The 53,043-nt window shown below is 34.5% G+C and overlaps 6 protein-coding genes and 1 pseudogene across 8 annotated transcripts; 2 read left to right on the top strand and 5 right to left on the bottom strand.

Moving 5' to 3' along the window:
• Nucleotides 1-13,062: 13,062 nt before the first annotated feature.
• Nucleotides 13,063-17,684, bottom strand: LOC114730495 (serine/arginine repetitive matrix protein 3-like). Of its 2 annotated transcripts, none has more exons than XM_028917575.1 (6): nt 17,392-17,684; nt 17,154-17,303; nt 16,212-16,346; nt 14,156-14,305; nt 13,537-13,680; nt 13,063-13,194 (listed from the first exon to the last, which is right to left on the bottom strand). In XM_028917575.1, exons 1-6 carry the CDS (start codon nt 17,434-17,436, stop codon nt 13,072-13,074), a joined length of 747 nt encoding a protein of 248 aa, XP_028773408.1. In that variant the 5' UTR covers nt 17,437-17,684; the 3' UTR covers nt 13,063-13,071. The 2 variants fall into 2 exon arrangements, with proteins under 2 accessions (XP_028773408.1, XP_028773409.1); XM_028917576.1 differs by having other exon boundaries at nt 13,537-13,626.
• A 1,781-nt stretch (nt 17,685-19,465) lies between these two features.
• On the bottom strand, nt 19,466-22,993 carry LOC114730501 (transcription initiation factor TFIID subunit 10). 2 transcript variants are annotated; one of them, XM_028917583.1, is made up of 7 exons: nt 22,894-22,993; nt 21,315-21,440; nt 21,133-21,197; nt 20,479-20,541; nt 20,163-20,220; nt 20,020-20,070; nt 19,466-19,705 (listed from the first exon to the last, which is right to left on the bottom strand). In XM_028917583.1, the coding sequence occupies exons 2-7, from the start codon at nt 21,405-21,407 to the stop codon at nt 19,625-19,627; spliced, it is 411 nt and encodes a 136-aa protein (XP_028773416.1). In that variant the 5' UTR covers nt 21,408-21,440; nt 22,894-22,993; the 3' UTR covers nt 19,466-19,624. The 2 variants fall into 2 exon arrangements, with proteins under 2 accessions (XP_028773416.1, XP_028773415.1); XM_028917582.1 differs by having other exon boundaries at nt 22,861-22,978.
• A 1,455-nt stretch (nt 22,994-24,448) lies between these two features.
• LOC114730498 (3-isopropylmalate dehydratase large subunit, chloroplastic-like) lies at nt 24,449-29,931 on the top strand. Its single transcript, XM_028917580.1, has 15 exons — nt 24,449-24,544; nt 24,699-24,836; nt 24,929-25,099; nt 25,578-25,730; nt 25,837-25,905; nt 25,987-26,103; nt 26,535-26,609; nt 26,763-26,840; nt 26,965-27,060; nt 27,582-27,631; nt 27,894-27,948; nt 28,069-28,200; nt 28,863-28,910; nt 29,160-29,318; nt 29,635-29,931. The coding sequence occupies exons 1-15, from the start codon at nt 24,494-24,496 to the stop codon at nt 29,773-29,775; spliced, it is 1,533 nt and encodes a 510-aa protein (XP_028773413.1). The 5' UTR covers nt 24,449-24,493; the 3' UTR covers nt 29,776-29,931.
• A 2,375-nt stretch (nt 29,932-32,306) lies between these two features.
• LOC114730496 (3-isopropylmalate dehydratase large subunit, chloroplastic-like) lies at nt 32,307-38,555 on the top strand. Its single transcript, XM_028917578.1, has 15 exons — nt 32,307-32,481; nt 32,577-32,711; nt 32,810-32,980; nt 33,838-33,990; nt 34,761-34,829; nt 34,922-35,038; nt 35,446-35,520; nt 35,650-35,727; nt 35,834-35,929; nt 36,477-36,526; nt 37,118-37,172; nt 37,246-37,377; nt 37,619-37,666; nt 37,776-37,934; nt 38,202-38,555. The coding sequence occupies exons 1-15, from the start codon at nt 32,428-32,430 to the stop codon at nt 38,340-38,342; spliced, it is 1,533 nt and encodes a 510-aa protein (XP_028773411.1). The 5' UTR covers nt 32,307-32,427; the 3' UTR covers nt 38,343-38,555.
• An 89-nt stretch (nt 38,556-38,644) lies between these two features.
• On the bottom strand, nt 38,645-40,502 carry LOC114730497 (uncharacterized). The gene is made up of 3 exons (XM_028917579.1): nt 40,388-40,502; nt 39,291-39,601; nt 38,645-38,967 (listed from the first exon to the last, which is right to left on the bottom strand). Exons 2-3 carry the CDS (start codon nt 39,592-39,594, stop codon nt 38,924-38,926), a joined length of 348 nt encoding a protein of 115 aa, XP_028773412.1. The 5' UTR covers nt 39,595-39,601; nt 40,388-40,502; the 3' UTR covers nt 38,645-38,923.
• Nucleotides 40,503-42,712: 2,210 nt separating this feature from the next.
• Nucleotides 42,713-45,686, bottom strand: LOC114730499 (auxin-responsive protein IAA13-like). Its single transcript, XM_028917581.1, is given in 6 exon segments — nt 42,713-43,279; nt 43,384-43,445; nt 43,765-43,882; nt 44,134-44,429; nt 45,167-45,503; nt 45,506-45,686. Coding segments are annotated over 6 exon segments (915 nt in total). The 5' UTR covers nt 45,558-45,686; the 3' UTR covers nt 42,713-43,229.
• A 3,345-nt stretch (nt 45,687-49,031) lies between these two features.
• LOC114730500 (uncharacterized) lies at nt 49,032-50,847 on the bottom strand (annotated as a pseudogene).
• Nucleotides 50,848-53,043: the final 2,196 nt, after the last annotated feature.

The following is a 53,043-nucleotide window of genomic DNA, read 5'->3' as shown; positions in this document are numbered from 1 at the left end:
TTTTACTCCAAAAAAGGTTATTCTATAACAATTTCTACCTCACCGAAGCAAACTCAATTAGCAATGCTCGTAACGGGTACGAAATAGGTTTACAAATTTTTATTTATAAATAGTTACTTTTTTACTAGATATTTACAAATAATTTGACCGATGATTTACAAATTTTTATATCCCATCAATTAGATCTTACGCTTTTATTGATTCAGTCATGAGAGAATTGTTCACAGCAAAACTGAACAAAGCAAAACATAACAATTACATAAACCAGTATTGTAACCATCCACATTCATGGCAAATTAAAACCTGCAACAAATTGAAGAATAAAAGGATAATTACAGTCAACCTCGACAAGGAGACAGGGTAGGTTCTTAAGGTTGGGCCACTAAATTATCTCCATCATCTCAGACAATAAAGTTATTGCTCAGCAAGTCAACAATATAAAAACCTTTGAATCATAATAATATTATTATTTGTCCAAAATTAAAGTAGAGTGAGACAATAATATTAGTACGAGGCGGACATGAATGAGAGAACTCAACGAGCAAACAGCAACTAACAAAGTTTAAATTTAGAAGGAATTACAATCAAATCCTATAAAAGAGTAATAATTATCAAAAAATTCCACTAACAACCTCAACAGCATATAATAGCTAAGTTATATAGTGAGAATACCCCCATTCTGAAACTTGTTTTTTAATTATTTTTTTTTTTTAGGATTTCATTATGATTCTCTTTTAAATTTACAGAGCAATAAATCACACAGGCCTTTTGTGATAAGTATAAGTCTAAAGAGAGAGTTCACTCCAAAAAAACGAGTCCATTATTAAAAAGAAAAAACCTATTAAATTCATAAACTCCGTAATTCTTATGAGATTTCCTAAACATGGACTGATAACACCTTTTCAATATTACATGTGCACGTACACATCAGTCCCAGGCTGGTGACAAGTACCTAGCTCGGTACAGACACAGACAGAATGAGATCATTGGAAAACAAAGGAAACCAGACTTTTATTACAACGTACGATTGAAATGCTGGCAAATTAAATCACACTGTACTTATGTATGGGATGTGTACTGATTAAGCACTATAATATCATGATTAGCACTCGCAGTCGCACCAGCGGCAGCATCTTCCTGCTAACTCTGGTATGGCGCAGATTGGACGCAGTAAAGCCGGTACACATGACGCCGCTCTCTGAATGCAATGACATATCCTCTTCATTTTCGCCTAAAAGTTGATAATTAAATAAGGTCCGACATGAATTAACAACTAATACTTTCAATACATAATATAAGAATTAGTTTAATATTTAATTTAGTTTTAAATATAAAATCACAATCTACTTTATCTTTTATATTTATTTTTTAATATAATCCTTATAGTAATTATATATATTAAATGTTTTATCATATTGTAGTTTTAGCTCATATATATGACTAGTAATGATATTTTAGAAAAAACAACACTTATTTACTATAAATAACTAATTTATATATTTTTTTAATTTACCTAAATTACTCAATCAGTTTTTATATTAAGAAATAAAGGTAGTATTATCTTTTAAGAGGCACTGCTGGGGATCAATATACGCACAAAAAAGAAGAAAAAGCAAAGAAAGATTTACCCACTTTGGATCCCGCTTTAGTCTCCCACCGGATTCATCACGAGCCCTTGTCTGAAAATAAACAAACGAACACAACAGTGGATGCTAATTTCAGTTACAAAAAAAAAAAAAAAATCCCAAGCCAAATATTCCCCAGGAGTACTCGGACTGCATTGAAAGGAATACCAAGTCACGGCCTAGGGTGTACGTACATACACACACAAACAATAATTGATGCGAAGTATCACAGAAATTTATGAACTTTTGCGTCACATGTAAATGAACCCTGTCTTTGAATTTTTACAATAAACCTCTCCAAATTTTTATATTTACGTTGCTAACACATATGCTATTAGTTTTGTTCAATATTTATTTGGAATAATTAGAGTTCAAGGGCATTATTGCATACAAAAAATAAGTCTAAGAGGCATAAACTTGATATTTTGGGATTAGTCGCACATAAAAGGAAAAGGTCATGAGGTTTTGTGTAAGATTTCGAAGCTTAGAGAGGTTAATTATTAATGTCCAACATAAAGTTTAGAGGGATTTTTTTGTGAAAAAAATAATACTAAGCAAAATGGAAAACAAATGTTGTATTTTGCAAATTAATGTTAAGGCCCAGCTAAGAATACACACGCAAATTAAAAGGAAATATAACATCAAAATATTGCATTTGCTTTGTAGATGTAGTACGGAGTCTTTTAAATAGAACTAAACGCGCTCCCTTACTCTTTAGTCCCCACAGCGATGAAATCAATATTCAGATTACGCACAAAAGATATGTGTGTGTAATCAAAATTCAAAAACAGCGATCAAATGGACGACTTGGACTGGCTTGATCGGATCGGGCAGGATTTGCCGGGAGGGAAAAAGGAAGAAGAAGAAAACACAAGCGATGATATAACAACAAGGGTTTGTTTCTAGTTAAAAAGAAGAAGAGGACATCAAATACTAATATCAAGTACAATATTGTATTCTTAAGCGTCGATGGATGCACGTACTTGTTGAGGTTGATCAGACTTGGACGCAGCTTTTGCAGCCCTCTTTGTGTCCTCCATTATGTTGAATTGATCCTCTCCTCTCCTTCTTCCTCGTTCAGGTTATGTTTGCTGATTAATTTCTTTTTATAGCATTATTCGTTAACTGAGTGGCCCACATGTCTCAGTGGCCGACCAAGAAGTTTACTCCTGGCGCTCCATTTTTGTCCCCCACTGACACCAATGAGTCAGGATTATAATGCTTTATGCAGCCTTGCCTTTCTTATCTCCTCATCACCTTCTTCGAACTAGGGGATTTTAGTTCACATCCAACAGTTTTCTACGTAGGTACGTAGATACCTTCGTATATATGCCATGCGACATGCAAGTTGCCTCCACTCTATATCCCAGAACTTAAAAAGCGAGATGTGGCCTGTATATATACACATATGTAATATTTATTTTACATGTTTATCAATTTTTTAAAATTAATTTTATAATATTTTCCAACAATAATCAAGTAGGAGAAGAAAAAAAAGAATTAAGAAAGATGCTCAAAGTATTTTAGAAAAAACATATCATATTAACTAATTCAACTAAATATATGAAATTATTTTAGATGTGTGTATATATATTACCTCTAGTTTTTTAATATAAATCAGTTGACTATTTGGAGGGATTAAGGAAGTTATTAAATTACTTTAAAGCATTTATATTTATCATTTTTTAAACTAATTTGTCTCACTTATAAATTATATATAATCTAATTATACATATAAGTATTCTAGAAAGATCATGTGACATATGATATAATTAAGAAATATTATAACTTTTTTAATCTCTTCAAATATTCAACTGGATTTTATGTTAAAACCAAAAAGTAGTATTTTTAGGTGTGGATTAAGGAGTATTATAATAAGTCAATTATAACCAAAAACCTTAGGTTCTGAAAAATTGGGGGTTGTGAAATCATTTAGATATTATTTATATCTAATTAGATTTTAATATTTTGATAACTTTTTAAACAAATATATTTTATTTTTATTTTTATAAAAAATATAATTAATGAAAATAATATAGTTATAAAAAAATCTAAACCTAAATCATTTTCTTTTCGTTTTCCTTTACACGTTGGATCGATTCCCCCTCCTCTATCCTTCAAATTGGCGTTGTAAGCTTCTTTCATTCTGTCTCTTGTGACGATGCAATTGGTAAATCTTAAACTTATTAGATTTATTAAATTTGGATAGTCTAAATTTAAAATTTTTAATTAATTATTTTTAAATAAAATTTTTTATGAGAAATTATAGTTAAAAATTATCTTTATTTATATTCCATACTCATCAAAATAGTTATTTTTAAAATAAAATACAAAAAATTAAACTCATACTATTTGAATCTGATTTTGATGAGCACCCAAACTTATCTGATGCCACATTCTGCAGCCCCACCCCTCTTGGCTTCTTGCTCTTGATGAAGATGAAGATGAAGACAAGACCCGATGCCCGGAGACGCGTTAGAAGACTTGAGGCATCAATTAAATCGATAGCTCCATCGATATAACCATCAACTCTACTTTACGACATAATCAACTTTTAAAATTATGTACCATAATAGGCCAAGTTTCACTTCCCTTTTTCTCTGTTTCTGTTTATCTTCCATCTCAATTATTAAGATTGAAATTTTAATAGCCTGGATTTCATATTATAGAATAATTATATAAGATATATTTTTTCTTACTGTTTTGAATTATCTTGGCTAGAATTTAGTAATTTATTTAATTTCTTTATTTTAAAATTTTTTTTAACATTTTATTCATATTTTATAAAATATAAACTCCAGACAGTTAAGATTTCAACCTTACGGTTAGATGAAAAGTGGATAAAAATAGAAGGGAAACCAAAAATAAAGAGACTCCTCCCTTATATGTAACTTAGTAGTATTTAGATACTGATCATGTTTCATAATCATTTCTGGAATTTAACTGGGCCAATATGGACCCACTAGCTTCTGGCAGATGAATAGTTTTACTTATGACGTATTTTCTTAAAAATACTAATCAAGTCTCCAAAACTGATTCTAATAGAAAGAATTAGTTTATTATAACATGATGAATTAATGTTCAAACCTCTACTAAAAGAAATATCCATATTTAGTACTCGACATGTCTCGCATATGATTGTCTCAAATAAAAAAAGATCTATAAGCAGCACAAAAAGGTCTAAGTTGGTAGAATTTCGAAAATGTAGCCGCCCAAAGTTTTGAATAAATGATTCAAAAAAATAATTCGGATTAAATCTAGCTAATTTTATAATTATACATAGATGTCAAGAAATTTGTTTCAATTCTTATTCATATAAAAACTAAAATACATTCACCTTCTTCGAATTAAGGGATTTAATTTACATCCAACAGTCTATCTAGGTACGTACCTAGATACCTATACATGCATACATATATGTATGTATGCAAGCATGCAATATGCAAGTTGGCTTCACTCTGTATTCTAGATTAAAAAGTGAGTTGTGGCTTACTATATGTACTTAAGAGATCTATGATATGATGTATGAGAAATGTTGTAATGAGATACTTAAATAAAAATACAAACGAACATTAGATGGAATATTTTATATTCCATCTGATGAGTAAGAAATTGTTTTTATTTTACCTAGATGACAAACACGAAGACAAGCGGGTCTGGATTACTCCAGGTCTCCCACGGCTCACTTTTCTGACCACACCTTGAGTTTATAATAACTTTTTTTAATTAGTAGATGTTTTAGAAAAATTTACCTTTGAATTTAAAATTATAATTATTAAAAGAGGATTGCATGCCCACAAATTATTAATACTCCTCCGGTCCTTAATAAGACCTATTTAACTAATTTGATTAGATTAACAAAGTTAGGTAAGTTATTTAATTATAAGACATATGACATACTTCTCCTAAAACACCATAACGTCTTCTTTATATCCTTTCCCTCCTTCTACTTGATTGTAGTTGAGGAGTATCCATATGGGTAATTTAAAAAAAATTGATACATATGAGAAATAGGTCTTATATTTGGACCAAAATCAACTTAATAATTAGGTCTTATATTAAGGAGTGGAGGGGTATTATATTGAAGAAATTATAATCAACTTTAAATTTATATATATGTAACTTAGTATTTATTAGGGAGTGTTTGGCAACCCTCAAATACTTCTAAGAAGTATTTTTTACAAAACGGACAAACTTCTCCACATATTTACTTCATAAACCGTAAAGTATTTTTAAAACCACAGTTTGGTTTCTATCTAAATACTCCACACCCCCTTAGTGCTGTTCCGGTTTGGTCGGGAATTTAAGTAGGGGTATAGCCTATATGTAACTTAGTTGAATTAAGAATGATCCATAGTCGGGACAGGGAGAAAATTGAAGGCCAAAGAATAGCAACCAGTTGAATCGCTCCAAACCTTAAGATAGGTATACATGGTTAATAATTAATGGTTGGACTAGTCCAACTGCTAATCGCATGATTGTTATTAACGACCTCTTCTTTTCCCCCTGCAAGAAACACAATCTCATTATATATATATTTAAAACCCTTTCGTACTGTAATAGGACCAGAGGAATACATTAGATGGGGTGGTATGCTGGGCCTAGGTTTGTGTTCAGGTTCCTGGAAATAGGGCATTCGCTGGGACTGGGGACGGAGGGCCGCTTTTAAGATTAGTTACGTGTTTATATTACTTTCTCATGAATTAGCTTTTTGGGTGTGGTTGGAGTGTTAATTGGGATTGACCGTGCCAGATTGGTAATGTGATCAGGAACTTTTGGCTAAACCAACCATAATTGTTTTTCACTTTTTTTTGTCAAGCACTTTCAAATGACTCGCTTTTTTTTCTTTTTCCTTTTTTGGCGTCAACTTACGACACCATCTTTGCATCAGCTCTACTACGCAATTGTTACGTAGGCGAAGCTTCCTCGAAAATTTGTCACAATTTGGACTGGTCGGTGTTCTGTAATAATTACTAATTGAATTGCAGCCCTCTTTGTGACCTCCATTATATTGAATTGATCCTCTCTCTCCTTCCTTCCTCGTTTCATGTTATTTTGCAGATTAATTTCTTTTATAGCATTATTCGTTAACTGAGTGGCCCACATGTTTCAGTGGCCGACCAAGAAATTGACTCCGGCCGTCTCCATTTTTGTCCACAGTGACCTCGATAAGTCACGCTTATACCGTTTGGTACGAAACATTGAAAATAAAGGATAGTAATTAGGATTACAATTGAAAAAGATCATTAAAATAGTATTTAACATGAATAATTGCTTATTATATAGGATTAGACAAACTCATAGAAGTGGAATTAGGAAATAGCACTTCCTCCTGTGATATTCCTCAATCCCACATACATGGGTTTGGTTAATTCTATATAACAAGCAATCTTTTATGCTAAATATTCTTTTAATAGATTTTTTCAATATCAATCCCTCCTATCCCTAATTTTCAATGTTTCCTACCAAACGGGATCGTAATGCCTTTTGCAGCCTTCCTTATCTCCTCATCACCTTCTTCGAACTAGGGGATTTTAATTCACATCCAACAGTTTTCTACGTGCATACGTAGATACCTTCGTACATATGCCATGCAACATGCAAGTTGCCTCCACTCTGTATCCTAGAACTTAAAAAGCGAGATGTGGCCTATATATATATAGGCACATGTAATACTTATTTTACATGTTTATCAATTTTTTTTACATTAATCTTATTGATATTCTTCCAACAATAATCAAGTAGGGGAGGGAGAGAAGAAATTAAGGAAGATGCTTAAAGTGTTTTAGAAAAAAACATATCATATTAACTAATTCAACTAAGATCTTTAATCTACTCAAATTAGTTAATTAGATCTTACATAAAAGATCTATAGTAATATATGAAAAATGTTCTAATGAAATAATTATTTTAGATGTGTGTATATATATTATCTCCAGTCCTTAATATAAGACTTAGATAACTAATTTGGAGACATTAAGAAAGTTACTAAATTACTTTAGAGTATCTATGTTTATCATTTTTTTAAAACTAATTTGTCGCACTTATAAATTGATATATAATCTAATGGTACACATAAATATTCTAGAAATATCATGTAACATATGATATAATTAAGAAATATTATAACTTTCTTAATCTCTTCAAATTATTCAATTGGGTTTTATATTAAAAACCGGAGATAGTATTATTTAGGCGCGGATTAAGGAGTTGCTGGTTAAAAAAAAAAAGGTGTGGATTAAGGAGTATTATAATAAGTATATTATTGCTATAAAACCTTAGATTCTGAAAAATTGGGGGAGGCTTGTGAAAGCATTTAGATATTATCTATATCTAATTAGATTTTAATATTTTGATAACTTTTTGAACCAATATATTTTAATTTTATTTTTATAAAACAAATATATAATTAATGAAAATAATATAGTTATAAAAAAAAATCTAAACCTAAATCATTTTCTTTTCGTTTTCCTTTACACGTTGGATCGATTCCCGCTCCTCTATCCTTCAAATTGGCATTGTAAGCTTCTGTCATTCTGTCTCTTATGGCGATGCAATTGGTTTGAGTACTCGTTAAGGTGATAAATCTTTTAAACTTATTAGATTTGGATAGTCTAAATTTAAAATTTTTAATTAATTGTTTTTAAATAAAAATTTTGATGAGAACATTATAGTTAAAAAATTATCTTTATTTATATTCCATACTCATTAAAATAATTATTTTTAAAATAAAAATAAAAATAAACTCATACTATTCAAATATAATGAGTTTGTGGTATTCATCACTCTTGATGAGCATCCAAACTTATCTGATGCCACATTCTGCAGCCCCACCCCTCTTGGCTTGTTGCTCTTGATGAAAGAAGAAGACGAAGACGAAGACGAAGACGAAGACGAAGACCCAGACCCGATGCGTGGACACGCGTTAGAAGATTTTAGGCATCAATTAAATCGATCGCTCCATCAACCTCTACTTTACAGCATAATCAACTTTTAAAATTTTGTATGACGACGGGCAAAGGGTCTTTTCACTTCCTTTTTTTTTTTTTTTCTCTGTTTCCATTCACTTTCCATCTCAATCATTAAGACTGAAATTTTAACAGTCCAGATTTTATATTATAGAAAATAATTGTATAAAATATATTTTTTATTATTGTTTTGTATTATCTGGCTAGAATTTAGTAATTTAATTTAATTTCTTTATTTTAATGAAAATTTGACATTTTATTCATAAATTTATAAAATATAAACTCCAGACAGTTAAGATTTTAACCTTACAATTTAGATGAAAAAAGGGATGAAAATGGAAGGAAAAAAAAGGAAAGAGACTCCTCTCCAATATGTAACTTAGTAGTACTTAGCTACTTAAAAATTCTAGAATAATCTAAGGTCGTACCTATAAGGAGGTTGTGTTTTTACTAATCCAAATAAGTAACAATGAGAATAGATGAATTGATTAATGAGATAATATGAAATAATAAATTAAAAGTAGGAGAAAATCAAATATAAGAGGAAAATCAATCACTCAAAGCGTTAGGGTTCAGGATTTACCCTATATGTTGCTAGTTTCTATCCTTTAAATTGACTCTTTGATTTATTATAGTGACAGCTATTCCTAAAATATCATAATATTCTCCCGAATTATTAGTCCCTATTTAATTAGAGTTGAATTTGTTCTCACGACACCCAAACAACTAATTAAACCTTGAAGCTATAGTCTTAAGTCACCATAAATATCTAGAACTATCCCTAGCCTAAGTATTTATGTCTACTTTTGTAGATCTAGGTTAACTCTTCACCTCTTAGTCCATCAAGATCACCCATAATTTAGATTCAATGGTGGCTAGTCATAAAATCCACATGAAGAATAAGAGAAATAAATATAAAAATAAAAAGATATTCAAAAAAGAATAAAAAGAGTCAAAATAGAACTTATAAAAACTAGCTTCCCAGTTGGACTACATCCCTACCCCAACTAGGAAATTTAGAAACTCATAATAAAATAAACTATAAATAGTATTGTTCTAAGATTCCCAAACGTGACAGAATAAAGGAAGAATAAAAGAGGAGTAAACTGTTGAAGGATCCAATAGAGGTCCTCTGCTCAGTTGCTGTCATAGGATGAACAAAGGTAGTAACTTCGCTGATTCGCTATTGCAAACAATGCTCTGTTACTGAGTCTGGAAATGCTGTCTGATGCTTGCTCTCTTCTCTTCGTTCGAATTCTCACTGCCGCCAAGACCCTCTACCTTTGTTTATTGTGCGTCCTCCTCTCTCTCTCTCTCTCTCTCTCTATATATATATATATATATATATATAGTGACCTTTGATTGCTTCACGCCTCCTATCCGCATCTGATCCTTTCAATATAATATAATATATTATATCTTAATTGATGATTTGCTTCTTCCATGATCTTCACGCCTCCTAATATGTGAATATATATATGTGCATATATAATATTTGCTCTCCTTTTTGTCTTATCTTTTATTTGTGATATTTCTTTCTCTCAATAATTTTATATCTCCTTGCAAAAAAATAATAAAAGATTTGAGTGGATTTTATGCAAGATTATCTTTTGTCCTATAATTAATTTAAAAGAGAGGAAAATCTACAAAAAATAATTAAATAGGTATAAGATATCTATAAATTTAACCAAATAAATCAAAATATACACCTATTTAATTATAAAATATAAACTTATCACTACTAATCATGTTTAATAATCATTTCTGAAATTTAACTGGGCCTATATATGTGAACCCAGTAGCTTCCGGTAGATGAATATTTTTACTTATGAAGTATTTTCTTAAAAAATACTGCATAAGTTAAAATCACTACTTATGAAGTACTGCATCAAGTCTCGGAAGTTGATTTTAACAGAAAGAATTAGTTTCTCATAACGTGATAATTAAGATTAAACCCTTACTAAAAAGAGATACTCATATTTAGTGCATGACAATGTCTCAAATAGTTAGGATTGTCTCAAACAAAAAAAAATCTATAAGCAGCACGAAAAAGGTCTCAGTTGGTAGAATTTCGAAAACGTAGCCGCGGAAAGTTTTGAATAAATCATTCTTAAAAAAATTACTACGGATTAAATCCATCTAATTTTACTAATTATAAATAAATGTCAAGAAACTAGTCTCAATTCTTATTCATATAAAAACTAAAAGTACATTCACCTTCTTCGAATTAAGGGATTTTAATTTACATCCAACAGTCTATCTAGGTACGTACGTAGATACATATGTATGTATGCCATGCAATATGCAAGTTGGCTTCACTCTGTATTCTAGAATTAAAAAGTGACTTGTGGCTTACAGTATGTACTTAAGAGATCTATGATGATGTATGAGAAATGTTGTAATGAAATACTTAAATAAAAAATTGCAAACGAGTATTAGATGAAATATTTTATATTCTATATGATAGGTAAGAAACTGTTTTTATTTTATATTCTATACCCATTAAAATAATTATTTAAAAAAATAAAAAATAGAAAAATTATCCACACTCATTCCCTCTCAAACCACATTCCGCTCCAAGGTCCCACTCTTCTTGGCTTCTTGCTCCTTAATGAAGCCGAAGACGAAGACGAAGACGAAGACTCAGTGCCCGGAGACCCGTGAGAAGACTCGAGGCATCAATCAAATCGGCGGCTCCATCGGCCACTACCCCAAGTCATAATCAACTTTTTAAATTATGCATGTAACTTACTAATCACAATTCACAATCACCATCCACTCTCCGGGAATTTAACTGGGCCCATAGGGACCCACTAACTACTAGTTGATGAATTTTTTTGCTTTACGAAGTATATTTTCTTAGAAAAATTATTGATCTTTCTTAGAACTACCGTTGATATTTAAGTCTAAGTTGGTACAATGTCGAAAATGTAGCGATATTGCCCCTCTGTTAGTGGAATCTCCCAGTCCTGAGATTAGTTTGAAAACCTCCCCTCAAAGTTATAAAGAAATCATTCTAAAAAAATTAATACGTATTAAATCTCTCTAATTTTGTTACTCAGAAATAAATGTCAAGAAACTAATCTCATTTCTTATTCATATAAAAGCTAAAAATACATTCAATGATAGTAAGTGCGTGTGTTGTGAAAATGAGTTGACGGAGAAATTAAAATACAGTATCCGTTTCCCTTTTTGTTTGGTAGTTTTCCATGAAAATTGAAAGCCTAAAAGAATGCGTCAATAACCCGTTGAATCCGCTTCAAACGGCTTAAAGATTAACATAGGCATAATTATTGGTTGGACCAGGCAAACTGCTCGCATAATTGTTGGTTGTCTTCATCCTCACTGCTGCCATCATCATCATTACTACTACTACTGCTATTACTTCTTCTTCTAAAAATGTTTATTCTATTACTATTTCCATCCCACCAAAACAAACCTAGAAAGTGCTTGGAGCACCACGAAATTGTCACGTTAGCACAATACTACACGATCAATATGAATGCTGCTCTGAAATATATTCATAAATCAGTGAAATCACAGATACAGAGCGTAACGGCACTACAGCTTACGAATCACAGTCACAGACACAGACAAAATAGGAATGCAGAATGAGAAATACAGTGAAGGGAGAGAGAGAGACACAGAATCTGTCAGAAAGGAATTTCCAAATCCATGCACACTCACTCTCAATGACCCTGGCCGTTATATGAAATATTCCGCGTCATCCAATTCCCCAAGCTTCCAGGTCTTTCTTCGGGCTCTGCGGCTTTTCCTCAACATAATGGGCTGTTCACGTGTTTTGGGTCATTCTCATCTGGGCCCGTATTACCAGCATCTTTTGCGGAAATACGTGATGGTAGGTTGAGGCTCTAAAGCCAACAAAATAACGTTTCAGATATCCTTCAAACTAGAAACGTATTTCAAACATATTCTAACTAAAAGCAAAATGAACAAGATTGTTCATAAATCAAGCATTCAGAACTTGAAACTATTCCGCTAAATTTATCGACTTTAGACTCAAACCCACCTTACCAAATGTCAGTATTTACTAAACTATGAGCAAGCAAGAACCCTTGAAGATTTGTTACAGACAATTAATGGCTCATTCATCTCGTGTAGCAGGATCCATTCCAGCTGAAGGGCTATCAGCAAAATATTCTCGGTGCCTTACATTTACTCCATACTGTTCACAAGAAATATCGGGGAATGGATGAGAATAATCGTGAATATGTGTGCAGGTTATCACAAAATGATACCCAACGAGCAGAAAGTCTAAATCAAGAAGCTGACAAAATTCCAGGTTGATGCACGCATTCAACTGGCCAAAAACTCAAGTTTGGTTCAGTTCATTATAATTTCATTAATTAAACAAGACAAGCTTGATTTTCTTTTTCTAATTGCAAAAAGTTTGGGTATTACTGAAGTAGTAGTTGGTTATATTTAAAAGTTGATTATATTTAGAAATTAGTAATTAGCTAGTAATCATCATCTTCATAATCATTATCAGCACCATCAACTCCTCCTCCCGCCATAGCCGCCGCTATACCTGCACCAGCTGCCGCTTCCCCAGCTCCTCTGAAAAGTCTCGTCACGAAACCCTAAAAATAGAGAAATGTACTAATCTCTTTTAAAATACGAAAAAGTCACACATGTCTATTTTTCAATGGATTATTACTTGTATTCCTCAATTGTTTCACTAGTGTGATATGAAAAATTAAAATTTCTGAACCAACCTGTGATACATGAATTTTCAAATAAAATGAATAGAAAAGCATGAAAAAAATATGGGGTATTTTTAGTTGCTATTATTTAATCTTATTTTAATTTTGATGACAAAAGTACTGTTCCAAGGGCAAAAATCTCTAGGCAGACTACCTATAGTCAAATTTGAGTAATCAAAACATAAACTAATTTTAAATTTAAGGAATTAAAAGCAATACGAGTCCAAATGAAGCTAGTCTAGGTCGGCGTCTGCGCCTGCGCCTGCGTCTGTCAGGGGATGAAGCGGCGGCTACAGCAGCATCAGAATGCTGTGGCGGAAAGGGATAACCATCCAAACCAGCGTTAGCATTAGAATGCCTTCCCTGAAAAGAATAAGCATCCAAAGAACAATCCAATTACTAAGGTTAATGATGATGACTTGGTTTCGTAAGAATACACATATGGTATAATCTCTTTTAAAATACGAAATAGTCACACCTTTATCTTTGGGGAAATTGCAATTTAGGACCTTGGAATTGTAAAAACGCAGATAGGGACCCTTGACAACTTCACTTTGGGTTTTAACAACTTCATGACATATTATTGTTGTCAAAACCCAAAGTGAAGTTGTCAAGGGTCCCTATCTGTGTTTTTGCAATTCCAAGGTCCTAAATTGCAATTTTCCCTTTATCTTTTCAATAGATTATTAGTTGTATTCCTCAATTATTTCACTAGTGTGATACAAAAAATTAAAATTTCGAAGCCAACCTGTGCTACATACATTTTTAAATAAAATAAATAGCAGGACATGAAAAAATAGTTAAATAAGTCTTATATTAAAAACTGAAAAAATATTACCGCAGAAGGCATTTCCCTCGCTTCCAGTCCCTGAAAAGACAGTCTGCCTCTGTCAGGGGATGAAGCAATAGCTGCAGCTGCAGCAGCATCAAAATGTTGTGCCGGGAAATCATAACCATCCAAACCAGTGTCAGCATGAGAACGCCTTCTCTGAAAAGGATAAGCATCCAAAGGACAATCTAGTTACTAAGGTTAATGATGATGACTTGGTTTCGTAACAATACACATGGTATAATCTCTTTTAAAATACGAAATAGTCACACGCCTATTTTTTCAATAGATTATTAGTTGTATTCTTCAATTATTTTACTAGTGGGATCCGAAAAATTAAAATTTCTAAAGCCAACCTGTGACGCATGCATTTTCAAATAAAATAAAAGGAAAACTAATCTAGCAGTCCTCATGGTTTCATTATGTTTTAAATTGGGTTTTTATGGTTTTTTTTTCTTTTTTATTGAATCCTTAATCTTTACACAGTTAATAATGCCATTTATTGCTGTTAATAAAGTCAACCTCTCTCAGCTTTTCTCCCTCCTCCTCTCAGTCTACTTCCACTCTCGCACAACTATTATGATGTTGTTATCTTTCATTTCTCTTAAAGTTAGGTGTTTTGTGTAGAACATGATGCCTTCTGGGATGTTTGAATTATAACAATCAGATAGTGATAGCCATGAAGCTAGTTGCCCAGAGTTTGGAGAATTTTTCTACATCATGTTTAGTTAGAGTCTTGCTCTTTCTATGGTTTCTTGTATGAAACACTTTTGACGATTTGTGCTTATTTAGGATGATGGCGGTCGCAATAATTTGTTTCAAATCATAGCCCGACATGTGTCTATTTTTTTGGTCTTCGTGGTAGTATGGATTTATTTCTACATCTTAGAAATGCATTACTTGCCCCTTTTATTTTGGTTGAAGAATGAACACTTGAATTCCTTAAAAATAAGCCCATAAAAGTGATGGCCAAGCAAAGAAAAAGAACGATGCCGCCATGAATTTTGGGTGTCTTCTTGTTCTGCAACATTACATAAGTACTAGCAAAAGCAATAAAGGGAGGAAGAACGAGGGAAGAGGGAATTGATTGCACCTCTCTCATTCCCATTTTTTATTTTGAGAGGAAGTGGAAGTGAGAATTGGGGGTGGTGGAGAAGTTATAAGGAGGGAGAAAGAGCAGCGAGAGTGGAAGAGATAATTGCAGGCGGACAGTGGTGTGAGAGCAGAGGTAGATTGAGAGGAGGAGGAAGAAAGAGAGAAGCTAAAGGAAGTCAACTGAGGAAGAGGATGGGCCCAGATGCCACATCATCCATTCTCAATTAAACTAACAGCTTTATTAATAGTTAGGACTGGTATTATTGATGGTGCAAACATTAAGGATTCAATAAACAGAAAAAAATTACAACGACCCAATTCAAAACATGATAAAACTATAAGGACTGTTGGATCGGTTTTCTCTAAAATAAGTAGCATAGCATGAAAAAAAAGGGGGTATTTTTAGTTCCTTATATTTGATCTTACTTTAATTTTAATAACAAAATTACAATGTCAAGGACAAAAATCTTTAAGCAGACTACCTAAAATCAAATTTAGCGGACCAAAAAACACACTGATTTTAAATTTAAGGAATTAAAAGCAATACAAGTCAAGTAAAGATATTACTCTTGCAGTCCTTAATATATGACCTAATTAGAAGGTCGATTTTGATTCTAAATATAGAACCTATTTCTCATATTTACCAATTACTTCTTAAATTACCCTTATTAAATAATTAAATACCACAATAATACTTTTTTACTTATTAATAATACATCTATATACTTTATAAAGTGAGTGACTACTTATTATTCATTAATTCCACACATACATCAATTCTACCATTTTATATTTTTAATAAAATAATTTAAAACATTTTTTGAAATGTCAATTTTTTTGAAGAAGTTTTAATTGAGGGTATTTTGAGAAACATATGCCATATTTATAATTATTACCTAATTTAACTAATTTTTTTAATTTAATCAAAATAGTTAAATAGGTCATGTATTAAAGATCGGATAAGTATTACCCCATAAGCCATTTCCCTCGCTTCCAGTCCCTGTCGGCGTCTGCCACCGGATGGAGCAGCAGTTGCAGCTGCATCTGAATGCTGTGGTGGAAAAGGATAACCATCCAAACCAGCGTTAGCATCAGAACGCCTTCTCTGAAAAGAATAAGCATCCAAAGAACAATCTAATTACTAAGGTTAATGACGACGACTTGGATTCGTAAGAATACACATATGGTATAATCTCTTTTAAAATACGAAATAGTCACACCTCTATTTTTTCAATAGATTATTAGTTGTATTCCTCAATTATTTCACTAGTATGATACAAAAAATTAAAATTTCTGAAGCCAACCTGTGATACATGCATTTTCATGAAAAAAAAGGGATATTTTTAGTTCCTTACATTTGATCTTATTTTAATTTTAATAACGAAAATACTGTCCCAAGGACAAAAATCTTTAAGCAGACTATCTAAAATCAAATTTAAAAGGACCAAAAAACACACTAATGTTAAATTTAAGGAATTAAAAGCAATACAAGTCCAAGTAAAAATATTACTCCTCTGGCCTTTAATATAGAATTTAATTAGAAGGTTGATCTTAGTCTTAAATATAATACTTATTTTTTATATTTACCAATTCTTTCCTAAATTAACTTCATTAAATAATTAAATACCATAATAATACTTTTTACTCATTAATAATACATCTATATACTTTATGAAGTGAGTGACTACTTATTACTCATTAGTTCTACACATACATCAATTTTACCATTTTATATTTTTAATAAAATAATTTAAAACATTTTTTGAAATGTCAGTTTTTTTGAAGAAGTTTTAACTGAAAGTATTTCAGAAAACATATGTCATATTTATAATTGTTATCTAACTGAACTAACCTTTTTAATTTAATCAAAATAATTAAATAGGTCCTGTATTAAAAACCGGAGTAGTGTTACCCCAGAAGGCATTTCCCTCACTCCCAGTCCCTGAAAAGACTGTCTGCCTCTGTCAGGGGATGAAGCAGCAGCAGCATCAGCATCAGCATCAGAATGCTGCGGTGGAAAAGAATAACCATCCAAACCAGCAGTAGCATTAGAACGCCTTCTCTGAAAAGAATAAGCATCCAAAGAACAATCTAATTACCAAGGTTAATGATGACGACTTGGTTTACATATATAAATCCTGGGGACTCACCTGGCCATCTCTATTCCTGTCCATTGACGCGGACCAACTCCTCATCCTTCCCTTTTCTTCCTCTGTGGAGTTTTGATGCGCAGTTATCGCCACCTCCCTTTTCTATCTCTTCACATTTCAGCACCGTGGCCCTACAACTCCCCACACACACACACACAGGTATACGGGACACACATGTACGAGCCACGGACCAAATTTAAAAGCCGTTAATTAAGGAGAGTACTGCTTCGTGGTTTTCTACTTTAATCCTTTGCAGTCAGGTAAACGCAAGCCGAGAAACGAGTCAATTATGGTGCACAGGAGCAACACATGTGAACCTCTTTCTGTGATGACCTCCGCAATGGAATCCAATGCTTATTTACTTTTACACAATCAGGTGGGGATTTCATTATGGAAAAAACTCGCAGAGTCTTTGGTGAAAACCGAGTGCCCCTCAATTCTATATCACTTCTAGGCTTTTATAACATCCTAAATTTTATTTTAGAATTTATAAAAAAATAGTAAATAAGTAAATAACAATATATATAATATATAAAAATATAAATATAATACTCTTTTGATCCTTAATATAAGACCTATTTAACTAATGTCATTAGATTAAAGAAGTTAAATAAGTTAGTTAATTATAAAAATATATTATGATTGAATGAGTATCTAAAGAGATAATTTAAGAAAAATTGATAAATATGAAAAATAAATCTTATATTTAAAACTAAAATCAATTCAACAATGTGGCCTTATATTAAGGACCGAAAAAATAATATTATTATTATAAGATAATATTACCGCTAGTCCTTAATATAAGACCTTGTTTGACTTTTATTTTGATCCTAAATATAAGATTCCAATCTATTTTATTTCTAATATTTATACATTTTTTTTAAAGCAGTCATTCTAATTTTAGCCAACACACTTAATTAGCAAGGATATTTTAAGAAAGACAATACCTATTTATTACAAATAACTAACTTAACTTATTTTCTTAATCTTCTCAAATTAAACAACTACCTATTTATTAACATGAACAAGTTCTACCCCAAAAAAAATGATTACTATGAACACAGGCATCAAGCAGTGGGAAAAGGAAATTTCTTGGTCGGCCACCGAAACATGTGGGCAAGTCGATTAATGATGAGTAACGCTATAAAAGAAATTACTAATCTGCAAACATGAATAATTAATAACGAGGGTTTGGCCAAAAAAAAAAAAAAGAATAATTAATAACGAGGGGGGATCAGGATCGATGGAGGACATAAGGAGGGTTACAAAAGCTGAGCATGCAAACTTCTCTGATGAAGATAAGACAGAGCTGGAGAGTTCCAGTCAATGGACAAAGATGGAGATGGCAAAATCAGCATTCATGAGTTGAGGGAACATTCCAACCAACACATTAACAGTTTCTTCAGCCTCCTCGATCGAAACGGCGATGGCTTACTGCAGTTTGAGGAGTTCTTAATTCTGAACTACATCAGTAAAAGCGGCAGGCCTTTTTGTGCTGCCTGCAAAGATTTCATCCCTACTTCGTTCTTCATTTGCAGGCAGTGTCGTTTGAGCCCCAATAATAATAATAATACTAATAATACATCTTACGATCTGTGAATTAAGTGCTACCACGAGGGCAAAAAAAGTGATCACAACCACGATGAGTTTGACGATAATTGTACACTTTTGCTCACTCTTCAACGCATGCTTTTATCTGCTGATCAACCTCGACAGGAACCCATGCATCCATCGGCACAATATTGTTTGGTATTATTCGTGTTTGATTTTTTTTAATTGGTTTAAATTTGCCTATTTGTTGCCCTTAGTATTTAAAATTAATTTTTAGTTAAAAAATCTGTTATTTGTGACATATATCATATTTAAACTATTTAGATTGATTGATATATTATTCAAGATGGTTTTGGTAGCAGTTACACATGTTAAGGTTTTATCAAATGATAGTTCTACCTTATACATATAATTAATAATGATATTTTAGAAAAATAACACTTACTTACTTCAATCAACTAATTTAACTAATTTTTTTATTCTACTTAAATTAATCAATCAGTTTTTATTTTAAGGATCGAAAGTAGTAATATCTTTTGTTCATAAATCAAGCATTCAGAAATTGAAACTATTCCACTAAATTCATCGACTTTAGACTCAAATCCACCTTACCAAATGTCAGTATTTACTAAACTATGAGCAAGCAAGAAGCCTTGAAGATTTGTTACAGACAATTAATGGCTCATTCATCTCGTGTAGCAGGATCCATTCCAGCTGAAGGGCTATCAGCAAAATATTCTTGGTGCCTTACATTTACTCCATACTGTTCACAAGAGATGTTGAGGAATGGATGAGAATAATCGTGAATGTGTGCAGTTGATCACAAAATGACACCCAACGAACAAAAAAGTCTAGCTCAAGAAGCTGACAAAATTCCAAGTTGATGCAGGCATTCAACCGGCCAAAAACTCAAGTTTGGTTCAGTTCATTATAATTTCATTTGATTAAACAAGACAAGCTTGAATTTTTTTTTTATTGCAAAAAGTTTGGGTATTACTGAAGTAGTAGTTGGTACAAGTCAGAATGAGAAAAGTCAAAACTAAGTTCCCCATTTTACATGTAGAGATTAGTTCTTACCTCACGCAGGGCCTTTGATAGGTCCTCCATTGTCAATGTTAGGCGCTTATCCTGTGCAAACAAGATTTACAAGACACTGACATACATATAATAAGAAATAAGAATAGCAAAGACAAAAAATACTGCAAGCATCAGTTGAGGACCTTCTGTTGCTTATCCTTTTTGTCCTTTGGAATTGTTGCCTGCCTTGCTTTGCAGTGCCTACAAGAGCAGGCAGTAGAAATTCAAATATGTTGACGTCATCAACCCAACACAAAAAGTTCGGCGATTAAATTACTCATAGCATAGCAACCAAAAAGACTACCTATAGCATGACTAGATCTCATAATGATTAAATCTCAAAAAACCAAAAATCGAGCTTGTAAACTAAGAAATAAACTGATTCTATTATGCACAAAACTTGTGGCCATAACAGAAATTAAAAGCATAAAAGAGAAAGAAATGGCTCAATAAGCATACTGTAGGGCGTCATTGGCAACTTCAGCTACAAACTTCTGGGTAGCAACAGCTACAAGTCTAGTTCTGCCAGAAAAAGAAAAAAAAAGTCAACTAGACCAGACAACATATGCACAAGAAATGATGGGGCCCAAAGATCCAAATGAGTAACATATCATTCAACAATTTTCACTCTAAATAAAAGTAATTATGAGCCCCCTCACCCATCCAACTAGACTGTGCAACTTCAATAGCCAGTAAATGTTCGATTTTGGAGTATTTGATGCATTACTTTCTTTTACCATTAATAAATTTTCTATAAAAATTATGTTGATTTTGAATGTAACTCAACTTTCTGATACTTTAATATATATATATATTTCCTTTCTTCAATCTACAGTCTACATTATTCTGGAAATAAAAGTAAAAACGTCCTATTAGAATTAAAAGTACGAAGGAAAGAGATACGACTAATAAGATTAGCAACGGGTCATTGATCCAAAATTACACTATATTTGAACTTAGATGCACACATTTCAGCGAGCCAAATCAGTTCACATCCCAGAAACAGATGGCAGAGCACTCTCTTTGTGACAAAAGAATGCTCAAATAAACAATATCTAAATGGAGTGAACAAGATGATTGACTTCCCCAAAAAAAAAGAAAAGAAGTACCTACAATCGAACATCAGGACATTGAAAGCCACTCTTAGCTAAGTAATGCTCCACCAATTCATCTGGTATCTATCAGAGATATAAAAATAAAAGAGAAAGGAGTTAGCGATGGGCTTTAGATGTTCTAATGAATATAAAGCAAGCTAAGGAAGTTTTCTCAGGTCATTGATAGTGAAAGAAACTTACTGTAGGAGTGTAATCCATTAAAGAAGCTAGAAATTCTGATAGTGCAGCATCGTCATCATGCCTGCCTTCACTTGATTGTGGGTTATGATTCATCTTTCTCAATCCTCTTTAAAGGCTTGTTCAAGGCTGTCAACCAATATTTATGTATGTTCCACAGAGTCAATAGCAGAATTGTCGGAATTTTGTTTTGATCAGCCATAAACCATGTATGATGAACACAAAAAATATATAATGCCAAAGATATCTCATCAATGAGAACCATAGAAAGCTATTTAAAATTAATATCAAAAGTAGCTTTATATCATTAATGCATAACTCCTTCAAGCAACAAACAAGTCGGTTTACTATCAGATCTCAAACATTTTGAGCTTACAACAAACTTTAGTTAAAGAATTTCACACATAGGTCCACACTAAAAATACCATAGAAAACTAGAAATCAAGACAAATAACAAGTTAAATAAAAGAAAATCAAACTTGCAAAAATTAATTAAGGGATTGAAAAATATAAGATAGCAAAAAAAGCTACCTACTTTCCAATCTAAACGGTTAAGAATGAAATGATAAATTCTAGAATTAAAGGCTTACACGAAAGCAAGATAATATACCTGATGATATCAGAAATTCTTATTTAGGTAGAGGCCTCTAGTCTTTCAAATATATCAGACCTTGAATGGCCATAACACTGATATCATTAGTTTTGCTATTTTAACATTTCATTTGTTCCTTCTATGTCACTAAAACAACAGATTCTGGCATATAGCCATAGGCGGGCCTAGATTACAATCAGGGCATCTGTCCCTACTGAAGTATTTTAAATATGGATAGCTGATATCAGAATCTTTTAATTTTTGTTCCAGATACTTTAACGAAGATGCCTTAGCAAGCCAATAGATTCAGGCAACTCCTCCAAGCCACTGAAGAATGGCTATAACAGCACTCGCAATTTATGTTCTTCCAATTTCATCTTGAAATTTATAATCTTGAAAAGTGTTGCCTAAAGTGAGTAAGGTGGGCAATTGCTAGTTTCTGTCAATAGCTTCTAAATTCACAGTCCAATAAGCAGCAGGAAATGATTTAGATTCAATCTTCTGAATTGCCAGACACAAATCGACCCCAGTCATTCACCAGATCATGCATCACAACTACCTTGAGAATTTTCTAAATTGATGATTATAAAAAGAGATTGATAAGCAGAACGCCATTACACAAAAAATCCAACATTGCACAGCAACACAGTCCAAAGTATATAAGTCGAGAATAATCAGAATAAAGAGGGCAGGAATATGATAGCCAATTACACACCATTCAACCAAAATACTAGTAATCAAAGTTAAAAATTTTAAACTCAATCTGTAAATATTCCCAGATTCAAAAGCGTCAGTATTCAAACGATTAAACAACTTGATTCAAAGCCAAATTAAAAGGAAAAATCTAAAACAAATAAAGAAACGGCGCGAAGGCATCCGACACATGTATGAAACCCACGCAGGGAACAGATGACGCGGGGAACAAATTCGAGTCTAGATTGAACAAATCAATCTTACAAGAGGGAGAAGACAAAGCCCTAATGTTCGAACCTTCTTCAGTCCTTCCCCGGGAACAAACACGCAGGGCCGACAGCGGTGGACGGCAAGCTCGACCGGGTGTGCAATGCTTGTTCGTCGACGGAGAAAAATGGATCTGCTTCTTATGCCAAATGAGCGAGACTATTCAATAGAAGTCCTGGTGGCTTGGTAAATATTTTCTCGGAAAATTTTATGTGAAGTATCATTAACTTTTTTTAATTACGTTATTCTATTTTTAAAATATTATTCTTAAATTATAAATTTATATGAAAAATGCTGGTAAAAAAAATTTATATGAAAAATACTGCCTCCAGTTCTTAATATAAAATCTCATTTAACTTTTATTTTGGTCCTAAATATAAGATCCCAATCCACTTTATCTATCATATTTATATATATATTTTTTCTAAAGTAGTCTTTTTAACAATAGTTGTTCTAGCCAATACCCTTGATTAATAAGGATATTTTAGGAAAGACAACACTTATTTAAAACAAATAATTAACTCAACTTACTTTTTTATTCTTTTTAAATTAGTCAACTAGCTTTTATAATTAGAACAAATGTAGTATAAGACAAATGATTATATATATGACCAATGAATTCAATATAAGATCCTAATGCTACTGTTCCCCAGCAATAATGATTATAATTAATATCCAGACAAAAATGATAATAATTAATAATAGATTATAATTATGGAAAATATTTGGCCAAAAAATCATATAGGTGACTAGAAAAACAACTCTCGCGAGGCAGGAGAATTATTACGATTTTGAAGAGGAAATGCAATTCTTGCTCTTGTGATTTTCATAATTTATTCCTGTCATTAATAATCAAATTTGGCTTCTAAATGTACCTTCCCATCATATGTGAAATCAAGACTAATAACCCGTTTGTTTCGCCAAATCATGGGTTTGTAATATCCTCAATCCTTAATATAAAAGTTAGTTAACTAATTTGAATATATTAAAAATTTATAATAGATATATATTATTTTTTAAAAAATATCTTTAATAATTAACTGTATTAAAAAATTATATAAATATGACAAAATAAATTGAAATTTTATATTTAAAATCAAATTAAATAAGTACATGATAATATATCAAAAGCAAGATCATTTTCATGCATCCTCGTAATCATGCTAGAAGAGTCTGGCTGCCCTCTCCGGTTTTAATTTTTAAACGAACACGAGTAGTTTTTATCATGCAAGCCTAATTGGCCCATTCCCCTTATCCAGGACAAAACAGAACTATTAAAGCATTAAGCGTTGAACAGAAAAAAGAAAAAACCTAAACTTGCCGTTTATCTATCACCATTATCATATGAACGCGCCAACGGGTCAAAGCCACCAAGCCCCACTTCATAATTCGCACCGAAAAAAATCCTGAGGGAAATACAGTTCTTAACCCCTTTTTTTTTTTACCTTGGACTTCCGAGTTTAAACAGTTTGAGCCAAAACGACAACTGACTTGACCATACAAATCGAGGAAGAAATCGCATCATAGCTTGGCATCTCTCTTTGCCGCCGCCTCTGGCGAACGTTGTTCTTCTGAACTCTGTTACTCTGACACAAGCAACGGAAGCTTCCTAATCAGCTGCGGCACAGCAATGGCTTCCTCGGTCTTTTCTCTGGCCTCCACTTCTTTTCCCCACAGCAAGGTTAGTTCGACTCCTTTACATTTTCCTGCTTCCCCCGAATGCAACATGTGGTTTTTATTTCACCTGGTTTCTTGCTGGCTGGATTCTTCCTTTCCGTGTTGAAATTGGTTAACTATGCTCAAACCCATCTCTGTCTTGATTTTCTGTCCTTCAGAAAGATTTGGGTCTCTCCGCTTTCGCTTCGACGTCGCCTCTTTCAGCTCGAAAATGTGAGAGAGCTGTCTCAAGGAGAATTTCTTGTTCGGTTGTAGCTCCTCAGCAATCGGAACGCAAATCTTCCGCCACTGGATCAGTTCTGTTGCTTCGTTATCGCTTGTGCTTTTGGATTTATGTTTTTCTGAACCCTAGTTTGTAACTTGTTGTGGCTGGAATGACCGATTGCAGGTCAAGACAGCAATGACGATGACAGAGAAGATTTTGGCTAGGGCGTCTGAGAAGCCCCAGTTGAGCCCAGGGGACAATGTTTGGGTTAATGTTGATATTTTGATGACCCATGACGTATGCGGTCCTGGTTCTATCGGAATTTTCCAGAAAGAATTCGGTGAGAATGCAAAGGTAATTATTATCTGTTACCCAATACCTCTGATTGATAATTTGTTTCTAATGATTATAAACTAAACTGAGATGTTACGTTCGATAAATATTAGAATTGCTGTGCAGTGATATGTGTTTTTCACTGCCACTGAAATTAAAGAGCTATTTGGGGTTGGATGAATTTCTTATATTTGACTTAGAAAATATGAAGAGAGCCAAATATAGTAATTGAAGCGTTTCAAAAACAGAAATTTTATACCTGGCATTTAGCGCAAGATTTGTCATTAAAGGTTTCATCTACCGCAACATAACTATTCAGCTGTTCATTATTTAAAAGAAATAAAATTGGAGCAATAAATTTTCTTCTACAGAAGATGGAAGCAATACATTTTTTGCTTGAGGTTTTTAGTCAAATTATTTTGCTTATGCTTATATGAACGATCAAAAAGTGTTCTAATGCTTATATGATTCCTGACTGGATTTTGTTTTGTAATACAAGGTTTGGGACCGTGAAAAGCTGGTTATAATTCCTGATCATTACATCTTCACAAGCGATGAACGTGCCAATCGCAATGTGGACATTTTAAGGGAATTCTGCCAGGAGCAAAACATCAAGTACTTTTATGATATTAAAGATTTGAGTAATTTTAAGGTATGCTGTTATTTTCTTCGATGTCAATTTGTTATTTTGGATTCTGTAAAGGCACATGGTAAATTCTTATAGCGAGGGAATTGAATGTGGGCATATAATCATGCAGGCAAACCCAGATTACAAAGGTGTGTGCCATGTTGCTCTTGCTCAGGAAGGCCATTGCAGGCCGGGAGAGGTTTGCTTGATCTACAATTAAACAGCTGGTGCTTAACAGCATTGTGGTCCACTCTTTGTTGAACTTATTCTTTTCCTGCAGGTTCTTCTGGGTACCGATTCTCACACTTGTACTGCTGGAGCATTTGGTCAGTTTGCTACGGGCATTGGTAATACTGATGCAGGTTTTGTACTGGGGACAGGGAAGCTTCTGCTCAAGGTCAGTCGGTTTTTCATTGTGGTCTATATGAGGCTTTTGCTATTTTTAAATACTCACGATATGACGTCTCATTCATCTTTACTACGAAAAACTAGAGTTTAGTGCGCTAACTGTAGCTTTTCTTGAATCAAGGCATATCTGGGGTGAAGTATAATCCTCTCTGAATTTGAATCATTGCATTTATTAGGTAGTTGATTTTAGACTCGAATGTGGTTGGTTTTGCTTCTACTTTGCTCTCATTAGGTTGGAGGATGGTGGCTTTTATAATTTTTTTTTCTTGGCTTTTCCTTTCCTTTTTACTATCTTTAGTATTCTTATGTTCTAGACCAACTTATTATAGCCATCTTTTGTTGGTTGCCTCCCCATTTTACTGGGATACCTTCAGATGTAATGCCCTTTTCATGCCTGTATAATAAAGTTTATAATTGCAGGTGCCTCCAACTCTGAGATTTGTATTGGATGGAGAAATGCCGCCTTATTTGCTTGCAAAGGATTTAATATTGCAAGTAAGTTTGCCTAAATATTGGCTTTTCAATTCTATCAGATTTATCATTGACATTCATATGGTAGCTGACTGAGGTATGTCTTATTAGTTTTGTTTCTACTTCCTAAATATATACCATTGCATCCTTGCTTGTATCAATGTTGTAATCTTGCAGATTATTGGTGAAATAACTATGGCTGGTGCGACATATAAGGCTATGGAGTTTGTTGGCACAACTGTTGAGAGTCTTAATGTGAGTATATCCTACCAAGATATTATGCTAGAAAACATTGTGCCGTCCTAAATATTTCTTCAGTCTCTGAACTTCATTTATGATGATTATTTATGTTGCTTTGGTAACATTCTGTGTTGAGTAGATGGAAGAACGAATGACATTGTGCAACATGGTTGTTGAAGCTGGTGGAAAGAATGGTGTTGTTCCGGCTGATAGCACCACATATAAGTATCTTGAGGTTTGTGCAACTGATACATTCAAAATTGATGTTGGAAGTTGTGAAATCTTTCCAGATTATGTTTGTTTACTGTAATGATTTTATTCTGCTGTTAAGCATTTTTTAGTTAGTCAACTCTATCCTCTCCCTTCTAATCCTTCCGTGTATATCACAAAGTAGGTAGGTTATTTCAGAACATTTGATTCATGATTCCTTGGATTGAGCAGCTGATTTTTTAGCCATCGTCCTTTTCTGCCTTCAAGTAATAATTTTCAGAGCTGATAACTCTGGAAATCTTCATATGTGTTGCCTTCCATGTTATATGTATATGTTTTGTGTTTTGCATGTTTGTTTGAATAATTGTAATCTGTGACGCTTTGGCTGAATCAATTCAGTGAGGCTTAGCATCATTGGGAGATTTTTGTTTTTGCCTAAGATGGGTGGCTGCGTGTGATTTCTTCATGTGTGATGGCTTGTTTTTAATATGGGATTGTCTCATGCCTAACAAGGGGGTTTTAATGTTGTAATCATTTCTTGTGCAGGGCAAGACATCTGTTGCATATGAACCACTTTATAGTGACAACCAAGCTAGGTAGTTATAGTCCTTTATTGGCCTTTTTTTCTTTTTCCATATATTTAGTATTGGCACCTGGAAATGCTCGTGTCTATTTCAATATAACACCTAGAATTATAAGCACGCTATCTGAGGCAATAGAGGTCCGTTCTCTGGGCAACTTAGTCTTACCAACAAAATTTGAACGTCACTTTCATTGTAAATGGGAGAAAACTCAATCATATTATGAATCGACTGTTACTAATACTTGGTTTTATATGCTCGCTTTATTGGCATCCAGGTTTCTTGCCGACTATAGATTTGATGTCTCGAAACTGGAGCCGCTGGTGGCCAAGGTGAGTAATTTGATTTGATTGTGGCGAGGTTTTATGTGTAAATCTGCCAGGAATACTTTTTTTTTTTTTAATCTGCTGCTGTTAGTTTTTATGGCTTATATGATCCTTCGGTTTTCACAGCCCCATTCTCCTGATAACCGTGCTTTGGCAAGAGAATGCAAGGATGTAAAAATTGACAGAGTATATATAGGATCTTGCACAGGTGGTAAGACGGAGGATTTCATGGCTGCAGCAAAAGTTTTTCTAGCTTCAGTAAGCATTATATGCTCCTGTTGCCAATTTTGTGATATATGCTTGCCAATTTTGTGATATATGCGCTCCAATAATTTAAAATCTCATATGCTGAACATTATAAAATTGTATTTGATTTTAATTTTTATGGCTTGTAATTGATGGCTTTTCTGGATAACCGATCTTTCTGCTAAACGACGGGCTGTTAGTGCTGTGTGATAAACAGGCGTCTTAGAATGTGCATGCCTGATTTGCATTTTTCTTATGGTATTGTATATTGCATTGCAGCATATATTACATCTCATACGGATTTAAGTAAGCTACTTTATGAAATGTTTGTATCAATGTCTCCAATCAATTTTGTGAAATATGTTTTTAATGTAACTAGACATGTTTTCTTGTGCATAGCACAAAACTGGAAAAACGAGTCACGCTTTTCATGACTTACGAATAGTGCAACTTGATATAGATTGTAGCATTAATGATTACCTGTAGAAAGGATCACATAATGCCAAAACACAAAGCACCGGTGGTGAGCCATCTTTTTAAAAAATTTACTGTTCTGTTGCCAATTCATGGTGATCTGCTTCCTGTAGGATCAGAGTCATTTTATTTTGGGTTCTATCTTGGAAGGTGTGATATTTTTTTTTAACTCTGCTGAAGAGCTTGATGTGCATCTGCAGGGTAAAAAAGTAAAAGTTCCGACATTTCTTGTACCTGCAACCCAGAAGGTATGAGAAGTTTCCCATATTTAGTTTCAGGGGCTTTGCAGCTTTAAATTCCCATAGGAAACGATTATAGATAATTGTGGAGCTGGGATCCTGTCTAATAAAAGCAGTGTTGCGGTGAGGGGAGGGAGAGAGAGATATGTCGAAGACTCACCTATCGGTGTGGGTTTACTCTTATCTCTCCTCTCTGCTCCACTGGGGAGCATCCACTTGGATGGTTGTGACATGGCGTATCTATTTGTGGATCTGCAGGTGTGGATGGACTTGTATAGCATTCCGGTCCCCGGATCTGGTGGTAAAACTTGCTCCCAGATTTTCGAAGAAGCTGGGTGTGACACACCTGCAAGTCCTAGCTGTGGTGCTTGTTTGGGTGGCCCAAAAGATACCTATGCCCGATTAAATGAACCTCAGGCAAGTTCCTCTGTTTCTGTTTGGAACATCTAGGACCACGTAGGATTTGGTCCATCCTCCAACATTAACTTCTCTGTAACGAACTAAAGTGACCTACGACATCAGCATTGGTCTTTGAGTAAATATGTTCAAAGATCAATGCCAATATCGCGAATGTGCCACCATTAATGTCTTGAGAAATGGAATTTGATAATTTTGAAGCAACCATTTGATTTACTGTATAATCTATACCCGGCAACTGCAGTTGATTGTCATTTTCATGCTTTCTAAAAATTGACTGGAAATTGAACCCATTTATTATCATCTGTTTTTGCAGGTTTGTGTTTCGACTACAAACCGGAACTTCCCTGGGCGTATGGGACACAAAGAAGGTCAGATATATTTGGCATCTCCGTATACTGCAGCTGCCTCCGCGTTGACCGGTTTTGTCACTGACCCAAGGGATTTTTTGCAGTAAATTATTGTTATATCAATAATATTCTTGTAAAGTACGCCTTGGTCAGTTTTGTATTCTCTAACATTAAAGACATTATTGATGTTACTTGATGACCCTTTAGTTTGAGGTAATCGTTCATGGTTGTTGTTGAGAGAACGGATGGAGATGTTATTTATGCATAGAATTTCTTGCTGCTCTGTATGGTGCCTTTGCGAGAACAAAGCTTAAGGTGGCATGAACAGTGAGGAGCATCCTTAAACTAGTTTTCTGCATGTTAAATGGAAACAGTCAAGTAGGGTGGTGTTTTGAGATATAGGGGTTTGGTATAATAGTACTCTTCCGGTTCTTAATATAAGACCTATTTAACTAATTTGATTAGATTAAAGAAGTTAGGTAAGTTAGTTAATTATAAGAAAAGTAATACATTTTTTCTAAAACACCATAATCATCTTTCTTAATACTTCCTTTTCTTTTCCTACCTAATTATGGTTGAAGGGGTATTTACAGGGATAATTTAGAAAAAAATTAAAAAATATAAAAAATAAATCTTATATTTAGGAACAAAATTAGGAACAAAACTAACTTAAGAATTAGGTCCTATATAATCATGATGTATATTTTATTATGATGATGTAATGGAATTTTACCCAAAAAATAATGTGGCCTTTTATTCAAACTGTTTTCTCGTCACGCAAGGATTCCTCATCTAAGCGAAATCTTTCCGTGTTAACGAGGTTTGGAGACATTGTTTACTCTTGTTTTTTCATTCTTTTTTTTTAATTTGGTAAGCGAAATCTATTTTCCAAAAACGAAAAGCGTTGATCACAAAATTGAATTAATCGCGGCCATCTTCATTGCTCGCTTTGCGTCACGGAGCCACTTTCTTACTGTGGGTCTCGTGGCAACCAGTGGCGCCACATTGATTCAGTGAACTGAAAAACCGGACACGTAATTCAATCTCCGATCTTGGGTGAATTGTGGTTGAATTGGTCATAAACAAATGAATACATTTTAAATAATAAAAATAATATATAATTAAAAAGGTGACATCTGTCAATACTCATGTCTTCATGCAAGATTTATGTGCTTGTTATATAACTTAGAATACATACGTATAAGTATGTTAGCATGTTTCCGACATATTTGTTAAATTTTCTTCCTTTCTTTGTACTTATTTAATACTCCTCTGATTCTTATTATAAGCTTCATATAACTAATTTAAAGATGACGAACAATTAGTTAAAAGTAATAAATATATTATAAATATAGTTTTGTTTTTAAACATGTCCTTATAATAAATGATAAAAAGGATGAAAAAGAATGTATGAGAAATGTGATAAGAGAATATGACAAATGAGAGAGAATAAATAATTAAGAGTAAAATTAAAAAAAAACAAATCCCTAATTAAAACTTATCAAAAGGACTACACCTTGCTCTAAATTTGAATGTTATGAATAAGTGATCTTCATTCAATGCTTATCACAATGATGAGTACCATGTACTTATCACTATAATACAATCTAAATAATTTAAAATCTAATATGGATAGTTCAGATTTAAAATTTTTAATATACAATTTTTTAATAATAAATCTATTTTTTAAAGATATGTTAGTTATGATATTATTTTTATTTTAAATTCTGTATCTATTAAAACAAAAAGTTGATTAAAATATATAAAAAAATTTAAATTCAATCTGAACTATCTAAAGTCGATTTGAATGGTCTAAATTGTGATAAGCATGGAATGTGCTTCTCATAGATAAGACAGGAGAGAGTAAATAAGCACTAAGCATAAATTACAACTTAAAAAATAGAAAGAATAGAAAACAATTAAATGACTGGTTCAATCAGTCAAGCAGTCCCACCTTACTCCACAATGGTCATGTTGATGAGAGTTGCTCTCTGCAATTAACATGGTTCCAACCGACTTTCCAGTGGCTTCCTCATAGGCGAAGCAAGTTTTGATTGGCACAGGTTCATATATTCCTGAGTATAGGCAGGGTTGTTGTGCACCATCGTTCTGCCACAGAACGAAAACGCAAGTGAGTGTTGAGTAATAAACAGGCCTGAACTTGAGTTCCATCGTTCCCCTTTTAGTACGAGAAGAAAAACGCAAGAAACGGCCTGAACTTCAGGTAGCACATGGCGACTTTGAGTTCCATCGTGGCATTTAATCACACATGTTGTCCATAAATTCAAGTTCGTGGGCGTTCATTGGGATCACTACAGCCTTGAACGAGTTATGAATCCCTCTTGCGTGGATCTTCCTACTTCTTGCACGAGTTTTCTTTGTCCTTTTCATTTCGAGTGTGGGTTCGTGTCTGTGCTCTGGTTCCTGTATTAGTTATGTTTTAAGTAATGCAGTTGACCTTTCATCAGAAAAAGAAAAAGGAGTACACCAAAAGAGATAGGACACATGCAAATTTTGACTTTTCAGAGGCATTACAGATACGCATTTCACTATTACACTGAAGGGCTGCTCATAATTGAAAAGACCATAGGCTGCTACATTCCTAGGAAAGTGACACGAAATATCCTCATGCTCTTTACTAGATGTTAGGATTTCTCTGTTTTTGACCGGCTTCCTCTGTTCTCAGCTATCAAAACGAACCTTACATCTCCTAGATCATCAAATCAAATCGAACTCCCACTAATCCCTGTATTGCAATCATGGCTTCCCTTGTCTGGGCTTTCACCCCTCCAACATCACTCATCAATGGCAAGGTTACTCCCTTATCTCTGCAAACCTGATCTCTTAACATTTTAGAATCATTACATTTCACTAACCCAAGTTTGTGGTTCTGATATTTTTGTCTCAGAAAGAATTGAGTCTCTCTTGTTTTCCTTCATCATCATCTACTGTGGAGAAGAAACGCAAGGAAACCATCTCGAAGAAGATTGTTTCTGTGGCGGCACCACAACAGTATGAGCGCAAGCCCTCCACCACCGGCTCAGTTGGCTCCAACTCTTTCACTCTGTTTGCTTCCCTATATCTCCATGGATCAGCTATAATTAAGTTTCAGTAGTAACAGAGGGTTTTGCTTCACTACAGGCCAAGAATCCAATGACCATGACAGAGAAGATACTGGCTAGAGCTTCGGAGAAATGTGATGTTAAGCCAGGGGACAACGTGTGGGTTAATGCTGATGTTTTAATGATCAACGATATTACTTGTCCTGGCATAGCTGCCACCTTCAAGAAAGAGTTTGGCCCGAATGCCAAGGTACTGTTCTGCCAACTTTGTTATTCGTTTTATGAAGAATCAAGATCTCCTCTTGACTTGAGATGGTCAGGTTTGGAGTTTTATTAAGTTCCCTGTTAAATTTAACTTAATTATGCAGAGAAAGTTTCAGAGCGTATAGTATATGGAAAATACTTAACGTCTTATACCAAAAAAAAATACTTAACTCAAGTTACTTATATCCATTATGTCAAGTTTTTTAGTCACAAATAGCCATATTCATGTATTTTATTTTTTTTCTATGCAGGTTTATAATTAAACGCTAATATTTAAAAAATAGAATACATGACCATATATAATTAGAAAACTTAACATAATAAATATAAAAAATTTGATTTAAGTATGGTCCATAGTGTACCCACCTTGTGCGTGTTAATTAACTGGGAAAGAACATATTTTTCGTTTCGTTTTCTTTTTGTTTTAGTGTAATATTATTTAGTCTGTGGTGTTGAAGCTTCTTTATAGCCAGAATTACCAAATAACCCTGAAAAATTTTATCTATTCATGTTAGTCCCTTTGTAGTTTGTAACATAGCATGATAGCCACGAGATCAAGTCAGGCCACATTGGCTGGGAAGTCAGGGAACACTATTATCTTGTAGTATGGTCATGTAGATTTTTTTGGAATTCTACTAGCATGTAAAATTTTACAAGATTTCACCATTTAATCATTTACCTAAAAAAATCATTTTGGGAACCGAACCCTCTAAAAATCTACCAATTCAAGCTTGATATTTGATCTCTCAACAACTCTATTATAGCAAGGATTACGTCTGTTCATGCATGTTCAATGAAAAGTAATTTTGTTTATTAACTTGTGTTGCTGTTTTGAGAATGAAGGTTTGGGACCGTGAAAAGATAGTAATTATCCCTGATCACTACATATTCACAAATGATGAAAGAGCTCATCGAAATGTGGACACTGCCAGAAACTTCAGCTTGGAGCAAAACATTAAGTACTTTTATGACATTACTGATCGCAGCAATTTTAGGGTATGATCTTCACCCCCATTTCTCTTTGCCTTTGGACTGCATGTTCGATTGAGTTTCTTTCTTTCTTCTTCATTATGTGAAGTATATTAAGAATCATTCATTGATTAAATAAAATATTGAATGAGATATCAACCGGCAGGTTACTTGGGACCATTAATTTTGATTAATCTCAACCAATCCTTTTTCTTCATGCTTAAAGCCATACATTAATAAAATAAAGTAACAAACTAATATTGAAACTGAAGCAGGAAAAGTTTGCTATCTGCTCCTAATTTATGAAATAAAATTTAAATGTAAGATCGTATGAGTGTGTAAATAAACAATAAGTCACGTTGCGTAGGACAATGGCCTGATGAAATAATTATTCATCGATATATTAATTTATTTTTCTTAGTGTGACTGCTCAAGTTGAAGTGGATGTCAGATCCCGAGAGAAAACTATGACGTTGGTATGAAGTGGCTATTCATTTATAAGAATCTTATATTTGGCTGGAACTTCCATTTCCTTTTTTCTCTTATCAATGTTTAAGATATGATATAATAAGCCAATCGTTATCTGGTTCTTAGAGATGTCATTGCTCATTCTTTTGTTACTTTCTGTCCTTCGCGAGGATATATATATATATATATATATATATATATATATAAAATCAGCAATCAGTATACACATGGTTGACATCAAAATAATTTTCATATTATTTAGCGATAAAATTGTATTGCTAAAAGACTGCATCGTATGAATATAGGAATACTAAATTTTGACATTGCAGGCCAACCCTGATTATAAAGGTGTTTGCCACATTGCTCTTGCCCAGGAAGGTCATTGCAGACCCGGAGAGGTAAAGTTTACTTGATCAAGCTATTGGTAATTTGAATCTAAACCACATTTAAGCTTTCCAAGCTGTTCTCATCTCTTCACCAATTATGGCAGGTCTTGTTTGGGACAGATTCTCACACCACATCTGCTGGAGCATTTGGCCAATTTGCTACTGGAATCGGTAACACTGATGCAGCCTTTATATTGGGAACAGGAAAGCTCTTAATCAAGGCATGTACTACATTTACTTATGTGCGTGTGTGCATGCATGTGTGTGTAAACAATTATTCTACTTATCCTATCAGCTCTTTAGTTGCTCTATTATCATAAGTATGGTAAAGATATTAAATTACTTACAGACAACTATTTATTGAGTCAGCCAGCCTATAGTTTTACTGCGCTGTCTTTGGTTGGCTTCACCTTGCAAATGTTAAAACAGGACTTAATTGACTGCTGCATCATTTAATAGGAAACCTTTTTCTCTTTTTCTTTTTTTGGTTATCTTCAATAAGAAACCTGATAGAAAATCCTTTTCCATGAGCAGAACCCAATGATCAGTACTTTGCTTTTTGCTTTGATATTTTGGTAATTGTTTTGATGAATATCCCACGAATTTTCTCCATGCACTTAAACTGCAGGTTCCTCCAACTTTGAGATTTGTGCTGAATGGTGAAATGCCCAGCTATTTACTTGCCAAGGATTTAATTTTGCATGTAAGTGATGAATTCCTCCAGAATTTGTTTTTCCCTTTGAATGGAATGCAACTAGTTAAAATGCCATGATATGAATATTAAAGCATCCTTTTCTGTGTTGCTGCCCTGATAAACATTACAACTGTGCAGATCATTGGTGAAATATCAATGTCTGGTGCAACATATAAAGCCATGGAGTTTGTAGGAACCACTATTGAAAGTTTAAGCGTATGTGAATAGTGAACTGCATCTTTTCTCTTTTAATGTTTATCGTAAATGCTAATGTTTAATGCATGAGTCAGAATTAAAATAGTAATGATGTGCTGTATTATAGGTTGAAGAAAGGATGACAATATGCAACATGGTTATAGAAGCAGGGGGCAAAAATGGCGTTGTTCCTGCTGATGAGACAACATACAAATACCTTGAGGTTAGAGATGATCAGTACACTTCTGATGAAACCTTTTCTGTCTTTCTCTCTCTCTTTTCACTGATTCTCTCATCTCTAGAAGCAAGCATGCAATATGTTTCTATGTATACGTGAATATATTTGATGCTTACTCCTACTGTACTACATGCATAGATACCTTGTGCCTATGCATTAAGAGATGTGCTAGTGTCGCACTTTTATCATCTTTAAATGCTACTCCTCCGGTCCTTAATATAGGACCCAATTATTGAATTGGTTTTGGTCCTAAATATAAGACCCATTTTTCATATTTATCAATTTTCTCTAAATTACCCTATGGATACTTCTACAACCATAATTAAGTAGAAGAGGAAGAGGGGTATTAAGAAAAATGATTATGGTATTTTAGGAAAAATATGTCACATTTCTTATAAGTAACTAACTTACCTAACTTCCTTAATCTAATCAAATTAGTTAAATGGGTCTTATATTAAAGACCGGAGGAGTATTTGTTTACAACTTTTTCTTATCTGCCAATATTTTACATCGCTTTTTTGGCTTTTCGTAGGATAAGACATCTGCTGGCTATGAACCAGTTTATAGTGATGAGGAAGCAAGGCAAGTTCCTTTTTATTTACCCGTACCAGTCTACCTTTCATTTATTATTAAGCTAGTTTGGAATCGCCATTCCTAATTTCTCTTTTTCAGCTAGTTGTCCTGGTTTATTAAGCGCATGCATGCCAGGCTTACGATTAAAGATGTACTTGGGATGATATTCGGAGTACTTTGTTCAGAATCTGTGACTCTTGAGACCTTTTGCCAGTGGAATGATCAAACTATAACCCTCTATTTGAATTTCTTTCTCTATATATATGTATATGGAGAGAGATATAACACACAAATATGTAAATAATCTGCTATAAAGAAAATCCCAAGTCTTGCTATTATGACTTTATCGTGCCTCGATTGCTTGTTCACGTCCTATAGACATTCGAAAATGTGAATGGATTTTCGTTTTCTTCCATACATGACAATCAGTGATGAGCGATTGGGTGACTTGTGGTGATTGTCCTATTCACATCCCACCTGTAAAGAAAGTTACATATTTGTAAAATCTTTATTTTGACACTTCTTTACCCTTTTGTTTTCTCTTTTGATAATTTAAGATTCTTTTGTTTTTCTTATTTGGTACTTCCTTGCGGACTTCAGATTTGTGGGCGAGTACAAATTTGATGTATCGAAGTTGGAACCATTGGTGGCGAAGGTAGTGCACTTTATATGATAAATTAGGAAGCTTGTGAGCTATTCTTGAAGTAATGTAATATGCGACATTGCAGCCTCACTGTCCGGATAACCGTGCCCTGGCAAGAGATTGCAGAGATGTGAAAATTGACAGGGTATATATTGGATCATGTACAGGCGGAAAGACAGAAGATTTTATGGCTGCAGCAAGAGTTTTCTTAGCCGCAGTAAGTCAATAGAGTTATTTATATCCTTCTCAATTTCATTAGTTGTGCCCGCGTATCAGTATGAAAATAGATTATTTGGATGCATTTTGTACATTCTAAGCTGTATTGATTTGGTCTTGTCTTCCGGGGTGTACATTCTCACAGGCAACCTAATTCTCTGATTATCATTTTATTTCTTCCATTTACTACTTTTCAGTTATTCTTTCTTATCTTTAACTTCATGAAACCATCCGCATTGTAGGGTAAAGGCGTCAAAGTTCCTACATTTCTTGTCCCTGCCACGCAGAAGGTATTTATCTATGTACTTGAACGTAAGCCGTGTCTCCTGGTTCAGGAATGTTTCATGACAAATTCAAGGGTTGTTTGAACACACCACGCTGGTAATACGATGTTTACAGGTTTGGATGGACTTGTACACTCTCGAGGTACCTGGCTCAGGTGGCAAGACTTGTTCTCAGATTTTTGAAGAAGTTGGTTGTGATGCACCTGCGAGTCCTAGCTGTGCTGCCTGTATGGGTGGCCCCAGAGACACCTATGGACGCTTGAATGAGCCGCAGGTAAATTTAGTCTTTCTCAATAATTAAACTCACAATGCAGTAGATTCATCAGTTTGCTACTTTTTAGAGGTTAGAGTAAAGATCCCAATTTCAGCCTCACTCACTGTATTAATCATAAGTGACCAGTGGTCAATGGTGAAAGGTTCATTTCCTGAAACCCATATCCAAGTGTAACTTTTATGGAATAAACAATTGATCCTAATGTGACTTTTATGAAGAGACAATATCGGACTGCTTTATAGATTCAAACCTGAACTATGAATGCAGGCTTGTGTGTCAACAACAAATAGGAACTTTCCAGGTAGAATGGGGCACAAGGAGGGACAGATATACCTTGCTTCACCATACACTGCTGCAGCATCTGCATTAACCGGTTTCGTAACTGATCCGAGGGAGTTTTTGCAGTAAGTTAGAGAGCGTGAAGTTGGTCGTGGCTTATTATGCAGTTAGGATCAGGTTTTGAATAGTCGTAATAATGAATATCCCGGAAACTTGGCAAGAAGTAGGGAGTAATAGCGTACTAGTTTACGTACTTTTAGATCTATCATTTGCATTCGTCTAATTCTTTCTTCGAAATGAATGGTGTGAAAGCTCCTATCATGATAATTATTCATTCAGCTCCACTTGTATATGATCAAACAATACAAGTATGCCCAACATGTTGAAGTTAACAACGGCGCAACTTTTCAACTCATCAACAACTATATTCGTACATGAATCATGGAGGTAAAGTAGAACGAGCTTCCAAGAAGTTCATTAATTGTTCATCCGCCAATAAAATGGTAACAAGCATATTCAATTTCGCTCATTGATGGTTTTTTTTCCCTCTGTGCCACCTTCCACTTTCTCCCATTTGTACATTTGCATAATCCCAATACCAATTAAAATAACCAGGCATGACAGCATTACATAATTCTTATCTCTTAAATAGTTTATTCAACAGGCATTCACTGCCAAAATTTCTCAAGAGCATGATCACTCAGCACATTTCACACAATAAATTTGACGGAGCCAGAAGATTTCGCAGCATCTCCTACAACAATCATAGAAATTAGGATTAGTAACATGCATAAAATTTGAACATTTACAAATCTTGAATCATTTGAGCTGTGTAAAACCAACATCAAGCTTTTGCAACAGTTTAACATCAATTTTTCATATTTTAGATATGGAAACCCACATTTAAAAGCAATTTCCACCGATCAAAAGCATAAATTTAACGAAACTAAAGCGATAGAGAGACATACTGGGATAGGATATAATATTATGAAAAAAATGCAAACTAAAGCTTCCATTTACTAGTTCAACAAATTTATCGCGCAAAGTCTATGATGGAGGGAGACAGAATAAAAGTACCGGCAGCAGATTGAGCAGTTGGGGCTTCGCCATAGATGGCTCGAAGCCTTGTGAGGGGGACCAATGCAGAATCAGTTGAGGCTTCACTGAAAAGCTGTTGTTTCCAATCCCACATGGTCTTTCTCATGGCCTTGTTGGATTTGATAAGATTTTCCTTCTCGGCCTCTAGAGCCTCAATGACCTTTTGCTGGTGCACTGATCTCATTCCCAGTGTTGCAAATGAAGCAAGTAGGCAAACATCAATCACTATGTTGTTGTTCATAGCTCTCGCTGCCACGTCAACTAATCTGTTAACAAACTCCATGTCTTCTCTGAAACCAATTTCACAACCGTTAAAATTAGGGCTGCCCTATATAATTTGCCGGTTGACATTTTAAATGCTGGGGACACATATTTAGATTGAAAAATGCAGGATTTATTGGTAACCAGTCCCAATATTAAAGAGGTCAGCTAGCCAAGAAAAAGTGACAGATACAGAGATCCTGCAGATGGTGAATTTAATTTCTATTGATGCCAAAAATTATTATCATACTCCTTCCATGGACGTGTTTTATCCTAATATTATTTCAAAACTCTTTCCGCATATCATTTATTGTGCAAATTTATTTGAACAATCAAGTGAATTCTATTGAGATATCCTCAGTCCTAATGAAAGTGCAAAAGATCAAATTGTTTCAAACCAATATCATGAAAACATTCAAACACTGTACATCTCGATATTTGGAGGTGGGCTAACGAACCGCCCCGACACGAGAAATCTACGATTATAATCGTAGTACCCAAACCATTTTCGATTATGATTCCATCGGAATGCCTTATCATCAGTTGACTCCACACAGAAGACTATTTTACTCTCAGATAGACAAAATGAAAAGCATATAATCAAGCACCCTAGCTGGTGTAGAGAGTAAGAGATTTATACAGAAAGCAGTTCAGATGTTAAAAACAAAAAACAATCCAAAAAGAGATACTTCCCGAGAGGTGGATACCAACACCCGAAAGGAATATACTATATTTGCCCAAAGTTTAAAGTATACGGCCAAAACAATCAAACGAAATTTCAATCGAATATTTGATTCATCGAAAGCCTGACGCACCTATAATCAAAAAGAACACGAGGTGACAGATTGCCTCAACGGTGGCGACTGGGGGTGAGAGCCTTCAAGTTGGCGAGGGATGGGAGCAAGGCGAACAGCCCAGGGGCGTTTCAGACACAGTTTCTGATCTACAAAACGTCGACGTTAGATCACATTAGCTTTCTTTGTGGGCTTGTGGCGGAAAAGTTAAAAGCAAGGGGGAAAAAAAATAAAAAACCGATTGGATACTAAATCGGTTAAGGTAGTGATTTAAAAATCAGTTGGTCAGACAGTGATCAATTTGGGATCCAATCAGTCATGTTAAAATAATATAATTTGATTAAAAATAACAAAATATAATAACATTAACCATCACTAATAATAAAATACAAGAAAATATGACAATAATTTGATTGTAATAATAACAAAATATAACAACATTGAGAATTTTGATCTTTATGGTTCATCATTAATTAAATTAATAATCGTTGATACCAAAATTATCATTAAAATTCATTTAAATCTATAGGGATTGATACATTAAGAGCTGTATGAGAAAAAATAGGACTAATAACAATTTAATCATTCAAACCGGTTTATTATCGGTTCACATTGGTTTGACCGATTTTCTATCGGTTCAACTCCCTCCCAATTTAGTATCCAAATTGAACTGGTTCACTGTTTTACTGGTTGAACCGGTTTTTTGTTCACCGGTAAAAAATAAAAACAAAAACACTTAACTTAGTACCTAAATTTTTTTGGCATGAAAAAACAGATAACCTAATTAGACAATATAATACTCATTTATTTTTTCAGTTTTCATTTATTCTTACATATGCAGTTTTTTAAAAGGATATTATTGCAGAGTTTAATAATATACGATCTATTTTCATTTTTTTTTCTTGGCCATACAGAAGATCTATTTCCAAACATGTTTTTACGAGTGTAAATTAATTTTGATATATAAAAATTATGTAATTTACTCACTCAATTGTTTTAAATTGTTGTCAATATCAAAGAAAAATAAATTTAATTATGATATTAAATTGTATTTCAATATGTGTGACTTACTCGAATGATAAGTACATATATTTTACATCTGATTTTTCAAAAAAAAATCAAAATTTAAAATCTAGTGGAAAAAAATCCAAACTTGTGAAAAGCAATCTTGCAATGAGGGTACTTAAGAAAGTCATATTTCTTTTTTGGCAGACAAGAGAAATGTTACTCCTGTGTTCTGAAACAAAAGAATAAAAATGTAAATAATAATTTCTACATGGCTCTGGAGGGTTTTTTTTTTCCCGAAAAAATAAAACTTGTTTGAGAACCAATTAATTAGTGGTGGAGAGGACACAAGCATTGCCATATAAAACCTAAAATTTAAAAATCCTGGTCTCTAATGGTTGGGACCCACAAATCTAGGATTTACAACTGAGTCATTATGGCCTTTCTGAAATTTAACACCCAAGTGTGATTACAGAGAGACAAAATACTAGGCACGCATGCACATCCAAATCAATTTAATATTGATTTGGTCCCACTCCTAAAAGCTACACTGTCAAGTTGAAGACTTGGAACCACTTCTGTCTCTCAAAAAATTTCCCAACACATCATTATAAAAGTAGGTCAATTCCTCATTTGAGTGCCTTCTTCATGATATGATTTCTGTCTCCCTTCATCATGATCTCCCCTTTCCATGACAACCAAATCCCAAATAAGATTCTTCATACTTCATTCTTATTGTCCTTAAGCCTGTTACAGAAACATTTTTTTTTCACATGTCGGACATATGAAAGAGAATTTTGGTTTTGTAACCTTGTGGGGTTTAAAACCAAGCATCATTAACACTAATGATGTCGTTGCTTGACCTTTAATGGGGATTGTGAATAATTTCTGATGCCGAAATGATTTCTGCTATAATGTTTTGTATTTCCTTCGGCAAATATATATACATGATTGATTGATCTCAACTAAACTATGATCAAAATGTTCAGTAGGAAGAATGCAACAACTTTAAACATCATGATTGAAGATTAGACCATAATATCAGCCATCAAAGTGTCATTGCCAGGAAATATTCCACGACTTCAACTGAATAGTGCGATTCTATCCGCTGTCACATTACAAATCAGATAAGAGATAACTTTATACCCATAACTTTAGAAAGATGTACAGATAAGAAGAAAAGAAGTTTAACGGCAATTTTCTTAAACTTCATAATATAATTCTAAGTTGAAAAGACAGTCCATGGATAATGCTTAAATTCATTTGAGTTTTATCCTGCGTATAATTCGGCACTCTTTTTCTTAAATGCATACTAATCAATCAGATTTTAATCCGATCAAGAGATTAAGTTGTGGTGGAGGTTGATCCATTCATAAACATAGATTGTGGAGATTATCTCAAGCCACACAAGGATGGAGTACAATATATATTTGAAACGACCAAACCAACTCAGCAACTGCAAATTAAAACGACAATGGAGATAACACGTACTTCTTTTTCCCCCTTTTCTGACACCATATGTAAAAGCTCAATCTAGTACATTGCAGCAAACTTGACACTCTAGATATTAAGTACTCCAGTATTTACAGTGTGAAGAAATAAAAACAGCCTTCAGTCAAGTATGCAGGCTTGTATGATGTAAGGATCTGTGGGATAGAACCGAGGTTCTCTATTAAGGAAAAACAAAATCAAGACACAACAAGAACCATAGAATGGTCAAAACCTTGCAGAAAACAAATAAACAAACTGAAAACCATTGGAAGACCAATCTTCTCTACTTTCATGTAGTAGCAACTGTTGTCAAACTGAGGATTTTTCTATAACTTGCGGGGTCTTGGAACGAACAATTGAAAAGATTCTAAATGGGTTTGATCCTTAGCCTCTCATTTTTCTCTTGATATCTAGGAGCTGCAGTTAAACAACGAGGTAATGTTAGAATGGTTGAGAAAGTCCCTGTCTGATTGAAACCAGATTCAGAATATTTTATAGTCTGTGATGTGGATTTAGTTTACCAAGTCCATTGGCCTCAGACGTTCTCATGATTCGGAGCCTTCTCACTGAGCTGAGGAACATCCTACGAACAACCAAGAAGTATAATTAATGTCATGAGGTGAATGTTCTCTTAAGCAGGACAATATGTTGAACATCTAATAATTAATTTGGTCTTGAGCGTGACACTTTCAGATATGCCAATTCTTGTAATTGAGAAATGAGTTTCTTCCTAAGATCAACTTTCTTAGTCACAAGTTTCTAATGTCTGTCACTTTATTACATAATATAAAACTTCTCTGCACAGAGAAGAAATTGGCTGGCTATGGCTCCGTTTCCTCGTGGTTTTCACTTCCTTATTCTCTCATAGTATAATTATGTCATAATGAATTGAAGTTGCATACCTCCAGGGAACATCTCCCACAAGCATCCAATCACCCTCTTTATCTTCATATGTCAGCACAAATTCAGACGTTTCGTCCAAAAGCTTAGAGGCTTTCAGTCCAGGGTCTTTCTCGCTACCTGCAGCACGCAGAAAAAGCACATGGTCATAAAGGAATCAATAATCTCATACACTTAACTGCTTGTTCATACACCATGGAGTTTAAATGGACATGACAAGTGCAATAAGGAACAAAATATGAGTCCCTTTATGTGCATAACAGACTAAAATTTAGATTATTATCTATTATGATGAAATTCACTGAGCCAAACATAGAATTAAATTGTTATCCAAGCTGCAGTAAGTCTGGAAAGTACTAAAGAGAACTAACCAGCTGATTTAGCAGGCCTGAAAAACATTTCTTCCAGTGTCTGAGCTAAAGTCTCATAGCTTGAATGAGAATTCAAGTCTACCTTTCTGCCAATGCGAATTCCATCCATATTCACCTTCACAAATCCAAGATGGTTTTTTTCAGTATTGGTGACGGTGCCATTTTTAGCAACTGAAACATCATCTGGATTACTCTTATCGCTGCTGGATTTATCTTCTTCAGCCCTTTGAGCTTTTGCTTGGTTAATCAAGCTGTTCATCCTATATGCCCTGATGGGTGGCCACCCAACAACTTGACTGCTTCCATAATAGTCAGAGCACAAGTGAGAGCAGATCATAGTTTGATCTCTAAACCAGCTATCTATAGTAGATGTATACATTTAAGCATAAGTAGGAGAGTTGAACATACAAGAGGAAAAAAATGAATATATGTGTGTGATTAAAGAGGCAAAATACGCACAAAATACGAGGATTTACAAACAACTAGGAAAAAATAAAGTATTTTTATCCATCTTGTTCTTATTTGTTCAAGAAAAAATCGGACTGAAATAAGTGAAATTTATGTCTTCACTTGAAGAACCTAGTATTTTTTGCCAGTTTCTTTACATATCGTCAAGCTTCAAAACAGTGGCAAATCTTCATTACTATGTCTTACGGTTAACGACCAAAAATGAAAAATAAAACAAATAATCAAAGTATATATTCGGAGTTGAGGCAATAAATACAAGTATACTAATCAGCTGCAATAAAGATAAAACAAGCTCTGTTTCGACAACAACACAAGAAGACCATAACTGACTCCAAAACGGTCAAACAACAGTTAACTTGATTGAGAAACAAGTTTAAGCATTTGATTTCAGAAACAAAAACAGCATCTTATGGGAATAATGGCAATAACAGAGAGATAAAACAGGACCCGGGAAAAAAATGAAAAATATTATTCAACTGATCTGACACGACCAAAACATACTTTGCTCCATTATACAAACAATAAATTTTAAGCTAAACACAAAGGTCTCCATGAATCATCTCACCTGCCAGCAGTAGGAGATCCAGCGTCATGAGAGACAGAGTCAGCAGCTCTCTTAGTGCCAGAAACAGAACCACCCACAGTACTGACTCTGTCTGAGAAACGAGAAGCAGCAACAGCAGGTCCATGAGAGACCCCAGAAGGGAAGTCTTTAGCAGTCAAAATACGACCACACTCACCCCATGCAGAAGAAGGCTTGGCCTTCCCAGCAGCAGCAGCACCACCTCGACCACCAAGGCTCAGACCCAAACCCAGTTCAAGTTCAGCCTCGCCTTTGTACGAGGATGAACATTCTTGGCCTAGAAACTTAGCATTTGACACAGCAGGCTCATTTGGGGTAGCCCGGAAGAGCCACCATTGCCACCGCCACCACCACCTAGTAAAACCAGAGTCATGGAAGAAGGATTGAAGATCGAAAGCTAGAGAGATAGAGGAAATGAAAGATGGGTTTGTGAGGGAAGGAGGGGATGAGAAAGAGGGTGGTAAAAAGGGCAGAACTTTGCGAGTCGCTTGGGAACGGGAGGAACAAGGTGTGGAAGACAAAATGGTATTGAAGGACGAGAAAGAAAAGAAGCACGAAAGTAGGGGAAAAGGATGCTGTTGGAGGGGGTGGAGTTAGTGATGATATGGGACCCATATGTCTTCTTAGTGCGCATACCACTTCTCATTTTCTCCTTTTGCCTTCGCATAATTTATATCTTTCGAGAATAGCATATTTTTTAATTAAGTCAAGGGTAGTCTAGCCTAGTCTAATCTAATTTTCTAATAATTTCACAAGTTGTACATATTATTCTATATTAAGTAGTGCAAACAACACCCCAGATTTGTTAAAAGACAACAAATATTATCATGATCAAGACAGAATAGGTTAAAGTCTTCCCATGATTATCAACTTCTATATGCAATCCCAATTTTTCAAATATATGACCTGTTTGCCAAGAATTTAATTTGTTGGGGGAAAAAGAGCATTAGTGAAGTTTACGGGGCAGGTGGAGGATAGAGTAGATGGTATATATGTGATCAAAGTAAAGAAAAAGGAAGAGAAGAAGGTGATGAGATGTGGAATGGAATACAGAGACAAGGAACATGATACGTGGTGATGGTAACTAATTAGGAATAGTACGAGGGAGTTACTTTTGGTGTTGATTGCAAAAACGAACTTTTTAGGTGTGTGTATGGATTAGTATGATAGTTAATCATATTTGTACGATTTGCTTAATTCAGCTGCTTAAAGTTACCAACCCCATAATTGTTCACCGCATAACAGGAAGTGAACTGCTCAATTCTTAATCCTTAATAATGCTCTACATTGCCTGAATTACTTATACTTAACTTTTGCTCTTTAACTATTGTAGTGACTTCTTTTATGATACAGACGATGGAACCCCCAACTGTAGCATATATAAAATTGTATGCATACTAATTATTGTTAAGAAATTAAACCTTTTTTAAAAATTTGAATGATTTTTAGTATATGATATTATTGGATTGAATTCAAATATAGTTAAAGCACTAAAAAGAGTAGCTCTGGCCAAAAAATATATATATATATATATATTCACACACAAAGTTGAATATTTATAACTATTGATTAAATAATTGTAACTTTTTAAACTTCTCGGAATAATTTTTTATGATGTTTAGCTAGTAATAATCTTGATCTCTAAAACACACTCAACACAATTTTTATGATCTGGGTAATTTTTTAGCATGTCTATGTTTATGTGTCAGCTGATGAAGAAGAAACTAATTATGGTGGTTAATGTTAAGAAAAAGGGGATGATTAGGTGTCTGATACAGGATTAGCATGAAAAAGCAAAGGGGGTTAAAGTGAGAAGGAATGGTGTCTTTAGCAGCACAAGCAAGAAAAAGAATATGATTCTGGTTTGGGTTCTCAATGCCCACCTTTTTTTAAAAAAATCTTTTTTAATTTTTCTTCTTTCTTAGGCTCTCTGTCTTGTATTTACAGGACAAATGGCCACACAAGCCTTTTGTTTTACAAAGTTGGGACCAAAAGATAATATATATCCTTATATGCCTTTGCCAACTGTGGAGTGAGAAAACAACAAAAAAACCTTCCCCCATAATTATTCCTTAAAATATGTTGTATTTATCATTACTAAACATTTCATTAATTCCCCTTTTGGACCCCACAATATTGAAACCCTGCCTTTCAACGCAATTAATTAATTACCAGCATAAAAGCAAAAGCATCTTCATCTACCGCAGCTAGGAACCACTATTAGTGCTCCTCTTCTCAAATTAAAAAGCCTATATTTTTTATATACCACATGAGATCTATCCTTTTGATTTAACCTTCAAGCTAGCTTTGTGGGATTTGTTTTTTCATTTCAAGTTTTAATTTTGGCCACGGAGAAGCTTTCCGATATAATTTTATTAGGTGTAATAATAGATATAGTAGTTGTTTTAAATTTGACCCTTCATGGATAACTTTTACTACCTAGTTGGTGAAGATCTTTTGATCAGATATTATGGGATCTAAAAGTTAAAAAACCAACATGTCATTTTGCCGAACAAAGCTTTCAAAAACCCTGGCCCAAAGTTATGGAAAAGAACATGATTCATTAAAACAAGTGATTTGTGTGTTAATCATGTATCTTTGTTTCACGTTTCATGGAGATCTTGTTGGATTTTATTGCAGTTCAGTTTCTTCCGGTAGGCGTTGACTAACATCAATCAATGCACATATCCATATATAGCACCATGTTTTCTTCCAAAGCATACATAAAATACAATTAATAGCAGTATATACGGTCTAAAAAAATATTATTCCTCCTATCATAAATATAAACCTATTTTTATAATGTAATTTACATTACAAAAAAAAGTCTTATATTTAGAACTCGAAGAGTAATATATTAGATAAAAAGGTTATATTATGAGTATATACAACTATTTAGGATATATTTGCTGCCCAAGGGGGTGACATTTGAACGTTATATATGGATTAATTGAGGATGCGTGGCTCTTTATATAATGTGATTATTTATTTTTCATAAATTTTTTTTTGAATTTTTAGTAGTCCATTGTTTATTCAAGTAGTGCTTGTACTATTAAGAAGCTCGATACATGTTTGATGTGCTTATTAGAATTTATTGTTGAGGAGACTATCTATAATTGAAAATTGTAAGCTTGAAAAATACTGAATATTAGTAATAAACGTTACAAATCATATATTCTCCGGTTCTAAATATAAGATCTCTTTGTGGTGTAATTTACACCACAAAAAAGGTGTTATATTTAAGACCAAAGGAGTATAATTTTACATTTTTTCCTTGTTACAATAGTTGTATTTACTTTATCTAATAACAAAGTTATATATTTTTCTCGATAAGATCTAGCAAAGTTATATGCAAAACAGTAATAAATATTGGTGAGCACAAATTAAAGATGGGAGAAAAAAAAGATTCAAAACAACAAAAAGCCTCTAATGTGATCCTCGATCAAAACTATCAATACAAATATACATCATAAATAAGATAATAATTGAATAAATATATTTGACAATCAATCAACCCCGTATATAAATGCGGTTATAATTTTCTTAATTTCCCCCTTTTTCTCCTGCTTTTCCAATTTATGCAAAAGCAAGAAGAAAACAACAAATTCCATTTTTTAAAAAAAAATTACCAAAAACAAAGAATTAGAATTAGGCATAAGCCCTAACCCATCCTCGTCAACCCCTCTCCTTGTCCTTAGCATCGAAAGCATTTTGCATGAAAATTCTTCAGTTATAACAAAAATGCGCGCCCCGCACGTGGCATTTAGCACCTCCTTAACCATTAATTACTCCTACCTTCCACGTCCGTCCTGATCATGGCCTTCACTAGCGGGTCGGGTCGAACCCATCAGAGGAAACTCGTGTCGCCTGCGGATGGAGTCCGCCGGTGGCCGGTGGTTTTCTTCCTTGAATTGTCACCACCACAAACGATAGTGCATTGACAGCCACAGATGTTGCTGAAGCACGAGAACAAACCATTCCCTCCGTCTGTGTGCCTTCGGTTATGCATGGATTTTTTGCTCCTGGTCGACGCTGGGTAGCTCGAGAGCTCGCCCCGATCGTACACCGGTGGAAGCTCCGTCCTCCACCTATCCAGCTTCGATTGTAATCCCTCCACACTCTCGTCGAGGCTCCACCCACCCACCGTGGAACTTTCACCTCGTCGATCTTCGGGTTTTTTGCCAATGCTGCCGCCACCTCTGACGGTGACGGTCCGAGCTCCGATTCTGTTATAATACGAGGAGCGATGCCTCCTAAATTGGATCTTCTCGGGGTTGCGTACTCTAAAGCCGGATTGAACTTCCCGATCGAATGCAATGGAGTTCCCTTTGGCGTGGCCTTATGCGAACCTCCGTAACCTGCCTCTTGATGCAAGGGCGTGTTCTTGTGCGAACCTCCGTAACCTACCGCTTGATGCATGGGCGTATTCTTGTGCGAACCTCCGTAACCCACTGTGGGATGCATTGGCGTATTCTTATGCGAACCTCCGTAACCCGCTGTGGGATGCATTGGCGTGTTCTTATGTGTACCTCCGAAGCCGACTGGTGGCGTTTGGAGGAGCTTCGGACCCGGAGAATTCCGAAACTGCGGTTTCGGCGATGGCTTGACTTCATACACATTGTTGGTTTTCTGAGAGAGTCTTTGGTTTTCAAAGGCGGCATTGAAGTTATCAGTAGTATCATGAGTGTCGGTGGTCGTTTCTGAGTCTGTCGTCGACGATTCTGGCGTTTGCAATTTCTGGTTCTTGTGATCGATGACATCAGAATCCTTGGCATTGTGATTCGGACTGGGGGACTTAACCCTGATCGGCTTCTCATCTAGGTCGGAGCCGCTGAGCATAGAATCTGGCCCCTCAAACTTAGCCCTCCATTGGAATCCAGCCCCAGGCTCGCTGAGAACAGAGGTCGGTTTTCCAATTTTGCCACCTCCTTCGCTGACGTCGGAGCCGCTAACTTTGGAGCTAGCCCTAGACCGTGAGCGGCTCTTTTTCTTGCCGCTTTTCCTAGAAGTGGCATCTGAAGATGACAACACCGAAGATGCTTTCCCCCTTGTGCCCCTGGGCCTTTGCTGTCGAGCGCTGATCATAGAGCTGGTGTCGCTCTTGGTTCGCCGGAGCTCCGGCTTGGAAGCGTGTCGAGGGCTCATATGATTATGATGCTCATAAGCATCTTTCTCGCCCATCAAATGGCGGTATCCAACGGCTGAGGGATTGTGGGTGTACAGAGGCATGCTCCGCATGGAGCTGTCAAGCACCGCCACACCAATGTTCAAAATCCCCTGGGGACGACCCGACGGCCTTCGGACTTGGAGCGCCCCGAACCGCATCCCCGAGGAGGGATTGTGCTGCGCGGGAAGGGGATAAGGTTAGCGATGAGGACACGAACGGATCCCACGTGGATGTCTTTGAACCAATGGAGAGCGTAGATGTCGATCATGACGGCTGAGGTGTCGGCGTACAAGAAGTCCTCATCGACCCGGAAGACAAACTTGTCATTCCAAGTCGGGTTCTTGTGGCCGTGCGTGTCGACCCGAGTGGAGAGCTTCCGATCCGGGTGGATCCATGCAACCGCATAGGTTCGCATGGCCCGAGACACCGGAGACAGGTCCTGCGCGGATATGACATTGAGTTCCAAGAGCTGGAAAGGAGTCGGAATACGAGACATGATGATATAAATAAGGAGCAACAGGATATGATCTTCGATGAACAGTGATTAATCTGGGGATTATGGATTAATCACGCACGTGAAGAACCGGCGAAGAGGGGAATGAGGGAGGTGATTTCAATGGATCCCGCTCGTCGTCCAAGAGGAGGACGACGAGGAAGGGCGTGACATTAAGGTGTGGCGAGAGGGGAGAATAAGGAAGCCAAAGCATTAAGGAATTTGCAGAGTGAAATTAATTTGTACCAAAGAATATAGGAAATCAAAGGAAGTTAATCAGTGGTTGATTTAGGAACGTTAATTGGCAGCGTTGTTTTCGGTGAGCGTGTGGGGGTTTTACTTTTTATATTAATTTGCTGCTCATTTGATGATTTGGTGTGTATGTGAGAGTTCGTTTGGCCAGATGGTGGTGGTTTTTCCTTTAATAGAATCCCAACTAGCCTCGCACTCGCACATGGCTTTATTGGGCAAGGATCGGGTTCACGCTAGGCTGTAGAATACAACTTAGTGTGTTCTTTCTTTGATTTCTTTTGACAGACTTTGTCCCTGCTTCTCTCCAGAAAGAAGTTACAACGAGCTGATTATGCATGCATGAATATTATTCAAACTTGAAAGACCCATGCACGTACGTACGTCTAATGAAACGCATGTTAGTTGAGTGAATTGTGTACGATATATATATATATATATATATATAACATCAGTTTCGGTTTACGATATTCATGAGATTAAAGTGCATATAACATTCTAAAGTCTTTTTTCAGGAGCATCCAGCATTTCAAAATATTTTGTGGTACGTCCAACACCTAAAATTTTTTTTTATGGGTGTCCAGTACCCTAAAGTATCTTAATTTTGCTTTGGTTCTGGATGCAACAAAAAAAATTTTCTGGGTGCGTCAAAGAACAATACCTCCAATCCTTAATATAAAAATCGTTTAACTTTTATTTTGATTTTAAATATAAGACCACAGTTCACTTTGTCTTTTATATTTATTTATTTATTTTCAAGATAGTCCTCATAATAATAATAGTTCTAGCCAATATACTTAATTAGTAATAATATTTTAATAAAAATAATACCTATTTATTACAAATAACAAATTTAACTAAGTTTCTAATCTATTCAAATTAGTCAACCAGCTCTTATATTAAAGACAAGAGGTAGTATTTTGAGGTATTAGATGCACACAAAAAATACTTCACAGTGCTGAATGCATCTAAAAAAATATTTCAGGGTGCTAGATGCACCATAAAATATTTTAGAATGCTAGAATATCGAGAAAAGAAATACTTCGAAATGCTTGATGCATCTTAACCCTATGTATGATGTTGCTTTTACCACCTTAATAAGTGCTGCCCGCAGGTTTGACAATGAAAGGAAATTAAAAAGACTAAATCACGTTCAAATCAATGGAGGAAGGCAATTAAGATCCCTAGTGATAAAATACACTACTTCTGATCCTTAATATAAAAGCTAATTCATTAATTTGAGTATATTAATAAAATTAGTTAATTTTAGTATTTGTAATAAATAGGTATTGTTTTTTTTCTAAAATACTATGTTAATCAAGTGTTAGCTAGAAGTACTATTACTATAAAGACTATCTTGAAAAAATGAATAACTATGAGAGACAAAATAAATTAGAGTCTCATATTTAAAATCAAATTAAAAGCCAAACTAATTCTTATATTAAAGATCGGAAGTAGTAGTACATCACAGTCAAATGAAAAGAGGGGGAAAGAAATCAGTGCATTGTTTCCTAATGTATATCTTCAGGTTGCATTGCTGCGCGTCAATGTCAAAACAAAACGCCCAATGGTCTCATCAGCCGGCAAGGAACCCGTGGCTTCTTGCACCACAAGAAATTAATTTGTGATCACATTATTATTCAACTAACGTCAATGCATGATTTTCCTCAACTCCACACCCATATATATATATATTACTACTTCCGATCTTTAATATAAGACCTTATTTGATTTTTATTTTGATCATAATTATAAAACTCTGATCTAATTTGTCCATTATATTTAGGCATTTTTTTTTCAAGATAGTTTCTCTAATGATGATAGTTATAACCAATAAACTTAATTAGTAAGGATATTTTAGAAAATACAAACAATATTTATTATAAATAATTAACTTCACTTATTTCTTTAATTTTCTCAAAATAGTCAACTAGCTTTTATAATTAAGAC

This window comes from Neltuma alba, unplaced genomic scaffold (assembly GCF_004799145.2).
Source record: "Neltuma alba isolate B1F8T4 unplaced genomic scaffold, ASM479914v2 tig00012741_pilon, whole genome shotgun sequence".
NCBI classification, from domain to species: domain Eukaryota; kingdom Viridiplantae; phylum Streptophyta; class Magnoliopsida; order Fabales; family Fabaceae; genus Neltuma; species Neltuma alba.
Note: the sequence above shows the minus strand (reverse complement) of the source record. Positions and strands in the feature narration are given on the sequence as shown.

What these genes read in the sequence shown, in the direction of transcription:
- LOC114730495 (XM_028917575.1), bottom strand. Translation starts at nt 17,436, where the DNA reads ATGAGGAGTTGGTCCGCGTCAATGGACAGGAATAGAGATGGCCAG. An exon ending in CGAGGGAAATGGCTTATGGG is followed by an intron (nt 14,306 to 16,211) that starts GTAATACTTATC and finishes TATCCTTTTCAG; the next exon opens with AGAAGGCGTTCTCATGCTGA. An exon ending in GACTAGCTTCATTTGGACTC is followed by an intron (nt 13,195 to 13,536) that starts GTATTGCTTTTA and finishes CTCTATTTTTAG; the next exon opens with GGTTTCGTGACGAGACTTTT.
- LOC114730501 (XM_028917583.1), bottom strand. Translation starts at nt 21,407, where the DNA reads ATGAATCATAACCCACAATCAAGTGAAGGCAGGCATGATGACGATGCT. An exon ending in CAATGTCCTGATGTTCGATT is followed by an intron (nt 20,542 to 21,132) that starts GTAGGTACTTCT and finishes TTTTTCTGGCAG; the next exon opens with AACTAGACTTGTAGCTGTTG. An exon ending in GTTGCCAATGACGCCCTACA is followed by an intron (nt 20,221 to 20,478) that starts GTATGCTTATTG and finishes CTGCTCTTGTAG; the next exon opens with GCACTGCAAAGCAAGGCAGG.
- LOC114730498 (XM_028917580.1), top strand. Translation starts at nt 24,494, where the DNA reads ATGGCTTCCTCGGTCTTTTCTCTGGCCTCCACTTCTTTTCCCCACAGC. An exon ending in AAGATTTGAGTAATTTTAAG is followed by an intron (nt 25,731 to 25,836) that starts GTATGCTGTTAT and finishes ATAATCATGCAG; the next exon opens with GCAAACCCAGATTACAAAGG. An exon ending in CAGGGAAGCTTCTGCTCAAG is followed by an intron (nt 26,104 to 26,534) that starts GTCAGTCGGTTT and finishes TTATAATTGCAG; the next exon opens with GTGCCTCCAACTCTGAGATT.
- LOC114730496 (XM_028917578.1), top strand. Translation starts at nt 32,428, where the DNA reads ATGGCTTCCCTTGTCTGGGCTTTCACCCCTCCAACATCACTCATCAAT. An exon ending in CATCACTCATCAATGGCAAG is followed by an intron (nt 32,482 to 32,576) that starts GTTACTCCCTTA and finishes TTTTTGTCTCAG; the next exon opens with AAAGAATTGAGTCTCTCTTG. An exon ending in CAACATACAAATACCTTGAG is followed by an intron (nt 35,930 to 36,476) that starts GTTAGAGATGAT and finishes GGCTTTTCGTAG; the next exon opens with GATAAGACATCTGCTGGCTA.
- LOC114730497 (XM_028917579.1), bottom strand. Translation starts at nt 39,594, where the DNA reads ATGGAGTTTGTTAACAGATTAGTTGACGTGGCAGCGAGAGCTATGAAC. An exon ending in AACTGCTCAATCTGCTGCCG is followed by an intron (nt 38,968 to 39,290) that starts GTACTTTTATTC and finishes TGATTGTTGTAG; the next exon opens with GAGATGCTGCGAAATCTTCT.